The sequence below is a fragment of the Bombus bifarius genome, unplaced genomic scaffold (genome assembly GCF_011952205.1).
Source record: "Bombus bifarius isolate JDL3187 unplaced genomic scaffold, Bbif_JDL3187 scf7180000010271, whole genome shotgun sequence".
Lineage (NCBI taxonomy): Eukaryota > Metazoa > Arthropoda > Insecta > Hymenoptera > Apidae > Bombus > Bombus bifarius.
Window position 1 is genome coordinate 1 of NW_022885586.1, and position 59,039 is coordinate 59,039.

Here is a 59,039-nt window from a genome sequence, read left to right on the forward strand (position 1 = left end):
AGTACCAATTCTGAGAACTTTGAAAATGACACGGTACCACAATGTCGCTATAGAGACCAATATAATGTTACTCTAGAGGCTTTTACTGCTCGAATTGTCACAATTATTTTTTATACTTCCGATCCTTGATCATGCCAAAGCGTTATTTTTAAAAAATAAAATATATAATAGAAGTGTGTATAGAACTGTTGAAAGGGTCCGCGTAACAGACTTTCGTCGATGATCTATACAACTAAAATTCTTAATATTAAATTCAATTCGTAGAATATTCAAATCTATCTATAGTTTGATCGAATCTTCGATTATAAATCGACGTAAAATTTTTGGATACTACAAGCGTAGCCATCGTTCAGTATCTCGTAAACGTCTGATGAAGAAGTACATGTTACAAGGCTTATACGTCAAATCTATAGAACACCTGAATATAACTGACTTCCCAATATTTCAATATTCCAGGTCCCATAGCTATATCGGATGTCGATTAATACGAAACATGAGAAGTCAATCAATCGATATGTTCAATGGCACGTAATCTTGATAAAAGCTGTACAAACTTGCAGTCCTTTCCTTGTTTATAACGGGAAATTGAATACTTTGTAATTAAATTGTAGAAACAGAAGCAATAAAATGTTGCGTGGCCTGCCGCAATAACGTAACGAATCGATATAATGGTTGCCACAGATTAATTAATTAATATCAATCCCGCGATCCTCCATCGCAGCTGTCTTTATTTCCGCGTAGTTTGTATCGAATTCGTCGCGTTTCATCGTGAGAAATCTTCAGCCGTTCCAAAAGTTTCGTAAAGATTAATCCTTCATAATTGAAGAGCGGAAGTAGATAAAGTTGCCAGTATCGAAACTAAAGTTTTCTGGGAAATGACTGTTTATGAGAAATTGTTTGTTTATGGGAATGTTATTTATTAGAAAAATATAACGATACTTATTTATTACGCATATTATAATACTTTATATAATTTTACGATATCTCTATTCTATCGTTTCAAAGATCTGTTAATTAACGATAAAAAAAATATCTTCTTTATATCTTAAGAGAAGATATGTAAGTCCATTATGTAGTTTGCTTAAGAAGGTCAGTAGAGATTTTCTTATCTGATGGGATAATTGAGGCAGATTTATCTACGCACATGTTCAAGCACGATGGAGGGAGTTTGCTGGCACATGGTGCACACAGTCTAATTTAGGGAACTAATCGTATAACATACATCATACACAACCTATATCACGTATGAAACGTTAAAAACTGTACGAATTATTATGATTACACTTCCCTTCATATTTAGTGATATTAACCTTCATACAAACAACCTCTTCAAGGAAAAACAAAATTCTTTTTCGAAAATGGCACTTCCAATTCTTCTTATTCTCACTATTTAATTGCTAGCCGTATCAAGTAACAACGAAAAAAATAATAATATCTAAACGTTAAGCAGGTCCATATTTTGGGGGATACAATTAAAAAAGTAAATCGTCGGTGGAATATTGTTTCACCTATCAAGAATTTTGGAAGATATAATTAGAAAGGTACAACCTGGGTAGAAAATTGTACTCCTTATCGAGCATTTTTGAAAATATAATTGAGGAAGTGGAATCTGGATAGAAAATTGTTTTACCTACGAAGCATTATAAAAAGTAAGTTTAATAAAACTATACCTTGGATATTTCATATATTTTTTCATATTATACGCATTCGTTAAAATTTTACACTCCCAAACATCCTGCTATACTTGCACAAAAAAGCGCAGTCTAGTAATATCCCCCTCACTGCTTCTCGCATTTTCTTTCTAATCATCTCTCGTTCGCTTTTCCTGATATTATTCTCAGCGTAAGTTCAGAGTGGCGGTTTTTAAACTCAGGAACGCGCGGCTGTTCGTTAAATGAAATATCAAACGTAAGAATTGCCGCAGTCTTAACGCGAGATAATTCATTTCGTGGCACAGAGCGCACGTCGTTGAATATTAATTCATATCTCATATAAGTTGCGAATAAAAAAAGCAGATAAAAGAGGACAAAAATCCGATAATTACCGCGAATCTTTCCGCAATTTCAAGAAATACAAAAGAAATTTGTTTGTAAGCATGCTACTAAGTATTATTAGAAGTACTGTACTTTCGATATTTTACATATTCTTGCATATTTTCTACATTTTTCTGTATTTTTGTATCCTTAAACTTTCCGTAAACGCGTAAACGTCTGCGCTCTGACAATGACAAGGAAGATTCTACTGATAAAAATAAAGCATCGAATTTCACCGAACTCTCAGAAATGTAATTCTCAGATCACATAAATTAAAAAGAAAGAACAAAAGAAAATACAAATATATATGTCGGAGAAGCAGTGGGGATAGGGTTGTCGGTGTTTGAGGAGTCTTCATTGAAGGTAGCCATCGTTGCGGTGTGGCGAAGATACGATTTATTGACACAGGTATGAATAACACAGGTTTGACAATCTATCACGGCGGTGAGACGTCCGCGACACTAGTGACAGTGATCTCAGGTTCAATAACGAATCCGCGGTCAACGGGATGACAGATAGGCGTTCTCGCTGAATCTAAGTCTGACTCGTAAAAATAATTGCTGAGCGTAAAGACGTTACTCTTTAGTCGACGGGAGCGCGTCAAAGAATGCGCGTCCCGTCCCGATGATTCCACAGAGGAAAACTATACTGGGGTGTGTCTAAGGACACGAGATCATCGGATTCGTCGAGGAAAGCCTTCGTTTAGGAAGTAAGGGAAATTGACGTTGCTGCTAATTGGTCAATCTCCATATCGGTGGTTAGAAAAAGATGCTAGCCGCCCTCGAGGGAAAGTTGCTAGTGGGAGACGCCGCTCGTTGAAAAATATGTCTGCCCTATCTTCCCGTAGTTGGGACAAAGACTGTTTGTCTGTTTGAAGGACTTTAGTTAACTAAACCTTAAGATTTATAACGGGCCCTCGGGCTAGCCGATCACGTACTGTGGAGACGCGTCGACATCTGGTAAACATCCTGCCCGGAGAATAGGATCTGCGTGTGGCAAGCTACGAGACAGAAACCGTTGGAATGTTTACTGCCACGTGCCGCTACAAATCTTTCTTTTAAGGAGAGCTATAGCATTACTCAATGCCTTTGTTAGATGGAGAGTTTGTGCCGTTGACCGCGGCCACGTTCGGCGACTAATTGTCGCCTTGAGCCCAAGCTCATTGTCACAAGTCTCAAACAAATACAATTGGTTAGAATGACGGCAAATCGTTTAGTTACAACTGTAGATTTTAATTACAATGTTTTTATGGATTTTCCCGAGGTTTCAGAGGGAAGGCACCGGTGTCCTCTTATCTCCGACATATATATATATATGTCGGAGATGAAATGAAAACCGGAGCCTTCCCTATGCAATTTTGAGGAGGCCTTTTAATGCTTTAGCCCAGATTTTATCATAACTGTAATTAAGTAATTGTCATCTGTAATTGTTTGACATTTGTGAAAAGCGAAAGTGGGTTCGAGGTGACAACTGGTCGCTGAACGTAGCCACGGTCACGGGATAAACGTTTTGCCTGACGAAGGTGTGGATCGGTTGTATTGTTCTCCCTAGAAATCACATAGAATTGTACTTTAGAGATGTCGATATAATGGGACACACGTTGTATGAGGAATCAATCTCCAGACAGAAACTGCCTAGCAACGGCGTTTGGATCTTTCTCGATGTTTCCAAGGAGTATATAACAAACTTTTGACAGATATTGCCTAGCAACAACGATTGGAACCTTCTCGATGTTTCCAGCGAGAATATAACAAACAAATGCAGTCGTATTACGAAAAAGATTTTAATCAGAGAGGCATTCGTGTGATCGCCTTGGAAAGTGATACATCGAGTAATTTTTTCCGAGTGATTCAGCAAACGTATCTTTTTGTGTTATAAAATTGTTTAAAGTTTTCCCGTTGACCGTGGATTCGTTTGAACCCCGGATCATTGTTTATAGCGTAAATTAAATTCAATATTTGTAAATTTATCAATCGTTAATTTTCATTATTCGTTAAATTAGTAAATCGTAAGATATATTATTCGTTTCTTTTATTGTTCGATAAAACTTATTATTCTTTAATCTAATTAATAATTTAATTTATCATTTGTTAATCAATCATATCATTTACAAAATTCATTATTCATAATATTTGTAAAACCTTGTTTATTCGTGTAAATATATTCTCTGTTTTGTAAAACAATGGCTAATTCAAACGAAGAATCGTTACGCGCCTTAAATCCTAATGTTAACCCGACATATATATACATACGTAGCCACAAATCAATTTGGATCACGACAGATAAAATAGGTAGCAATAATGTCTCCACGAACATTATCATAATTTATTGGAATTTACATAAAAGCCAAAGAATGCTATTGTTTCAATGACACGGCGTTTTGCCGAGTTAGATAAATATGAATTGTATGTTTGAACAAGTGTTCGGTCGTGTTTCACGCGACGAAAAAGGAAATCACAAGACAAGGTGTCGCCTCGTTGGAAGCAACAAATCGCAATACGAGGGTGGAAATTGGGTGACACCGGGAGGATTACGAGGGATGAGAAATCTGTCGAGAGCGTGAAAGGCTCGCGGTCACCGGGTTTCTCCAGTTCTGTCGCTTTTAACGCCGAGTTCTTCCGCTTCGAGGATAGAAGCTGCGAAATATCGAAGCCATTGTCCAAAGATTTTCAAGAATATCCGATGCAACGTCTTGAAATTTACGAGAGCAAGTCTGATAAATTCTTATCTCTGGTCCATTCGTGGCCAATTTTTTAATACCCTCGTAACTGGTAACGACAAATAAAAATATTGGTGCAGGCCAATTTTTTTTTGGATAAAATCTTGTGTGAATTTACAAAAAATACGATTCTTCGTTTAATTTTTTTCCCTTATTGTCTTTACATATTTGGAGTTTAAACGCGTTATAAGTACGTTTTTTTTAACATGATTACGTAGAATTCTTATTCTGAATAAATTATTTGTTTCCGCTTCATAACTGTTTCTAAATTACAGTGCATTTAATCTTGAAATGCACAGTAACATTTTATACTTTTTACGTTCTAAGGAATTTTCAGGATCGGTTAAAAATTAAATTACAGTAATGGTAATACTCAATATTAATGTCAGACGTGGATACTTCACTCTTTCGTGTAATAATTTGTCATCTTGGCATCGATCAAGGTATTTAATATACAAAGCGTACAGATTAATAAGAATTTTAATTAATCCTTCTTCTATAGTATTCACCGTTCTTTTCGAGCTCGTACCATTTCAAATAGACTTTCGAATAGATTTCAAAGATTTGTCTGTTCAAATAAAACGCGATCTTTGTTATTTCCCTATCAGTCGTCCCGTTACCAACAGATTGCAGATTCGTTTAAAAAACATTTGTAACGAAAAACAAACCCACTCGCAGAAATGTTATTCAATATCGCATTTATAACTTTCATAGACATCCTCCTCTCATTGCTATCATTGTAAACAGATTGAAACTTCGTTTGCAAACACTCGCGATTAAAAAAAAAAAAAGAAGAATTAATCTTAAACAATTTTATCTTGTGTTCCATTTATAATTTTCATAATTGTCTTCCCGACGTTGTATCATTTTAAATGGCTTTTTTCTATCCATCTATGTTGCAGCGAAGTTCGCTGTGGAGTGCCGAAGTGTGCAGACGTGTCTCTAGTGCCCAGCGTAGTCCGAAAACAACACGTGTCGCCCAACCGTCGAAAGAGAACACAGCTAAGTGTCTCTTACCCTTTAGGGAGAAGAAAATCCCACGCACCTAACCCCAACCCGAATACTAGCCTCACAGCCTCACGACTAGTTGTTCATTCCGAATTAACTAGCTCGATGATGGCCCAGCAACCGCGACCAGGCTCTCCGGAGCAGTCTCGCAGCTACCCCGTGTTACCCCCCCCCCCCCCGTGGCAGAAGTGTAGCAGAACTCTCCGCACTAACGACGCCAATACTACAAAGAAAAGGAAAATAGAAACAGCAACGCAAATAAACACACACAACAGATTCGCCGTATTGGAATCCTCAAACGACGCCATGGAAATCGTAGAACCGCCACCAAACCAACACTCACAGAGAATCCCCCCTCCCCCACCAATATTTGTGGACGACGTCATTGACATACAGACAATGACCAAGTCCCTAGAGAGAGATATCAGCAAGGAGGAATATAACATTAAGATAAGCAACAACAAAGTCAAAATACTGTCGACGAACCCAGAAGCTTACAGAAAACTCACTAAGACACTCAGGACCCTGAACGCCAACTTCCACACCTACCAACTCAAACAGGAAAAGCCTTTCCGGGTGGTCCTACGAAACATAAACCACTCAGCAGACATAGACGAGCTCAAATACGAACTCTCAAAACTCGGCCACGAAGTCATCAACGTAAGTAATATAAGGCATAGAGTCTCGAAAGACCCGTTATCCTTATTCTTCCTAGACATTAAACAAAAGCCGAAAAATAAGGAAATCTACAACATCAGTCGCCTAATGAACGCGATAGTAAAGATCGAACCACCGCTCGTGAAAAAAGAAATAGTGCAATGCAAAAGGTAACAAAGGTACGGTCATACGCAGAAATACTGCAACCATACTTTCCGCTGCGTTAAATGCGCAGGCACTCACTCCACTGACCAGTGCGCCAAATCACCGGAAACCCCAGCGAAATGCATCCACTGCCAAGGGGACCACCCTGCCAACCACAAAGGCTGCCCAGCATATAAAACACTATACACGAACAGGTACCCTAAGCTCAGAGCAAAAGAGATATCCAACCAAACACCCAGCCCGCCGAAATTCACGACTACCCCAACCCCCTCAACCAACCAAACACCCAGTCCTACCAAATTCATGTCCACCTCAACCTCCTATGCCCAAGCAGTACAAGGCATCCAAAATAACCCGAACAGCCAAAGGAACCTTCCCCAAAACAGTGTCCCCAACCCACCTAGCACAGACAACCCCTCAAGGCTTGAAAAGCTAATAGAGAAACAATCAGAGCAAATAAATCACTTGCTATCGCTACTAACACTCATCGTGGAAAAATTAGCACGCCCCGACTCAAAATAAAACCAAGGCGCATAGCACTCTGGGACGCCAACGGTCTAGCGCAACACAAACTTGAACTAGAACTCTTCTTAAAACACCAGCAAATCGACGTAATGCTCGTATCGGAAACCCACTTCACCGACAAGAGCTACCTGAAAATAAATGGTTACAAATTCTACCATACCCAACACCCCAGCGGAAAGGCCCACGGTGGCACCGGAATAATAATCAAAGCAAGTATTAAGCACTACGAACTTCCATCATTCCAGAAAGACTACCTCCAAGCAACAAACGTAGCAGTAGAAGACTGTCATGGCTCAATCACCACCTCAGCAGTATACTGCCCTCCCAGACACTCCATCGCCAAAGAAGACTTTGATAACTTCCTGGACACCCTGGGCAATAGATTCATAGTTGGAGGAGACTATAACGCCAAGCACATCCAATGGGGCAGCAGACTGGTTACAGCAAGAGGCAAAAACCTCTTAAACAGCATAATAAACAACAACCTCAACTACCTCACCACATACGAACCCACATACTGGCCCACTGACACCAACAAAATACCCGACCTTCTCGACTTCTTCATAACTAAAAATATCCCATCAAGACACGTCCAGATCAACTCCTCGGCTGATCTCTCCTCTGATCATTCTCCCGTGATAGCAACAGTCAGTTCAACAATCATCGAGAATACACCTAATGGCTCCATTCACAACCAACACACCAACTGGCAGCTCTTCAGAGAAGTCTTTACACACTCAGCCTCAGCCTTCACCCCACTAAAAACAAAGGAAGAAATCGAAGCAGCCACGGAATACTTAAACACGAGCATAATAAACGCAATCCGCCTCTCCACACCGACAAAGCCATCTAACAGCAAACAAGAATATCCCCAATACATACTAAAAAAAATAGCAGAAAAACGTAGACTAAGAAGAGTATGGCAGACCCATAGAACACCGGATGACAAACGCAAACTAAACAACGCAACTAGAAAGCTATCCAGAACCTTAAAAAACTATAAAAACGACTGTTTCCATAAATACCTCGCCAGCTTATCCCCCACAGCCGACTCCAACTACTCACTATGGAAGGCCTCCAGGAAACTCACACGCCCCCAACAAATAATCCCACCTATCCGCCGTCCGCAAGGTGGATGGGCGCGAAGCCCTATAGAAAAAGCCGACCTGTTTGCTAAACACTTGTCAAAAGTATTCAAACCCCATTCCCCCAAAGCCGCCGCGGACGTTACTGAATACCTGCACACCCCCTTCCAAATGTCCCCTCCTATCGAACCCGTCTCCTCTGCAGAGACCATAGAAACAATCAGTCGCCTAAACCCCAAGAAAGCAGCAGGACACGACCTAATAGGCACTAAAGCAATCAAGGAACTTCCCACAAAAGGGATAGCACTCATCGCATCGATTTTTAATGCTATCCTTCGCCTGGAACACTATCCTAAGGCCTGGAAAATCTCATTGATTACCCGGTAAACCGATATACGAAACCTGCTCCTATCGCCCAATCAGTCTTTTACCTACCCTGTCCAAACTATTCGAGAAGATGCTCACGAACCGACTCCTTCCAATCCTAGAGAACTTGAAAACACTCCCAGATCACCAATTCGGCTTCCGAAAACATCATTCTACAGTAGAGCAAATCCACCGCTTAACTCATACGATCAGTCAAACACTCGAAAAGAAAAAATATTGCTCAGCGGTTTTCCTCGACATCCAACAGGCATTCGACAAAGTATGGCATGAAGGGCTACTATACAAGATTAAAAAGATCCTACCTCACCTCTACTACTCCATCCTAAAATCTTACCTAACCAATAGACAATTCATGGTCAAATGCCTAGACGCCACTTCCGCAACATTCCCAATAGAAGCCGGCATACCCCAAGGTAGTGTCCTCGGACCCCTACTGTACTCCATCTACACTGCCGACCTACCCATATCAAACGATATAACAATAGCGACATTTGCAGACGACACAGCGCTATTAGCTACCCACGCAGACCCGGTAATAGCCTCATCCACTCTCCAGCGAAGTCTCGACTCCATGGAAAAGTGGTTTCACAAATGGGGCTTCAAAGTCAACGAAAAGAAATCCTCACATGTAACCTTCACGCTCCGAAAACAAACCTGCCCCCAGGTCACCATCAACAATGCAACAATTCCTAGCAGGGACACAGTCCGATACCTGGGCATGACCCTGGACAGGAGACTAACGTGGAAGACACACATCTCAGATAAAACGAAGCAACTAAAGGACAAACTAAAAAAACTCTATGGGCTCACGGGCCGACGCTCCAAACTAAACATACAGAATAAAATTACCCTCTACAAGACCGTAATAAAACCTGTCTGGACCTACGGAATCCAACTATGGGGAACAGCAAGTAACTCCAACATTGAAATACTCCAACGCTTTCAATCGAAAACGCTAAGATCCCTAATTGACGCACCTTGGTATGTAACCAACGAAACCATCCATCGCGACCTCAAGATACCTACAGTCAAAGAGGAAATAGCAAAATATAGCGACAGATATAGCAAAAGAATCAACAAACACCGAAACCCCCTAATCACTGGACTACTCGATACGACGGACCAGATTCGCAGGCTGAAGAGGCACTACCCGCTAGACCTAAACGTTAGATTCATTTAATTATCCAAATTAAGCATTTGCACTTGCTTATAATACTTATAGATTATACCTATCTATAATAAGTATTAACTTATTGTAAATAAACAGCCATGTCACTGCGCCACGCCAGAAAAATTACTGAAAATTCTCAACGCGAGAATTGATTGTAATTTCAACAAATAAATAAAAAAAAAAAATGTTGCAGCGAGATCAACGGTCCTAATTACTAAATTGCACGATGTGTTCATACAAATTCACTTTTTATGAACGCGATGAAACGAAATGAAACCTAAGTAGAGATTTGTTTTCTCATCAAGTATAACGAGTTTTATACTTTGGATAGATTGCCTCGTTGTGAGAAGGTCTTAATCGTTTATAATTGCGATTAAGTAATTGCAATAAGTCATATTTTTAAGAAACGTTCTCACATGCTGTCACACACTCTAATTAGAAAAGGATCATGAAACATTCGGTTTATGATATTATTTGTTTGTAAATCTTCCTGCTTCCGGAAACTTTTCTAAATATGAAAATATTTATATACAAAATTAAATATTTTTTTCAATATCAACACTTCTTGCGTTTATGTTGTCCTAGTCAGAATTATATTATTTCGTGTATCCTGTTGCTTTTTATATGATAGTCCTCCCGTTGGCCGCGGCTTCGCTATCAAGCCTGAGGCCCTCGTCACTAGTGTAACTATCGACAATAAAGGTACCCCACGCGCGACCGGACGATGGAGAACTTCAACGCAGAACCGCTACCTCCCGCGAGCCCTCACCGGGAGGGCGCCTCGAGCTCGGACTCGGATATTCAGACTCGACATATATATTATTATATATATTATATATACTATTATATCTATATAATATATGTATTTATATCTATAAATATATGTATAAATATATCTATTTAAAAAAATAAAGTTGACCTTCATATATCGCCAATAATATCGCGTGCGTAAAAAGAAACTAATTACATTTCATTCTTTTTTTACATTTATTTATTTTTTATTATTATTTTTTTCACAACTAATTACATTTAATTATTACATTTACATACATTTAACTATTATTACATACATTTACATACATTTGATTATTATTTTTTTCATAATTATATCTCGTTTGAAATATTTTTCGACATAATTAATTGTTTCAAAAACACATATTCCAGCCTTCTAAATGATTTATTTTGCGTATTATACGAATTATTCCATCTATAAATAAATTGTTCTCTATACACACAAACACGCACACAGTCTGTTAATTACACGAGTTAATTGTAACATTTTTCTCGATAAGTTGACAGAGCAAGAAAAATGAGCGACGAACATACCTACAAACTAATCTACTTCAATGCCCGTGGTCGTGCCGAACATATACGGTATATATTTGCATATACTGGCATCGAGTATACCGACGAGAGGATCCCCGAAGAACTCTGGCCTGAATACAAGGATTGTAAGCGTGAAGAATCGATTTTTACTTTCATCGTTCAACTCTCAGATATCTACCATTTACTCAAACTTTTCTGTATATAAATCTTTCGTTTCACGTGCAGGCTAAACTTACTTAAAGTAAAATTTCATACGGAATAAAGTCGAACTTTTCATTAAGTTTTGCTTCCGTAATATCGTGTTTATCGAATACCAACTTAATTCACTTACGATTCTCGAATTTTTGTGTTGCAATCTTTATTGTTTTCAATGAATCGAAGCATTTCGAATATTTTGAGAAAACCGTAAATAGGTGACTTAAAATAGGAATACAAAAATACTTCTACGTTTCTCGTTAATTTAAAAACTTTTTAGGACTTGTCGAAAAAAAAGGATAAAAAATTGAAATCAGTTCGGAAATGAACAAGAACACAGCTAAAAAGTCGAAAGAACAAAGCAGACATAAAATTCGATCTTCCGTTGCGACATTTCTATCGTAAATAGTATAATAAAAGTTTTACGCAGCATAGTCTTCGATATAATCTTATATGTCGCTTGCAGATAGAGAAACAAAAAATCAACGTAAGTCTGTAAATCAATCCTGTCGGTGTAAAACACAAAATTACGTTCGCAAGAGACATTCGATTTATATTCCTTGCATTTCAATTTTCATTACAAGAACCGTGTACATTTTCTAATATTTTTTCCGTGTCTGGTATTATCTTTTATCCTTGATTTTAAAAACTTCTGTTCTTCCCAACAGTCAAAAACACGCGATACCCTGTCCATCGTAATCGTAAGAAAAGAAAAAAAGGAGAAAGAAGACATTTCTGTATTTCTTTACTAGGCCATGTTGATTAAAACCGAAATGATTTCGATTCATCTATTCACAAGAACGCAACGGCCTCGGAAGCTGTGTTGTGATTTCCTATCTATCGTTTCCCTCTACACAGTGTTCATATGAGCCATGTTTGTTCTTAGCAATGCCTTATAAAAAGCTGCCTGTGCTGGAGATAGACGGGAAACCGGTAGCGCAGAGTAACGCTGTGGCGCGATACTTAGCGAGGAAGCACGATCTAATGGGAAAGGACGAATGGGATGCGATGATATGCGACGAGCTCGTCGATACTCTTGGAGATTTGAAGCAAGGTGAGTAACTGATGAGATGACTTTGCATTTGTCTCACCACAGAGACAGACGTTCAAGAATTCATTGTGAAAAGACGAGTACAAACAAGATACGTATGTCTTTCCGTTAAGCGAATGTTACAGTTTGTTTGCAAAAGTCAGTTTTTAGATTATAGAATCGTAGATAGAATTTAGAGGATAGAAACTTTTAGTAGTCACTTTTAGTTTAGTAAAGTCTTATCGACAATAAGCAGACTACGTTATGATACAACGATTCCAACTAAAGATTTCTATCGACATCACGAATTCGATGGCTTCCAAATTTTCTGCTCTGCAATCTCAGACGCTCAACTCGAAAGAATCTTTTAGATCCCCCGACAAACACTCGACTCAGGTTATCTATTATCGTAACCTTTCTACGGGATTTTTTTTAACTGCGTTGCGTTAACGAATAACGGGATAACATCACGTTTCTCTCAACGCCTTTCAACGTTCTACAACTTTTATTCTTTGCAAATCCCTGTCTCTATATGATAAACGCTGGTTATCCGCGGAAGGAGCGAGGACAACGAAGTGTTACTCAATGATCAAAGACAGGAAGATCCTGGTACGCGATAACGTTACTAATTTCCAATTACGATATGTGTGATTACGTAACATCTGCTGTCTGCATAATGCGTTAACGATCTGCGCGTTGATCGCATAAATATAAATCGAAGGGAATGGAATCGCTCGAAACTCATGCAACTATCCGCAGGTGTTTAAAATCGTGTTTTTACACCGCCAACGTAACGTCACGCCAGTCGAATCGAAAAATTATTACTAGACAGAGAAGGTGAACAAAAAACGAGGTAAATAGGCTACCGATTGAATAATATCATAACGATCGTATCTCTGGTTTTTGCTCGTCTTTTACATTTGTTTCAAATGTATAAAATATAATCGTATCGATATCGTCCACGATTAAAGCTATCCATCCGCCATCGACGAGGAACGAACGATTATATTTTATCATTTATGCGAATCCTTCTCTTCTCTTCTTTCTCTATTTACGCCCCTCGCCTTGCTTCGTACCGCCGATGATTCACAATTCGATGCACCTGAACAGCTGGAACGTCGCAGATTTTTCCGTACGATAACAAACGTGTTTTTGATGGCCTGCTTTAAACCGTGACGATCGCCATGACGTGCATCAATTGTCGAATGATGTAGTGCGACGATACTCCCACGCAACTTTTTTTACGCTGTTTTTCCCTCTATTTTTTCTTCCTGTGTGTTATCACATGATCATGAGATACCTGTATAGAAGATGCAAAGAGTCTGTGAAGAATTTACAGATATTTAAGATTATCATAATGATTAAGCAAAAGCTAAGACGCAAAATATTGCTCAAGATGTAATTATGTAATATTTACTCAATTTCTAGAAGACTGTTTATATCTTGTTGTTATTCTTGATATGGAGATAAATATAGTATACTTTATTAAGACCTAGATAAAAGACTTTTTTCTCGTTTCTCTTCTCTTACTTAATCACTAAGAGTTATATAACGTTTATTCGATAATTCTGCTTCTCCTGACCTTTCCACAAATGGTTGTTTATATCTCGACATTCTTGGTACTTTTAATGAAATTTTAATAACAGTACAGAAGTAAATAAAAAAGCTCTAGGTAGAAGCAAGGATTTACTTACCTTTCCTTTCTCGAATCTCAGTTAGCAATGTTGTTCCTCTTGAAAGATTTTCCAAGTTTCCAAGACACTTTCCACGCTGGTAACATTGTATATATTTCAAGTATCGTGAACCACAGGAACTTGTTGAGGCAATATTGAAGAAAGCAAAGAGAATGAAGATTAAATTCTGACAATAAAATAAAAATCCAAATTCTTCCTAAAAAGCTAGTGATCTTTAGTTAAGAGTTCGATTTTTCACATTTTTCAAGGTAAATTAAAAAAATTGTTTAATAGAGGAGGTACAAAATAAATGTATACAAACCTTTTTTCAGACGACATGGGCGGACTTCGTGTTTGCAGCGGCCCTTGAAAATTTCGAGTATATGTTTGGGGCATCAGCTTTGGATAAATATCCAGCTCTTCGAGCATTGAAGAGAAGGATTCATAGAATACCGGCTATTTCTCATTGGCTGATTAGGCGCCCATACACAAACAGCTAAAAGCTAAAAACGTGTGGAAAAAAGATGACCAGTACACCACTACATATATGTAGTATCGTGGACGAAAGGTCTAAGAAATATCGGGCGAACTATGAACAAGAGCGAGAGCCGAGGCGCCGTCGAGCCCATCAATGTGTCATCGGTCTTTTCAAGTGCATAGTTTCGTGGAAACGACCTACGTGACCCTGGCTACGAGCGTCTGCAGAACACGTGTGCGGTGGGCCTAGGAAAAAGGCAATAGAATGCGACAACGGCCAGAGTGTGAGTCGAGAAACAGAGTGTGAGTCGAGGAGCCGAGTGCGAGTTGAGCGGAGACAGAGTTTGCGAGTGGCGTTGCCGAGAGAGTGTTGATTGCGTTTTGGTAAAAGTCGAGTTGCTATCTAGTTATTTAGTTGCGCTGTTTTCTGTACGTTTGGCGTGAATAGTTCAGGTTGAAAAACAATCGTCTTTTTCTGTCTGATTAACATCTCCATTGTCCACTCCTTGTAAATACATTATATCACGATATAACAAACAAAATATTGACGAAGCACGGCCTGTTGTTAGGCACTGATTTTCTGGATCAAGTAGAGTTACGGGTTAAACGGGGCGAAGTGACTTTCTTGCGGCTTGACGAACAGACTAACAAAGACGTGTCGGATGTGTTTAGAATTAACGTAGTAGAACAGACTGACGAAACAGACCTAACACACGTACAGGAACCGCATTATCGTGAAGCAATTCGAGATATCGTTAGGGGGTATAGGCCGGAGAAGAAGCGAGACGTCGGAATAACCGCAAAAGTAGTTTTGGAAAGCGACAAGCCGGTAGCGCGAAGACCGCGAAGACTGGCGCCGTCGGAAAGAAAGGAAGAAGATGATCTGATGGAAGTGTGGACAAACGAGGGTGTCATCAAATCGTCAGACTCGGAGTATGCGAGTCCGATAGGTGTAGTTAGAAAGAAAGATTTGTGTGTGCGTGTGGCTAGATGGGCCTTGTTACTAGGCGAGTTTAAGTATCAGGTGTGTCATCGGCCGGGGAAAAGTATGCAGCATGTAGATGCTCCGAGTAGGAACCCCCTGCCGAGCACTATGTATGTAACGGAGAGTGAAGACGGGCTGATTGCACGGTTGAGAAGGGCACAGAACAAGGACATCGAAGTCCGTAGGATTTTGGACGCCGCAACGTGCAGTCAGGCCGATGGGCAGGTAGTAAGAAACAATATTTTGTATAAGGAGTGTGAGGACGATGTGCTAATAGTAGTATCGAAGGCGATGCGGGCTCAGGTAGTCAGGCAAGCGCACGAGCGTGGGCATTTCGAGGTTACCAAAACAGAAGCTATGGTCAAGAAGGACTTCTGGCTCAAGGGGTTACGCGAAAAGGTCGAACACGTGGTATCCAACTGCCTTGACTGTAGCCTAACCGAACGAAACATAGGTAAGCTAGAAGGGAACCTGCGAAATTACAAGAAAAGAAGAAAGCGTGCGAAGCAGTACCGAAGGAAGGACCCGCACACACCTCGATTTTATGAAACCTTGGGTCCTAAACGCCAAAGTGACGCATCTGATGACAGCGAGATAGAAGGCAACATCTGAGGGCAGATGTTATTGCAGGATGGCCGAATGTAGTATCGTGGACGAAAGGCCTAAGAAATATCGGGCGAACTATGAACAATGTCGCGAGAACCGAGGCGCCGTCGGGCCCATCAATGTGTCATCGGTCTTTTCAAGTGCATAGTTTCGTGGAAAAGACCTACGTGACCCTGGCTACCAGCGTCTGCAGAACACGTGTGCGGTGGGCCTAGGAAAAAGGCAATAGAATGGGACAACGGCCAGAGAGGGTCAGTCGAGGAGCAGAGTGCGAGTCGAGGAGCCGAGTGCGAGTTGAGCGGAGACGGAGGTTGCGAGTGGCGTTGCCGAGAGAGTGTGGATTGCGCTGTTTTCTGTACGTTTGGCATGAGTAGTTCAGGTTAATCAACAATCGTCTTTTTCTGTCTGATTAACATCTCTATTGTCCACTCCTTGTAAATACATTATATCACGATATTACATATATATGTACGCTGGCATCGCTATGTTGGTAAATGTTCGATGTTATACGTGTCGTAAAATGTAACAGTTCTATTTAAAAAAAAAATTTCGTGTCTATGAGTACGTTAAAAGTTTAACTATAAAAAGTCTCATCTGAGCTGTGCTCCTTTATGGAAGGTATTATTGTGTTTGAAAGAATACAATATATAATAAATGTATGTTCTTTCGAAAAAAGTTCGAAAATTTTCTTTCTTTTATCCGTACTTAACTTTTTAATAAAATGCACGATTAATTCTTGTGTCTCGTTTAAACAGCTTTTGGTCTATCGTTATTTCGAATTATTTGAACATCGTGTGAATTTACTATTTAATTTTACAATATCATTTACTATATAATTTTACAATTATAATTTTACAATATCAATAATTTACAATAAGTGAGGGAAAAATCATTGAATGTTATATCTAGATGTCTATATACTATTTTAAACAATACTTAGTTTCGTCTCTTCATGATACTTACTGGCAATACCGAGTACAAATACGATGTTCTTTGAAAATAAAAAATGGATTTGAAAACGTTAATGCACGTTTTTTTTTTTATTTATTTGTTGAAATTACAAACAATTCTCGCGTTGAGAATTTTCAGTAATTTTTCTGGCGTGGCGCAGTGACATGGCTGTTTATTTACAATAAGTTAATACTTATTATAGATAGGTATAATTTATAAGTATTATAAGTAAGTGCATATGCTTAATTTGGATAATTAAATGAATCTAACGTTTAGGTCTAGCGGGTAGTGCCTCTTCAGCCTGCGAATCTGGTCCGTCGTATCGAGTAGTCCAGTGATTAGGGGGTTTCGGTGTTTGTTGACTCTTTTGCTATATCTGTCGCTATATTTTGCTATTTCCTCTTTGACGGTGGGTATCTTGAGGTCGCGGTGTATTGTTTCATTGGTTACATACCAAGGTGCGTCAATTAGGGATCTTAGCGTTTTCGATTAAAAGCGTTGGAGTATTTCAATGTTGGAGTTACTTGCTGTTCCCCATAGTTGGATTCCGTAGGTCCAGACAGGTTTTATTACGGTCTTGTAGAGGGTAATTTTATTGTGTATGTTTAGTTTGGAGCGTCGGCCCGTGTGCCAATAGAGTTTTTTTAGTTTGTCCTTTAGTTGCTTCGTTTTATCTGAGATGTGTGTCTTCCACGTTAGTCTCCTGTCCAGGGTCATGCCCAGGTATCGGACTGTGTCCCTGCTAGGAACTGTTGCATTGTTGATGGTGACCTGGGGGCAGGTTTGTTTTCGGAGCGTGAAGGTTACATGTGAGGATTTCTTTTCGTTGACTTTGAAGCCCCATTTGTGAAACCACTTTTCCATGGAGTCGAGACTTCGCTGGAGAGTGGATGAGGCTATTACCGGGTCTGCGTGGGTAGCTAATAGCGCTGTGTCGTCTGCAAATGTCGCTATTGTTATATCGTTTGATATAGGTAGGTCGGAAGTGTAGATGGAGTACAGTAGGGGTCCGAGGACACTACCTTGGGGTATGCCGGCTTCTATTGGGAATGTTGCGGAAGTGGCGTCTAGGCATTTAACCATGAATTGTCTATTGGTTAGGTAAGATTTTAGGATGGAGTAGTAGGGGTGAGGTAGGATCTTTTTAATCTTGTATAGTAGCCCTTCATGCCATACTTTGTCGAATGCCTGTTGGATGTCTAGGAAAACCGCTGAGCAATATTTTTTCTTTTCGAGTGTTTGGCTGATCGTATGAGTTAAGCGGTGGATTTGCTCTACTGTAGAATGATGTTTTCGGAAGCCGAATTGGTGATCTGGGAGTGTTTTCAAGTTCTCTAGGATTGGAAGGAGTCGGTTCGTGAGCATCTTCTCGAATAGTTTGGACAGGGTAGGTAAAAGACTGATTGGGCGATAGGAGCAGGTTTCGTATATCGGTTTACCGGGTAATCAATGAGATTTTCCAGGCCTTAGGATAGTGTTCCAGGCGAAGGATAGCATTAAAAATCGATGCGATGAGTGCTATCCCTTTTGTGGGAAGTTCCTTGATTGCTTTAGTGCCTATTAGGTCGTGTCCTGCTGCTTTCTTGGGGTTTAGGCGACTGATTGTTTCTATGGTCTCTGCAGAGGAGACGGGTTCGATAGGAGGGGACATTTGGAAGGGGGTGTGCAGGTATTCAGTAACGTCCGCGGCGGCTTTGGGGGAATGGGGTTTGAATACTTTTGACAAGTGTTTAGCAAACAGGTCGGCTTTTTCTATAGGGCTTCGCGCCCATCCACCTTGCGGACGGCGGATAGGTGGGATTATTTGTTGGGGGCGTGTGAGTTTCCTGGAGGCCTTCCATAGTGAGTAGTTGGAGTCGGCTGTGGGGGATAAGCTGGCGAGGTATTTATGGAAACAGTCGTTTTTATAGTTTTTTAAGGTTCTGGATAGCTTTCTAGTTGCGTTGTTTAGTTTGCGTTTGTCATCCGGTGTTCTATGGGTCTGCCATACTCTTCTTAGTCTACGTTTTTCTGCTATTTTTTTTAGTATGTATTGGGGATATTCTTGTTTGCTGTTAGATGGCTTTGTCGGTGTGGAGAGGCGGATTGCGTTTATTATGCTCGTGTTTAAGTATTCCGTGGCTGCTTCGATTTCTTCCTTTGTTTTTAGTGGGGTGAAGGCTGAGGCTGAGTGTGTAAAGACTTCTCTGAAGAGCTGCCAGTTGGTGTGTTGGTTGTGAATGGAGCCATTAGGTGTATTCTCGATGATTGTTGAACTGACTGTTGCTATCACGGGAGAATGATCAGAGGAGAGATCAGCCGAGGAGTTGATCTGGACGTGTCTTGATGGGATATTTTTAGTTATGAAGAAGTCGAGAAAGTCGGGTATTTTGTTGGTGTCAGTGGGCCAGTATGTGGGTTCGTATGTGGTGAGGTAGTTGAGGTTGTTGTTTATTATGCTGTTTAAGAGGTTTTTGCCTCTTGCTGTAACCAGTCTGCTGCCCCATTGGATGTGCTTGGCGTTATAGTCTCCTCCAACTATGAATCTATTGCCCAGGGTGTCCAGGAAGTTATCAAAGTCTTCTTTGGCGATGGAGTGTCTGGGAGGGCAGTATACTGCTGAGGTGGTGATTGAGCCATGACAGTCTTCTACTGCTACGTTTGTTGCTTGGAGGTAGTCTTTCTGGAATGATGGAAGTTCGTAGTGCTTAATACTTGCTTTGATTATTATTCCGGTGCCACCGTGGGCCTTTCCGCTGGGGTGTTGGGTATGGTAGAATTTGTAACCATTTATTTTCAGGTAGCTCTTGTCGGTGAAGTGGGTTTCCGATACGAGCATTACGTCGATTTGCTGGTGTTTTAAGAAGAGTTCTAGTTCAAGTTTGTGTTGCGCTAGACCGTTGGCGTTCCACAGTGCTATGCGGCTTGGTTTTATTTTGAGTCGGGGCGTGCTAATTTTTCCACGATGAGTGTTAGTAGCGATAGCAAGTGATTTATTTGCTCTGATTGTTTCTCTATTAGCTTTTCACGCCTTGAGGAGTTGTCTGTGTTAGGTGGGTTGGGGACACTGTTTTGGGGAAGATTCCTTTGGCTGTTCGGGTTATTTTGGATGCCTTGTACTGCTTGCGCATAGGAGGTTGAGGTGGAGATGAATTTGGTAGGACTGGGTGTTTGGTTGGATGAGGGGGTTGGGGTAGTCGCGAATTTCAGCGGGCTGGGTGTTTGGTTGGATACCTCTTTTGCTCTGAGCTTAGGGTATCTGTTCGTGTATAGTGTTTTACATTCTGGGCAGCCTTTGTAGTTTGCAGGATGGTCCCCTAGCCAATCAGAAATGGCCGGTATTCTATGAATCCTTCTCTTCAATGCTCGAAGAGCTGGATATTTATCCAAAGCTGATGCCCCAAACATATACTCGAAATTTTCAAGGGCCGCTGCAAACACGAAGTCCGCCCATGTCGTCTGAAAAAAGGTTTGTATACATTTATTTTGTACCTCCTCTATTAAACAATTTTTTTAATTTACCTTGAAAAATGTGAAAAATCGAACTCTTAACTAAAGATCACTAGCTTTTTAGGAAGAATTTGGATTTTTATTTTATTGTCAGAATTTAATCTTCATTCTCTTTGCTTTCTTCAATATTGCCTCAACAAGTTCCTGTGGTTCACGATACTTGAAATATATACAATGTTACCAGCGTGGAAAGTGTCTTGGAAACTTGGAAAATCTTTCAAGAGGAACAACATTGCTAACTGAGATTCGAGAAAGGAAAGGTAAGTAAATCCTTGCTTCTACCTAGAGCTTTTTTATTTACTTCTGTACTGTTATTAAAATTTCATTAAAAGTACCAAGAATGTCGAGATATAAACAACCATTTGTGGAAAGGTCAGGAGAAGCAGAATTATCGAATAAACGTTATATAACTCTTAGTGATTAAGTAAGAGAAGAGAAACGAGAAAAAAGTCTTTTATCTAGGTCTTAATAAAGTATACTATATTTATCTCCATATCAAGAATAACAACAAGATATAAACAGTCTTCTAGAAATTGAGTAAATATTACATAATTACATCTTGAGCAATATTTTGCGTCTTAGCTTTTGCTTAATCATTATGATAATCTTAAATATCTGTAAATTCTTCACAGACTCTTTGCATCTTCTATACAGGTATCTCATGATCATGTGATAACACACAGGAAGAAAAAATAGAGGGAAAAACAGCGTAAAAAAAGTTGCGTGGGAGTATCGTCGCACTACATCATTCGACAATTGATGCACGTCATGGCGATCGTCACGGTTTAAAGCAGGCCATCAAAAACACGTTTGTTATCGTACGGAAAAATCTGCGACGTTCCAGCTGTTCAGGTGCATCGAATTGTGAATCATCGGCGGTACGAAGCAAGGCGAGGGGCGTAAATAGAGAAAGAAGAGAAGAGAAGGATTCGCATAAATGATAAAATATAATCGTTCGTTCCTCGTCGATGGCGGATGGATAGCTTTAATCGTGGACGATATCGATACGATTATATTTTATATATTTGAAACAAATGTAAAAGACGAGCAAAAACCAGAGATACGATCGTTATGATATTATTCAATCGGTAGCCTATTTACCTCGTTTTTTGTTCACCTTCTCTGTCTAGTAATAATTTTTCGATTCGACTGGCGTGACGTTACGTTGGCGGTGTAAAAACACGATTTTAAACACCTGCGGATAGTTGCATGAGTTTCGAGCGATTCCATTCCCTTCGATTTATATTTATGCGATCAACGCGCAGATCGTTAACGCATTATGCAGACAGCAGATGTTACGTAATCACACATATCGTAATTGGAAATTAGTAACGTTATCGCTTACCAGGATCTTCCTGTCTTTGATCATTGAGTAACACTTCGTTGTCCTCGCTCCTTCCGCGGATAACCAGCGTTTATCATATAGAGACAGGGATTTGCAAAGAATAAAAGTTGTAGAACGTTGAAAGGCGTTGAGAGAAACGTGATGTTATCCCGTTATTCGTTAACGCAACGCAGTTAAAAAAAATCCCGTAGAAAGGTTACGATAATAGATAACCTGAGTCGAGTGTTTGTCGGGGGATCTAAAAGATTCTTTCGAGTTGAGCGTCTGAGATTGCAGAGCAGAAAATTTGGAAGCCATCGAATTCGTGATGTCGATAGAAATCTTTAGTTGGAATCGTTGTATCATAACGTAGTCTGCTTATTGTCGATAAGACTTTACTAAACTAAAAGTGACTACTAAAAGTTTCTATCCTCTAAATTCTATCTACGATTCTATAATCTAAAAACTGACTTTTGCAAACAAACTGTAACATTCGCTTAACGGAAAGACATACGTATCTTGTTTGTACTCGTCTTTTCACAATGAATTCTTGAACGTCTGTCTCTGTGGTGAGACAAATGCAAAGTCATCTCATCAGTTACTCACCTTGCTTCAAATCTCCAAGAGTATCGACGAGCTCGTCGCATATCATCGCATCCCATTCGTCCTTTCCCATTAGATCGTACTTCCTCGCTAAGTATCGCGCCACAGCGTTACTCTGCGCTACCGGTTTCCCGTCTATCTCCAGCACAGGCAGCTTTTTATAAGGCATTGCTAAGAACAAACATGGCTCATATGAACACTGTGTAGAGGGAAACGATAGATAGGAAATCACAACACAGCTTCCGAGGCCGTTGCGTTCTTGTGAATAGATGAATCGAAATCATTTCGGTTTTAATCAACATGGCCTAGTAAAGAAATACAGAAATGTCTTCTTTCTCCTTTTTTTCTTTTCTTACGATTACGATGGACAGGGTATCGCGTGTTTTTGACTGTTGGGAAGAACAGAAGTTTTTAAAATCAAGGATAAAAGATAATACCAGACACGGAAAAAATATTAGAAAATGTACATGGTTCTTGTAATGAAAATTGAAATACAAGGAATATAAATCGAATGTCTCTTGCGAACGTAATTTTGTGTTTTACACCGACAGGATTGATTTACAGACTTACGTTGATTTTTTGTTTCTCTATCTGCAAGCGACATATAAGATTATATCGAAGACTATGCTGCGTAAAACTTTTATTATACTATTTACGATAGAAATGTCGCAACGGAAGATCGAATTTTATGTCTGCTTTGTTCTTTCGACTTTTTAGCTATGTTCTTGTTCATTTCCGAACTGATTTCAATTTTTTATCCTTTTTTTCCGACAAGTCCTAAAAAGTTTTTAAATTAACGAGAAACGTAGAAGTATTTTTGTATTCCTATTTTAAGTCACCTATTTACGGTTTTCTCAAAATATTCGAAATGCTTCGATTCATTGAAAACAATAAAGATTGCAACACAAAAATTCGAGAATCGTAAGTGAATTAAGTTGGTATTCGATAAACACGATATTACGGAAGCAAAACTTAATGAAAAGTTCGACTTTATTCCGTATGAAATTTTACTTTAAGTAAGTTTAGCCTGCACGTGAAACGAAAGTTTTATATACAGAAAAGTTTGAGTAAATGGTAGATATCTGAGAGTTGAACGATGAAAGTAAAAATCGATTCTTCACGCTTACAATCCTTGTATTCAGGCCAGAGTTGTAGGGGGATCCTCTCGTCGATATACTCGATGCCAATATATGCAAATATGTACCGTATATGTTCGGCACTACCACGGGCATTGAAGTAGATTAGTTTGTAGGTAGGTTCGTCGCTCATTTTCCTTGCTCTGTCAACTTATCGAGAAAAATGTTACAATTAACTCGTGTAATTAACAGACTGTGTGCGTGTTTGTGTGTAGAGAGAACAATTTACTTATAGATGGAATAATTCGTATAATACGCAAAATAAATCATTTAGAAGGCTGGAATATGTGTTTTTGAAACAATTAATTATGTCGAAAAATATTTCAAACGAGATATAATTATGAAAAAAATAATAATTAAATGTATGTAAATGTATGTAATAATAGTTAAATGTATGTAAATGTAATAATTAAATGTAATTAGTTGTGAAAAAAATAATAATAAAAAATAAATAAATGTAAAAAAAGAATTAAATGTAATTAGTTTCTTTTTACGCACGCGATATTATTGGCGATATATGAAGGTCAACTTTATTTTTTTAAATAGATATATTTATACATATATTTATAGATATAAATACATATATTATATAGATATAATAGTATATATAATATATATAATAATATATATGTCGAGTCTGAATCTCCGAGTCCGAGCTCGAGGCGCCCTCCCGGGGAGGGCTCGCGGGAGGTAGCGGTTCTGCGTTGAAGTTCTCCATCGTCCGGTCGCGCGTGGGGTACCTTTATTGTCGATAGTTACACTAGTGACGAGGGCCTCAGGCTTGATAACGAATCCGTGACCAACGGGAGGACAGGTTCCCTTGCTCTAACTCACACGTGCACCACTCCCTGCTCGTAAGGCACTCGACTTCCTTCACCGATCAGCTCTCTAGCAAGACTGCTCGTCATCCCAACGACGCCACCGAAACAAGACTCCGGTCGAGTATGTATGAGGTATGTATATATATATATCTGTATTTTCTTTTGTTCTTTCTTTTTAATTTATGTGATCTGAGAATTACATTTCTGAGAGTTCGGTGAAATTCGATGCTTTATTTTTATCAGTAGAATCTTCCTTGTCATTGTCAGAGCGCAGACGTTTACGCGTTTACGGAAAGTTTAAGGATACAAAAATACAGAAAAATGTAGAAAATATGCAAGAATATGTAAAATATCGAAAGTACAGTACTTCTAATAATACTTAGTAGCATGCTTACAAACAAATTTCTTTTGTATTTCTTGAAATTGCGGAAAGATTCGCGGTAATTATCGGATTTTTGTCCTCTTTTATCTGCTTTTTTTATTCGCAACTTATATGAGATATGAATTAATATTCAACGACGTGCGCTCTGTGCCACGAAATGAATTATCTCGCGTTAAGACTGCGGCAATTCTTACGTTTGATATTTCATTTAACGAACAGCCGCGCGTTCCTGAGTTTAAAAACCGCCACTCTGAACTTACGCTGAGAATAATATCAGGAAAAGCGAACGAGAGATGATTAGAAAGAAAATGCGAGGAGCAGTGAGGGGGATATTACTAGACTGCGCTTTTTTGTGCAAGTATAGCAGGATGTTTGGGAGTGTAAAATTTTAACGAATGCGTATAATATGAAAAAATATATGAAATATCCAAGGTATAGTTTTATTAAACTTACTTTTTATAATGCTTCGTAGGTAAAACAATTTTCTATCCAGATTCCACTTTCTCAATTATATTTTCAAAAATGCTCGATAAGGAGTACAATTTTCTACCCAGGTTGTACCTTTCTAATTATATCTTCCAAAATTCTTGATAGGTGAAACAATATTCCACCGACGATTTACTTTTTTAATTGTATCCCCAAAAATATGGACCTGCTTAACGTTTAGATATTATTATTTTTTTCGTTGTTACTTGATACGGCTAGCAATTAAATAGTGAGAATAAGAAGAATTGGAAGTGCCATTTTCGAAAAAGAATTTTGGTTTTAAATTGGAAATTAAATTTGGTTTGGACATATATGACACAATTTGTATGGACAATGAAGAGTACGAATCTACGAATTTCGAGGTAAAAGTATTGATATATGTATCGATATTTCTGGTCGTTACAATATCTCTAATCAATACAAAGTTCTAACTGAATGTTAGAATGTTAAACGTTAAAACGTTTAAAACGTTAAAATGTGTATCGAATCGTTGTAATTCCAAAGATTTCAATTGATGTAATGTAATAATAAAGTATAAAGTATAATAAAGTATAAAGTATAATAAAGTATAAAGTATAATAAAGTATAAAGTATAATTTCGTCTGTGGTACAATCTTTCTATTCCATTTTGTTACGTCACACCACGAGCAATATGGCAACCAGATGTCACCGGATACTCGCAGCGTATCCTCCATAGTTTCAAGTACCTTCCATAAATCTCATAGATTTCCTAGAAAAGGTCCTTCAAACCAAACAAACGTCTGTTTCCGAAGAATTTCTAAAGACTATTGTCTACCCCGACTGGACAAGGGAAAGTTAGTTTTTCTCACGTATGCTGCAACTTTCCTCCCACTAACCACTTTCTCTCGAGGGCGGTTAAGACCCTTCGTTAACCAATTAACAACGAAGCCACTTCCTTCACTCTCCTAACTAAAATCGTCACCAACAAATCCGATGGTCCCGTGCGCTAGACACACCCATCCTTAGCTTTCCTCCGAGACAGTGGGACATCAATCACATCTCAACCTACATCAGTGATAATACATCGACGGTCGACTTTCGAACACTTTTGGACACATCACCACCTTATCATCATAACATACACCAAGGCTGTGATGCACCTCAGTCCACATCAGAGATAGGATATGGCCCCCTGACCTTCGGACACTTTCTACATCATAACCTACACCTAGCCCCTCAACATCCTAAAACCAAAACGTATATAAACCGAGACTTCACCCAGCTCGGGCAGTTCTTGTTCTTCTTCTAGTTGCTGTACTCATATAACCCCTTTTCTCCAGGTCGGTATTATTTTGTAAGTGTGAACATTTATAATAAAGATTTATAAAGGAAAATAAGTAGTTGGGTTACGACTCAGCCTTCTTACTACCACACAAGTACCGACTTTACGTGACATTTTGGCGATCCTGCCAGGATCTATTCACTTCAGTGAAAACGAAATTACGATTTCGGCGTACGCGCATCATTGAAGATCGAAGGATCAACGGACCCAGTGCGAATCTTTGCTACTACGAAGCCCTGCAGCAACTTTCAACGTTCCATTACGGTGAAACTAGACGAAAGGACTACGGTCAGCGCAGAGCAAGCCTACAAATAAGATTCGGAATCTAGAACCAACCAGAGAGGAAACATCCCTGAGACTCCTCAACGGTCATAGCTACTACGGTAAGCTGAAAAATCTGGATTCATTTTCACGATACCGTGTGAGAAAACCCAGTTTCTCAAGCGCTTCGAGTCCAAATAGCAACAGTAGCTCAGACTCAATAAGCATCATGCCCACATCACGAAAAGACAAAGTCGAAACTATTGAAACCGTTTCTACAAACGGAGGTACGGACAATTCGATTCGTGCCATAGTCGACGTAATTCAAAAACAAATTGAAATTCTTGCGCAACGTATAGAAGAAGACCAAATGATGACAGCGAAAAATGCGTGTGACACTACAGAATCAAAAACTTCAGCAGATCTTATGTCGAGAAATTTAGATGCTAATACACAAGAGAAGTCTTTAGAGAATAAAGATGACAAGAATCCATCTCCACCTATGTTAGATAGTAGTAAACGGAGCAGTCGTTATAATGTTGCTGCAAAGCCTGCTACTTCGCCAAAATTTGAAGAAATTGTTTATAATCAAACCAGACAATCAAACACAAATAAAATTTTGCGAAGCGCTTTAAAGACGAAATTAATCGAAGACAAGTCTGAAATAATTAATAAACAAAAGGCATCGGAAAATGTAGAAAATAAATTTGCCAAAGAAGAAAAAAGAGGTGTTAAACAAAAATCAATTTCAGATAGTGAAAACGAAACAACTGATACTCGTCAACGAAGGGAAGTTCTTTTAACGAACACAGCTAGTGATAGCGATAGGTATAAATCTGTAGAAAATGATAATGCAGTAACGGGTGTAATAGCAACTGATGAAGCGAAACATAGAGGCAGACCTAGGAGATCGGATAAAGTCGAAGTTAAAAAAGATGAAGATACAAGGAAGATCCTACAAAATGAGAAGGGTGGATTAGAAGAACAAAGAAAACTCGAAGAAGATACAAAAGAAGAAACTACAGAGACAGAAGTCAATTCAAAAGGTATATTCAATAATAAGTGCGATTTACTTGATACCGAAAGAGCTTTTGAAATTAATGATACGGTTCAAGATATTAAATTTACTGAAGGTAGAAGCCGCACTCAAAATGATATGGAAGATGTAGTAGAAGATTCACAAGAATTATCTAATAAAAGTAAGTTATCAGAAATAAGGATTGCACTTAACAAAATTGAATATACAAAAACTATTTTACGGAATAAAAAGAATTCATTAGAAAGAGAAAGAGGAGTAAGAGAAAAGAAGAAAATGTACAGACAGAAATTATTTCAAAAAATATATCAGATGATAAATGTGATTTGCTTTAGAAAAAAAAAAAAAAAGAATATTATCCACAAACTACATTAGGAATTTATCTATTTTAGTGAGGAGAAAGAGAAAGGATAGAGGAGTTGATCAATAGACTGTGGATTTTGAAGCGTTTATGAAAAACTTACAATTTTAATAAAATATTCAATGTAAAGTCTTTGTTATAATATTCAAATAAATAGATGAAAAAAAACTGAATTTGCATAATTACTCATGGCTTATTGATCAATCATGCGACTCGTTCAGAGGTAACTCGAGTTGTAAAGGCGACAATTTATTAAAAATGGTATATCTGACGTACGATGCATTTGCTCATGTTAAACTATTTAAATAAGTATAAAAATCACGCGAAAAAAAATCTACTGAAAATAATGTTGAACTAGTTAATAATAATAAATCATATAGTGAAACACAAACCTTAAATCAAGATTTTAAGTTCAAAAAAAAAAAAGAAAAAAAAAAGAAGAAAGAAGTTGATAAAATGACAGCAACATGTAGCAGCAGGCGAGAGAAAATAAGCCAAATTTCTAAAAGAAGAAACGATGCTCAAGAACTCGAAATTTCTCGAGTGGATATGCTAAACAACGAATTTAATGAACAGTTGAAAGAACGTGAAACAGCAATAGAAGACTTACATCAAATGTTAAAGCATCAATCGGAAATTCATAAAGTTACCTTAAATGAAGCAAGTTTGAAAATAGGAGAACTCTCTGATAAAATTAAATGTTTTAAAGGAAAAGATAGCCAGATACCGAAACGTAATGAATTACTCGAAGAAGAACAGAATAAATGGAGAAGTTTAGAAAAAATGATTACAGAAAAACTTGAAGAAGAAAAATCCCGTTAGGAAACAGCTGAAGACGAAGTGAGAAAGCTTTCCAAATATAACGAGCAACTTCTAAAAGATTATCAAGAAATCCATAAAAAAAAAAAAAAAAAAGGTAAAGAATTAAACATGTACCTCAACTGAAAGATAAAATCAATCGACAGGATTTATATGCGAAGAACATAAGAACACAATATATAGAACAGCACAAGGTGATCGAAAAATTGAGAGCAAAAGGAAAACGTGTGCATAATAAAGGTAAAGAGAACACATAATGTATCTTCACCAGGGGCACATGATCCAAAATTAAATAATAAAATAAAAGGTTTTGTTACTGAAAAGTTAGAGAGATTTCATGACAACAAAAGCATTGCCTGTGCAGAGTGCAGTGTATCAATGTGCACTAAAAATGCAAGCAACGTGACGATTACTTTTAGAACACCACAAGCACCACGAAAACACAATCAAGACCAAACAAGATCAAGTTCAAAAGTGAAGTTACGTGAGCTTATTACTGCTAACGACCAAAAATTGAATTACGATCCCGAGCATCAACTCGCTGTTCTTCAAGTAGAATGTTCCGACAAAGACAGGACGACACAAGAGTTCGAGAAGCACATAGAGGACATGAAGGAGGAAGTGCAAAAATTAGAATTGCAACTCGACGAGTTACAAAGAAAAAAAAACACACACACACACACGCGCACGTAAAAAGAGTTCAATCTTTTGGAATACAAATTGAAGAACTAACAATAAAATTAGAAGAAATAACATAAGTCACAAATATGAAGTTGACTTGCTGGAACAAAAAAAAAGGGCCAAACTTAATTCATGTGTTAGTAATTCAATGGAGGAACGTGAAGCTGGAGCTAAAGATGCAAAAGAGATAAAATGTAGTTCTTGAACCACAAGGACAAATAATCTGCCCTTCAATGTGAACTAAACGAACTAAAGGGTGAATATGAAAAAGTGGGTGATTTTGGATATAAATATGAAGAAGAAACTAATAAATTGAAACTGGATTTTGAAAAATAAGAAAAATGATCCTTGTCAATGAAAATAAATTTGAAATATTGCGTAGGGTAGAAATTGAAGGTAAAGTAAAAGATATGAACGAACAAAATAATTTTCTTAGAAAAGAACTGGAAAACGTCCAAAAACTTTCCAAAGATGTTAATAATCGCTTACTCGAGGCGAACCAAGAATTAAAAGATTCACATAGAAAACACACTCCTATTTGAAAATTGAAAAAAAAAAGAAAAAAAAACATCAGGAAGAATTAGGTGATATAATAAAACTTCATGATGAAGAAAAATATAAACTGATACAGCATTGGTGTTCTGTAGAATGTCAAACTGCCATAAAGGGTTACATTGATGGAAAAGTGCAGTAAATATTTAAATAACAATCCATGACTTCTTAAGTAATTGTAACAATCTTGATGTTTTACTATGGAACAACTAGATGAAGTGCACAGTGACATTAATAAAGTAGAATCATCGATAAAAGTAGATGTATCTTCTTCATTAATATCAGAATCAACGACTGATATTATAAAGAATGTGCATGATATTCCAGAAAATCAAAAAAAAAAAAAAAAATAAGTCACAGGAATGTACAGATAATACAATTCAAGATGGTTTGGTAGTAAATAAATGTGATGTAACAGATTTAAATAAAAACAAAAAAAAAATTTTTAAAGTAAGGGAAGTAGTGAGACAGAGAGCATAAAGAACGCTGCGATTAATGAAGTAGAACAAGAAATAATAAATTTCAAACCACACATTGAACATTGTCAAATAACTGTACTTAAGATTGAAGACATTAGCTTTATACCGCTCAAAACTAGCAACTGTTACATTGCGATACCAGCAAATCCGATAGAAATAGACACAATTTGCCAAACGAAGCATACCTTACAAAAACTTGACAAGCCTTCCATCATAAGAGCTAACACTTCTTGCGATATATTGTACAAAGACGAACACATGCGTATAGGCGAAACAAAAAACGAAGTCATATACGAAATCAAAACAAAAACTATAGCGCTCAAAACAAACGATAGTTTCACTCATCTATTAGATAAACTCGAGCGAGCACCGAAAATAATAGATAATCTACAAGGCTATAAAACAACGATCGATAAAATAGGCGACGAGATAGAAACACTTAATTTCGAACACAGAATTAAAAATATACAGTATTGGGGACTAACCACGCTCCAGATATTAGGGTACATAGCATTAGGCATACTAGGTATATAAGGATTAAACAAAATAGGGGTATTCAAATGCATCAGGAAATGTATACCGAACAAACTATGTATCAATTTATTTTGCTGCCGAAATGAAACTGTAATCAACAGCCACAATGCGACAGTCCCACCAGTACCACTCACCCTGGGCTCAACACCCAACATCTATATTCCAACCAACACAGACCACTCAGATGAAGAGGAGGAATCAGCTGTAATTTTCAAGCCACGTCAAGTCCGATTCCACAAAAGTCTTCTGAAGAAAACTTGAGGGATCAAGTTCAATCTAAAGAGGGGGGTATGTGACATCAATCACATCTCAACCTACATCAGTGATAATACATCGACGGTCGACTTTCGAACACTTTTGGACACATCACCACCTTATCATCATAGCATACACCAAGACTGTGACGCACCTTAGTCCACATCAGAGATAGGATATGGACCCCCGACCTTTGGACACTTCTGGATACATCACCACCTTATCATCATAACATACACCAAGGCTGTGATGCACCTCAGTCCACATCAGAGATAGGATATGGCCCCCTGACCTTCGGACACTTTCTACATCATAACCTACACCTAGCCCCTCAACATCCTAAAACCAAAACGTATATAAACCGAGACTTCACCCAGCTCGGGCAGTTCTTGTTCTTCTTCTAGTTGCTGTACTCATATAACCCCTTTTCTCCAGGTCGGTATTATTTTGTAAGTGTGAACATTTATAATAAAGATTTATAAAGGAAAATAAGTAGTTGGGTTACGACTCAGCCTTCTTACTACCACACAAGTACCGACTTTACGTGACAACAGCATCGTCTCCCAAGACAGTTCTGATTTCACATCCTTCGAACGGTCAATATCCTTCCACCGGGTAGGACACACCCACAGATCAGTCACTCATTCATCTCGTACATATTCTCAACGCGAGAATTGATTGTAATTTCAACAAATAAAAAAAAAAAAAATCTCGTACATACACACCAGCGTGACTGCCTTCGTTATAAGTTGTTGGAATAAACGGTGAAATATAATTTACTATACTGTGTCATATTCATTTAACCACCTCTTATCTTAACCGAAACAGGGGAACGACTACTTCGCGGCGTCGATTCACCGAATCGTAGCGAGAATTTACTCCTCTCGCTACTGCGACTGCGTCTCTCCGCGAACGGTCGTAACACATTGATCGACAGAAGTACTAAACTCTAATAACATAAATTTATATATTTTCTATTTCCCAGCCACCAGTTTTATAGATTTTTCTATCTTCTGTACTACTTTTATCCCTTTTATTTTTTCTTACATGAGATTATTGTAAAGTTAATATCATTTGTTCGCAATATTTGTTATTTATCTTTCCTTGAATTTGAAATTTCGCGCTTCAATGTTGTGTGTTGTTCGACGTTTTATCGAACGATGTTTATCGAACTAGTTTATGAATACATACATAATCATTAAAGAATCTATAAACCTTACTAGTTTGTTTTTACTAAGTTTTGTTACAGAAAACATGTTCTCATAAATTTTCAACTTTAATTTATGGAAATTTATTAACCTTAAACTATAAAATCATTCAATCATTCCGGATGTTTTTATGTAGTCATAATTTCACATATCAGCACAGCTCCACCAATAGGATAAGAGTTACGTGGAAGCAACAGGGGGGAAGAAGAACATATAGAGATCTAAAGGTTATTTTTGTCTCATTCAAGTTTCTGTTAACCGGCTTGGAAATTTCCTGTGCTTGTTTCGACTTTGAAGTCTTAAAAAAAAAATTGTAAGTAAATAATATATATATAGTATATATATCCTGAGTCAAAGTTTCTGTTTATAAATAATAAACCGTTTAAAAACTATATTTTGTATGTTTTTTCCTTATTCATAATTAAATAATAAATATGAAATACTTCTACAGAAAGCCGACATCCTTCAATTAACCGAACAGCAGATGATTTAAAAATTAGTAGTTGAAAGAAATAAATGTTATTACATGTTCATAATTGATCGATAAATTTAAGTATACAATTAGAAAATGTTTCTTCTTTATTGATAACTAAATAATACAGATAAAATACAAGATACTTGTACGAAAAGTCGGCGCGTCGCTCAATTAACGGAACAGCAGAGGATTTGAAAATTAGTAGTTGAAAGAAATAAATGTAATATCGTGATGTAATACTGTTTACAAAGAGTGGACAATAGAGATGTTAATCAGACAGAAAAAGACGATTGTTGATTAACTTGAACTATTCATACCAAACGTACAGAAAACAGCAATCCACACTCTCTCGGCAACGCCACTCGCAAACTCTGTCTCCGCTCGACTCGCACTCGGCTCCTCGACTCGCACTTTGTTTCTCGACTCGCACTCTGCTCCTCGACTAACACTCTGGCCGTTGTCGCATTCTGTTGTCCTTTTCCTAGGCCCACCGCACACGTGTTCTGCAGACGCTCGTAGCCAGGGTCACGTAGGTCTTTTCCACGAAACTATGCACTTGAAAAGACCGATGACACATTGATGGGCCCGACGGCGCCTCGGCTCTCGCGACACTGTTCATAGTTCGCCCGATATTTCCCAGGCCTTTCGTCCACGATACTACATCAATGTACATTTCAATTAGACTAAATAATAATGCTATGATTTCATCGGTAGTAACTTTACTTATTAACTTGAATTATTTCTTTCTTTTACTTCATGTTAGGAAGAGTATCTTTTTGCTTGAAATAAAGAATTGATATAGGAGTAATAATATGGATAGAGATCAAAAACTGTTAGGGCAGAAATTACACGTTTGAACTTTATAGTTCAGTATAGTTCAAATAGAAATTATATAGAATTATTTGATAATTTGCATTCCACTGGAATAAAAATTTAATTTCTGTCTTTATCAAATCTCTATTTCAGAGTATTTGTACGTATGTACTTATCGTCTGCTGTATGATCGAATATCGAATAGGTAATAATCGTTGTTACTCGTTATGTGAGAAAAAATTATGTATATTCACAACTATGACTATTGCATTTTAGGCGCTTGGCCATGGATCGCTGCATTAGGTTTTCGCAATTCCCGAAACCCAGACAAACCACTATGGAAGTGCGGAGGTTCCCTGATATCGGCTAGGCATGTTTTGACCGCAGCACATTGTGCACATATGGATGGAATAGAAAACATACACAATCATAATATTGCCATTCTTAGATTGGTGGAGGAGGTGCCATTTTCGAGTAAGTCCTCAAATATATATATATATATGCTATTGAGTATTACTGAAGTATCATATCCTGAAATTTCTTACTGTACACATATATTGTGTCATAAAGCGTGTACAATTCTTTCTCATACTTTTGGTCATTCGTTTCCTGCATTTTCATTTATTTTTTTATTTTTCAGGGTACGTATATAACATTTGTACGAAAGAGCCCCTACGAAAGAGCAACTTCGTCGGCTATAACCCCCTTGTTGCTGGATGGGGAGCATTAAGATATAGTAAGTGATATCAATTTTATAATAAAATTAAACAGTTCCAGTCTTAAATATCTTTCTTATTTTCTTCGTAGGACGACCACGACGTAATGCATTAATGGAAGTACAAATGCCAGTGATTAAGAACGCCGAATGCAAAATAGCTTATTCCAAATTTCCTAATGCACCTGACATCACTGATGGTATAATATGCGCCGAACATGCTCAGGGTGGAGAGGATTCTTGTACGGTAATTAAGTTACAGAGTTACTACAAACTATACGGTATCTGAAGACACGTCAATTCGAATTAACATCAAATCGACGTCTTAAACATTAGAAATAATAGATAAACACAATTTAATAGTTTTGCCCACTTCTCACACCTCATTATGGTATTTAATCTAATTTCCTTCTAATCTTAGTTTTGCTCAAAATACATATAACATGTACATTATAAATTGGAGTATTTCTATACACAAATCAATAGAAGATTATTACTGTATATAAGTATAATTTCAATACAATTCGATAGATATATTTCAGTATCTTTGATTAAAAATTTAACGATCCTTTCAGGCTGACCGCGGCGGACCACTGCTGATACAACATGAATTAACCTCGTATTTAATAGGTATTGTGTCTTACGCTTATAAGTGCGGCACAGCTGGCTATCCCAGCGTTTACACTAGGGTCACATCGTACCTTGACTTCATTCTCCAAGCGATGCAATAATATGATATTACTGTTCCATAAATATCATTGTGTAAAAAACGTAAAGTTGGATTTTCTTATTGTGGAGATAAGAAACAGCTCAAATTCACATTGTTTTGTACGTTACAAATTATAGGCTTAAAATGTACGAAATGTAACTTTGAAACGACACTAATTTTTTACGCACGATAAACCTCCACGACTTAGGTATGTAAAGATGATAAACGTATATTAATTCTATTAATTTGGTAATAATAAACCAACTTTCTGAGAAGTTCTGTAAATTTCGTTTCTGTTGTATCAAGAGAATAATGGAATATTCCACTTAGATCGTATACTTCTTGTATGTACATACAAAATTTTCCGGCTAATCTAAAACACTTCATAAGATAGAGAGCTTCTGGAGATTCGGACACAGAGAGTGCATAAAATACAAGATAAGTCTCGTGTCTTTCAAAATTATTTTTTATTCGCTAAAAACGTCCTGTGTACTCATGCAATCACATGCAACCTCGAAACTTCGCTTATTTTTTATCACTTTCCAATTCAATACACTGTTTCTGCATTTTTGACTATATGTAAGAGAAATTTCCATTCAGCCAAAGGTGTACTTACAGATTATAGATTCCTATACGACTCTCGGTAAAAATTTATCCGCACTCCAGATAGTTAAAACTTCTGTCGACCGTATTGATCCATCTGCACTCTTCGTATGACGTCAATATCTGTTCAGTGCTGCTGCGTAGGTTTCATTGTGTTACGTCAATTCGTTTGTGACCGTTGCGCGAGTAATGGCGCTTTGCAATGGCGATTTGCAGGAAAACAGTGCAGGATGCTGTGATTCGTTTCTTGTGGTCGGAGGTTATGTTTGATGCCTATATTTATCAAAGATTTAATGCACATTATGGAGAAAGTGTTTTGTCACGAAGTGTGTTTGAATGGGCACAAAAGTTCAAAGAAGATCGCACAAGTGTTATGAAAAAACAGCTGGACGCCCGTCCACATCCACGATGACAACATTGAACGTGCTCATGAACTTATGCTCTATGGAATAGACGAGTGACACTGGATAATGTGGCAAATCATTTGCAAATCAGCCACGGCTCTGCTTATGCAATAGTGCACGACAGATTTGGGTTTTAAAAAGTTTGTGCGAGATGGATGCCGAGAAAGCTGATGAAAAGGTGAAGACGACGATGCATTCGTGGTTCGCAGCTCAGCCCAAAACATTTTTTAACGAGAAAATACGAAGGTCCCTCGTAAGACACTTAAATTTCCAATCTATTATGATGAATAAAAGAGCTTATACTATTAAATCTAATTGTATTTTGTTGCATGAGAGTACACGTGTATGTGATGTACATTACCTTTATATCCCCTTGAACGCTTCAATATTGCGCATATATACTATATTTTGTACAGCTTCTATAAAATTTTGTATGTTTGTTTAGGCTGCTAATCTAGAGGCTGGAGTACAAAGAAGTGGCAGAATGATGTGGGCTGATGACATTTATAATTATCAAGGAATCACCCCTACATTCGCTCAGGTATATATCGTTGACTATAATGTATTTAACATATATGATTGTTAGAATATTAATAATTAATTTTTAATTCTATCAGAATTTTAATGAAACTGTCCCTTGGGAAGGAAGAACTGATACCTTGATATCACGGTTTGTACATCCTATATATACGACAAATTTTAGAACATTATATAACGAAGAACCAGATCGTCGTGGCCATGTGATGTGAATAAAAGGACTTGAATTTGATGATATTTTTGTAACGTTAGATAACATAACTAAGTATCTTCACAGTAAGATAGGATGACATGGTTTACATGATCTTAATGTTGTTCACTTGAGTGATGATATTATAAGGAAAAGTGTAATATCACAGGTAGGATGATTCATAATTTAGAACTACTAACTCATGTATGTATTAAAAATTAAAGAAATATATTAAATTTTATAGGATATTTATGTTTAGTAACCAGTAATTCAGAGATTGGTATTCATGGTTACTATAACGAGGCTGTAGAAACGCACCCTTTCTTCTTTGCAAATGGTCCTGTATTTATGTCTAAGCCGAAACTGGAACCTCTGAATAATTTAGATTTATTCTTGTTATTTTCTAAAATACTTATCTACAGTATACCATAAGGAATGATACCGTATCGCACCTAATCAAGTGCCTTAAGAAACATCAACAGGATATCACAGTAATCCCTTATCGACTGATATGTAAGTAAAAGTTATGTGTCATTGTTATACACAGTTATGTGTTAGTGTTATACACAGTTATTTATCATTTTCTATTAATTCAGTTGTAGCCACTACAATATCTATGACACTGGTAGTAATTATGAGAACAATAACGATGTTCTATAAGAGGAAATTATGATTAGGAACAAAAACTTACAGGTAAGTCAATGTATATGTTATTTGCCATTTGAAAAGAAAGTTACTAACTTAGAATTTTTTGATAAATAATAATTGTGCAAAATATATTGGATTTCAAATTTGTCAAAAATTGAAATTTAAGAAGCATTGTAATAATATAACATTAATATTTTGATTTTTCAGGAGATATCATGCGGTGGATGGATAATATGTAAAAAATATTAAGCAGTATATGAATTTTCATATTGCGTAGAGATAACAAAATGAATTTTAAAAAATGTCGACATGGTAATAAGAAATAGCATCATGACAAAGAATATATAAAGACAGTTTCATTTTTTATAAATAAAAATTTGTTGTTCCAGATTTTGAAATATAGTGAAACGTTTAATTAGTATCTTAATATCTTTAAATAATTATTATTTTAGAATCAATTGTAATTGTATCATACGTACTTTTGAATTCGTGCAAGAACATATGTAATTTTGAAGTAGTTATTATTAGGAAATTGTTAGACGCGAACAGTATGCGAAATGTTAGTATGCAGTGTAATAATTATCAATCAAAACACAAGAATTAAATTCTTGAGGAAAAAATTTCCGGAATTTCTTATTTACACGATTATAAAGAAATCCATAATAAAAAGGAGCTGCTTTCTAATACTTCTCTTCCTTGTAATGCCTACGTTAATAATAACGAGGTTCGACTTTTTGTTTTTAGAGGAATACTGGAAAATTTGAAAGTACAGTACCATTGGGAAGAAAATCACGATATTGAAAACGATATTTGCAAGTAAATTTCCAAAAAATCTGTTTTCAAATTTTCGCTTTCTATTTCACATTAAAAGAAAGGGAGGGCTGCCTTCTTTTTCCGGAAGACAAAACAAACATTCTGAATCTCATATCAATGAATGATGTCAATAAGTTATTTTTCTTTTCAGATTGAACAATATTCCAGATTTATTCATAATTTCATACTACGCGAAGAATAGACTTTCATAGGTATACAAAGGAAATATTAAGTACAGGAAAACTCTTTTTCGTTGTAGGTGACATATGCTTCACGGTTGAACACGTGTATTTTTGAACACATATAAATGAAAAAGTACTCTTATGGAGAAAAAGAATTGATACCTTCGATTGACATTAGATAATGTATATAAACTTATGAACAATCACTATCAGTTTGTATTTTAGGTGCACACGCAGATTTGTTGGAGTTCTTATAAAATGTACTTCCTGTACGAACGTTTTATTCTTCCAAATTTTACGATACTATGTCTCATATAATAACTATATGGATTAAACGTAATATAAATGATCCGAAAATAGACTCGAACGACATTAATTGTCTTTCTATTTATACCAATATCGAAAATACAAGTAAAGCTGGAGCAATAGTATGCAAGAATGGACTATTTATTATTTTAAACCAAATCATAGCATATTCAGAATGCACAGTATTATCATGAAATGTAAATGAATCAGTTGTAAACGAACGATTTTACTGTAAAATCGTTGCCTCCTTTTTTTCATCTGAAATATAGCAGCAATGAGTACATTCTTTTAATATATAATAAAACGAGATATCTTTATAAAGTTACATATGTCATCACTGGTAACTGTTATCTCGTATGACACCAAATATACCGTTAGTATGGAATGATATTTTTATGAAGATATACTTTAATGATAGATTTTATGAATGAAACGTTATATAAGAAAAATTATCTCTTGTTATTCTATGAAGTGTAGTAGCTAATGAAGATTAATTTTACGAAGTATTAGAGCAAAAGAGAATTAAAAAATTAAAAAGATCTAAATAAGATTGTTCGTGTGGCTTAATTATCTCAATTCTGGTACACCACTTGTTACATTCTAACTAATTAGCGCTAAACAATAACTTGCAAATATTAAAGATATTAACACCTTAATATTAACACCTAAAGGTTTTCAGGAAATTTTATAATATTTGATTATTGTATATCTAGTCATTGATTGATAAAATTTCTTGTATAAGCATAGATCGAGGTTGACGTCATACGCAGATTGCATATCATTGACAGGTATCGTTTTAATTTATTTTATGGCTAGAATCATTTGAATATTATACGAATAATTATTTCCATTCGAACGATTAATAAATCACGTACCTATAAAAGATATATTATGAAAAAGACGTGACGAAACAAAAAAATATTGGAAATTCCGTTGTCATTAGATCAATTATTTTTGCAATGATTTTTATTTCCATGTAATTACATATGAAATGGGTAATTCATTAACATCTCCTCGAATCGAATATAATTCGTTACACTTCACAACGATTCAAATAATGGACGGGAAATATATAATAAGTTTCCTGTCCTTGCGTTAAAATAGTACTGTACAAATCAGATGATACAGGAAATACCCAAAAAACCCAATTACATCCACATTGCATGACAGCACACTTGCAATGGATTTTTGTGATTTCAATGTCACAGACAATGACACAACTAATCAGAACACGTTCGAGGCTATAGACATTGAAATTACCGCGTGTTTAATACGTTTAAAGCATAAATCTAAATTTCACGCGATTATTTCTTTGTACATTGTGAAACTCTTAAATTATCTTAATCGAATAAATAATCCTAATGTAATGAAACATCTTGAAATAGACCTAGATATCTGAAACAGAAACTCGAAGGATAAGAAATCCTAAAAGGTACTAATCCTAAAATAACAAACTCCTAAATAATAAACAAGTGATAAAACCTGTTATAAATAATAAACCTTACCTGGAATAATCAAATCCTAACTAATCGAAAATAAAATAAGGCAAGCAATTCTTTCAAGCAAATCTTTCAAGTAATTTTTCCGAAAACACAGAAAGATAGAGAAATTAAAAAGACGCAGCACAAATTGCAGCACAATGAAAGTTTCAGAGCGATGAATACGATCGTATTAAACTAAATAATTTTCAAAAGTGAAATTACACTGAAACGTATATCGATGATATTTGTCATTTCTACGATCTGTTTCGCTTGATCGTGCTTCTTTTCTGATGTAAATTCAATTTATAATACGAACTAAGTTTCCTTTATTATTATTAGTCCTGCGTCTTTTTAATTCGTCACTTCTTTTATTTCAGAACAATGACGGGCTCCAAGATGCTGTTCGGATGTTTGGCGTTAATTGCTTTTCTGCATCCATTAGTTCACGTTTGTACTTCGAGTAGTACAGCTCAAGGTTTGTACTTCGAGTTGTCTTTTTCCATGCACTTCAAATTCCAATACGATCTGGTCACGTGGCCTTCGTACAATTTCGAAATTTTACCTGTTTGGTAATCGTCAATGAAAAAAGAAGTTATGCGTGACCTCAACACATTGAAACAATTTTTATGATTTTTTATTTGCCGGTTGGTCAGCAAGTTAATGGAAAAATTTCACTTAACTATTCGCGTTAATTTCTTCGGTTTAACTTTTGGGAAATGCTTCGTTAGCTTCGGGAATATTCCAACGATTCGTTTTACGTACAAAATAAGCATGATAAATATTACATCACGATAATGTAATATCGGAATATATTAAAGGTGTAATTTTGTCCGATTAATTATAATTTATTAATAATGGATTGAAAATACAGATATTAGTTAGACAGAGAAACGATGTTTGATTAACAGGAAAACTAAATGCAACGCTCGTATTTACAACAAATAACTTGACAACTATTTGGTAACTCTCTCTCTCTCTCTCTCTCTCTCTCTCTCTCTCTCTCTCACTAGCAACTCTAACACTCGACAACACTCGCAACTCAATTCTAACGACTCTATGCTTCGACGTCTCGATCAACTCTGATTCTCGCAACACGCACACTTTTCGATTCGCCTTGGATAGCGAAACCGTCCTTCTTCTAACGCGTTTTTAAAACGCGATGGCGCTATCACTTTCTAAAAGCGTCGTCTTTACATTTCCGATGGCCACGGGCACATCCGACTGCCAGATATACAATGTATTATAAGAGTATCATTACCATACTTTTCATGAAAAGAGCAATTTTTCTTGATAACTATACTCTGTAACATAGATTGAAGTCGCTGATTTGATCCCTCTGATATCGTTGTCTTATGAGAGTCTCGCCTGGTCTTGATTGGTTCTGTTGACTCTTATCGTTGTGAAAAATCGATTCGTTGTGTACCTTTTTTGTATAGAGAATTATTTTGTGGTAGAATATAATGTTGTAATATTCGTGGTCTTTACTTTACTAATTTTGTCACTGAGCCGCTCTTTGGTTCGTTGAGCGATTCATATTCCGCATATATTCCGTACTTGCTTCGCTTGGTACTTTTATAATTTTCGCAGTTACAATAAAAAATTTAATTCTTAACAGATTAAAGATTTAACCTCTTGCTTTATAGTGTACAATAATTTTTTTTTCTTTTTTTTTTGTATAGGTTATGTGATCCATAGTTTGAGTAAGTAGTACATATATATATATATATATATATATGTCGGATCAGGATTCGAATTGTGGGCGCGCGACGACTCTTCATGTGGACTAGCCATCGTTTCACAAAGCCGAGATTTTATTTACACGTATATACAGGTCTATCACTAAGCTTAACAAATAATAAGTACAACTAATAATAAGTCTAACAAACACTAAGCCTAATGAATAATACGATCTACGAATAATTAAATTAAATAATACTATTAGCAATGTTTGAGTTCAAACGAATCCACGGTCACCGGGATAACTCCTTACTAAGCGAAACTAACTTAGACGCAAATGCGATCGTCGAAAATGCTCGATGTATCACTCTTCAAGGCAATCGCAAGAATGCCAGCCTCGTGGAGATTTTTCTCCCTGTACGATTGCATTTTGTTTTCTATCCCCGTTTGGAAGCATCGAGAAGGTTCCAAACGCCGTTGCTAGGCACACTCGTTGGAAGCATCGAGAGAGTTCCAAACGCCGTTGCTAGGCAGTTTCTGCCTGGAGTTTTGGTTACTAACTACAATGTATGTCCCATTGCATCGGCACCTCCGAGGCAACATCACACGTGGCTCGGCCCGCTCTCGAGGCCGCATGCCGCCACAACCACATTTCTCGGAAAACACATACAACCACTCCAGACCTCCGTTAGATAAAACATCCATCCCGTGACCGTGGCTACGTTCAGCGATCGATTGTCACCTCGAACCCAATCTCGCTTATTACAAATCTTAAACAATTACAACTCGAACCCAATCTCGCTTATTACAAATCTTAAACAATTACAACTATAATAATATCTAGGCTAAGGTACTAGAGGATGTTCCCAAAATTTCCAAGGAAGGGCTTCGGCTTTCCTTTCATCTCCGACACGGCCATCCTGACTATCACACGTCCTCGGGTGTACCTTCGTTAACAAAACAAGAGGAAACAAGATTAGTGTCATTGTGATTAGCATTCAAAGTGCCAGTTGCATTCTGCGTGCTTTCAGTCGGGTCGTAATGACATGACGGACCATTCTCGATTTCACACCCAAATGGGTCTGGCACCAGCTCCCAGCTTCGTAACACGACATCGCCTCCAGCTCGTCGTCACTGTACTAGACCAGCTCCAAATCCGTGACATTGTCGCTGTCGGTACTAGACCAGCTCCAACCTCGTGGCATTGTCGCTATCGGTACTAAACCAGCTCCAACCTCGTGGCATTGTCGCTGTCGGTACTAAACCGGCTCCCAGCTTCGTGACATCGTCGCTGTCGGTACTAAACCGGCTCCCAGCTTCGTGACATCGTCGCTGTCGGTACTAAACCGGCTCCCAGCTTCGTGACATCGTCGCTGTCGGTACTAAACCGGCTCCCAGCTCCGTGGCATCGTCGCTGTCGGTACTAAACCGGCTCCCAGCTTCGTGACATCGTCACTCCCAGTGCCTGACCGCACTGAACTCCGTCCCATGGCCGCACCTGGGCTCATATAATTCTACGATCCTCTGGGATCGGGGTACTCACATCGCCATGGTCACTGTTCTCGTCATCACAACAGACATCCAACTCCGCAGGAATGCGACTATCCGGCATTTTCCTTAACCTGTCATGACTGTACTTGTATGACCTTTTCCCATCCAGTGTTTTCAAGGTATATCGGTCTCCTTCCAGGACCTCCGATATCACAAACGGACCCCTGAATTTTGGATCCAATTTTGTCTGGTTCCTTTCTTCATTTTGGCGTAGTACCAAATCACCAGGATTAAACCTAACTACTTTAGCTTTGGTTTTATCGAATCTCTCTTTGTCATACCTAGCACTAGTTTCCATCTCTTTTATTGCCTGTTGTCTTACACTGGAGATATCTATTTCTTTTTCCTCAATGTTATCAGGTAGTAATAAGTCATACGGTCTTGCTGCTCTACCAATCAATAACTCTAAAGGACTCGATTTGGTTACGCGGTTGATGGTGCAATTCAAAGCCAATTGCATCTCCCCGATCGCGTCTTGCCATGAACGCCCGGTCGTTTCTACCGTTGTGAACATATTTTTTAACGTGCTCATAACACGTTCTACTTGTCCATTGGCCCTACTTGCACCGGTCGCGATCAAATGAACTTTGATTTGTTTGCTTGCACAGAATTCTTGAAATTCCCGGCCCGTGAAACATCTACCCTGATCTGCTATTATCCGACAGGGACTACCGAACAAAAACACGGCGGACTTAAGTGCCTGGATAACGCTGAGCGAATCCAATTTGCGTGTGTGATATACGTGCACGAATTTCGTAAAGGCATCGATCAAGACGACGACATACTCTTTCGAGTCATTCTTGCCACTCAGCTTGCCCGTTATGTCCATATGCACCGTATGCCACGGTATGCCGGTCTTAGGTATAGGATGCAGTTCAGCCTGTATTTTACCTGAACTAGCCTTCGAAACTCTACAAGCATGGCAGTTCTCGACAAACTTGCGAACATACTTCGCCATTCCCTCGAACCAATAATACTCATAGAGCTTCTCGAGCGTTTTATCCCATCCTAAGTGCATAATTGACTGATGCACATGGTTGATGACGGACCATCTAAAACCTCTCGGAACAATGGGTAAGCAAAGGGTTCTGCCCTTTCGTTGTACTTTACGGTAAAGTGTACCGGATCGCAGTTCGTAGGTATTCGCGATATCTTCCGCGAGCTCTTCGTTCTGTAATTTATTAACGATTTCGGAGATTTGCGGATCGCGACGTTGTTCCGCTAATAGCCAATCTTCGGAGATCTCGGCCAGATTAATCTCTTTCTCTGCGACCTTGTCTATCATACGGCGATTCAAGTCTACGGGGTTTCGCGAAAAGAAATCTACGTGGGCCATTCGTTTACCCTCTCGATACATGATGTCAAAATCGAATGTTTGCAAATAAGCCCACCACCTATAAACCCGGTCGTTTAAGTTTACTTTGTTGCTGGAGGCTTTCAAAGAATTACAGTCCGTAACTACTAAGAATTTCCGTCCATGTAAGTAGTGTCGGAAATGCTTAACGGCGCTTACTACTGCTAGTGTCTCCAGTTCGTACGAATGATACCTAGATTCCGCGGGACTGGTCCTTTTACTATAATATTCGATGACTCTGTTTTCCTTTTCGACTCTATGCATTAAAATAGCTCCATACCCCTCCGAACTAGCGTCGGTATGTAGCTCTATGGGCCGATTGGGATCAAATATCATTAACACCGGCGCGTCGGTCAGAACGGAAATTATCTGTTGTCTTATCTTTTCGTGCCTGTCCGTCCAAGTTATGTGCTTGTTACTAGAAGTGAGTGCGTACAAGGGTTTCATCACTTGCGAAAATTTAGGAATAAATTTTCGGAAGTAAGAGGCCAAACCTATAAACTGCCTAAGCTGTGTGACGGTCGACGGTGCAGGTAAAGAATTCAAAGCTTGTATTTTTCCCGGGTTTGGACGAACTTCTCCGTTACGAATTACATATCCCAAATAAAGTACCGACGTCTTCAGAAAAGAACATTTAGCGAAATTGAAAGAAAATCCGGCGTTTACGAGAGTGTTTAGTACAGTGTGCAACCTTTCTAGAGCTTGATCTATTGAGTCGGCGATTATTAGAACGTCGTCCAAATAAACAACGACATACGAATAAGCGAGGTCGCCTAAGGCCTTGAAAATGGCTCTCTGGAAAACGGCTGGTGCATTTTTCAACCCAAACGGCATCGTCACGTATTCGTATTGACCGTCGGGGGTAACGAACGCAGTATATTCCGTCGAGTTAGGGTGAATGGGGATCTGGTGAAATCCGCTAGCCATGTCCAGGCTAATGAAGTACCTCGCACTCTGCAATCTCGCGATTTGGTCAGCAATAAGGGGTAAGGGATACCGATCCGCGACCGTATTTTTATTCAGCGCTCGAAAATCTACGCACAATCTGTCTGAGCCGTCCTTCTTCTTCACGAGTATTATAGGGCTCGCGAACGGCGAATTACTAGGTTTTACAATTTGTGCTTTAATTAACTCGTCTATCCTCTCGCGTACTATTCTTCGCTCTTCCACGCTAAGCCTGTAAGGGCTTCTCTGCACGGTGACGTTGGGATCGATTAGCCGTATTTCCAACTGGCCCGTACTGACGCGAGTACGCGGGAAACCCGTAATGAATGATTCTTTAAATTTTTCGAGAACAGAGATTAATCGATCTTTATAGTTACCGATCACATCAGTGTCAACCTCGTTAATGTTGACCGCATCTTCCGCGACTTTACCACAAGCGTTAACGACCTTTGTTTTACAAATAACAAGGCTATCTTGCGCGATATTTACGTCGAATCCCTGGCTCAAAATCTCGCGACCAATCATGATGTCGTATTTTAGGTAATCGTCAGCAAGGACATGAAAAACTATCTCCAATGTAAGATCGTTAATACGAACAGTGGACAAAATCTGAAGTGTACTCTTAATACAAGTATTCCCGATCCCCCGCATCACTACCACATCGGTTATTCTTTTACCCGAAAATTTCGAGGCTAGGGACTCTTTGATTAACGAACACTCGGCCCCAGAATCAAAGTAAAATGGATACGACTCACCCAGATGGCTTAATCTACCAGCCGGAGCTTCTACTACACAGGAGTCGATCCGGCGTTCGTCAATGGAATCGTAGTTTCTTTTCCGCGATGATGGGCAATTAGGCGCGATATGTCCCTCCTCGTGGCATTTGAAGCAGGTCACCTTCGACGATGCGGCTGGTCGTTTTTCCTTCGGGTTTCGTATATCCTGCTCCTTCCCCGTTTGTGTTTGCAGGCGACACACCGTTCTCCTATGCCCGTGAGCACCACAGCGGTAGCACTTAATCCGAGGAACTGATAGCCTGCTGCGTTTAGCTTCAGGTTCCGTTAGTGAATTTCTTGGCGAAAATGTCGGCTGATCGTTGTAAGGGAGAATCCTCATTTCATCATGAAATTGGTCCTCCGTCCTGACATTATTCGCGAGCGTTAGTCGCCGAAAGCGTCGATCTTGTGAACTCAGCATATAAAGGGCGAGGGCATTGATCACTTCGGACGCTCCCGGAGATTCAGTCTCCGACGGTCGTTCTCTGGATATCCTTATTAACGCCGAAGCGGCTGTCTCTCTGCCACCAAAACGCGAAAGAAATTGTTCCTTGAACGTTGGCCAGGTAAGCTTTCCACCGCGTACCATTTGTGAAAGCCAATGCGCAGCAGAACCCCTTAGGGCGCGATTTAGAGCGGAAAGTAACGCACTCTCTTGCATCGGGTGGTCTTTCAAAATCAGATCAGCATGAGAGCACCACGCGGATGGATCGGCGCCCGCGCCTTCGGGGTCAAAACGTGGTAACGTTGCATCCTTAGATTCCGTACTCGGTCGTTGCTCCCCCGGTTTGTGCGCTAGCGTCTGAATTAACTCGCGCACAAGGTCCATTTGCTCTTGTAGCACTTTAAACGGTACTGATCCCACTTCTGATGTCGGATTAGGATTCGAATTGTGGGCGCGCGACGACTCTTCATGTGGACTAGCCATCGTTTCACAAAGCCGAGATTTTATTTACACGTATATACAGGTCTATCACTAAGCTTAACAAATAATAAGTACAACTAATAATAAGACTAACAAACACTAAGCCTAATGAATAATACGATCTACGAATAATTAAATTAAATAATACTATTAGCAATGTTTGAGTTCAAACGAATCCACGGTCACCGGGATAACTCCTTACTAAGCGAAACTAACTTGGACGCAAATGCGATCGTCGAAAACGCTCGATGTATCACTCTCCAAGGCAATCGCAAGAATGCCAGCCTCGTGGAGATTTTTCTCCCTGTACGATTGCATTTTGTTTTCTATCCCCGTTTGGAAGCATCGAGAAGGTTCCAAACGCCGTTGCTAGGCACACTCGTTGGAAGCATCGAGAGAGGTCCAAACGCCGTTGCTAGGCAGTTTTTGCCTGGAGTTTTGGTTACTAAATACAATGTATGTCCCATTGCATCGGCACCTCCGAGGCAACATCACACGTGGCTCGGCCCGCTCTCGAGGCCGCATGCCGCCACAACCACACTTCTCGGAAAACACATACAACCACTCCAGACCTCCGTTAGATAAAACATCCATCCCGTGACCGTGGCTACGTTCAGCGACCGATTGTCACCTCGAACCCAATCTCGCTTATTACAAATCTTAAACAATTACAACTATAATAAAATCTAGGCTAAGGTACTAGAGGATGTTCCCAAAATTTCCAAGGAAGGGCTTCGGCTTTCCTTTCATCTCCGACATATATATATATATATTTACGTGACAAGCTTTCATTTCAATCTATATTTAAGATTAATATTTTATCAGTTTCTGTTCGTAACAACATCGAAGTAGTCAATAAGTTTGAAGAGTATAATTAAGGAAGTTATGAAGCAAGAGGTTAAGAACAAATTCTGAAAGAGGTTATGTACAACTCAGTAGTACTGCTTTACATTACTTTGCGAATTACTTTTCAAGCATAAAAATAGTTTAACAGCCACTTATAGTTACTTCCTTACCATTACATTCATTAAATTCCTTTGATTTTGTAAACAAAATAACCACGCTGACCAGTCTCTCATTTAAAACAGAATTATTTTGTCATATATCCAACAGTTTACTTTCTCTTCGTAAATATTATTAATAATTTTATCAATTTCGTATACTTCCATCCTTCGTATAAGTGACAATGAATCAGAAGAGTTTCATAGCAATATTGAACAACATACAGTCAACTACAACACCATTAGATACATCCACCATACAGTCAACTACAACACCATTAGATAACAGCAATACAATAGATTATAATTTTCTACGTGTCATTGATTCATCATCATCATTTTCCATTTTTCTAGCATATGTAAAAACGTATCTGACGTAATCTTACGTCGCTCTTTGAGTACAAAAATCCATTCAAATGAAACAAAGGGAAAAGAAATAAGAAAACAAACACTCACATACGAATCTTCATTACATAACTGTATGTACTCCTCGAGGTATAATTACTCAGACACGTTACAGCGTACCTTCTTCGTTCCCTGATGGCTGATGTTGATCGTTGACGTTTATAATGAAAGAATTTCGTCAACGGCGCCATCTGGATCCCTGTTGAAAAATTAAAATAGCCGCAACAGCACCATTAAGCTCATCACCCAGAGTAGCTTTTGTGGCTGAGTCGTGGAGGAATTATTATCATCAACGACATAAACTTTACCAGTTCCGGTAATGTTCTTTAGATGGTCCAGGCATTCGAACTCGCAACATCGCTTTCCAAGACGGAATTTCTTGCATGTCTGTAGTAAAAAGAAATCGAATCTGGTCCGTCGTATCGAGTAGTCCAGTGATTAGCGGGTTTCGGTGTTTGTTGACTCTTTTGCTATATCTGTCGCTATATTTTGCTATTTCCTCTTTGACTGTAGGTATCTTGAGGTCGCGATGGATGGTTTCGTCGGTAACATACCAAGGTGCGTCTATTAAGGCTCTTAGCGTTTTCGATTGGAATCGTTGTAGTATTTCGATGTTGGAGTTACTTGGACAGCAACAGCTGGTGATACTGTCATACACCTCCATTTATAAACTTTCGAAAATCGATGTGACCTTCAAACTTTAGTGTATTCTGTTTCACAGCACAAAATGTTTCCGAAACGTACGTTTATTGTTATAATAAACTTGACTGGTGGCTCTGAAATACTATCCTTGAAAAAACAATGGGGAAATTGGAGCAAAAAACAGAAGGAAATAAACAAAGACCTTGTTGGTTCGTAAAAATAAAATATGCTACAGGAAAAACCTTTTCCAACGGATTGAGATGCGACAAGCTTTAAAAGCTATGACGCGAATCGAGCGTTTGTCTACAAGAGCGCATTTTCGGTGGATATATATGTCGGAATGACATTGGGGATAGGGTTGTCGGTGTTTGAGGAGTCTTCATTGAAGGTAGCCATCGTTGCGGTGTAACGAAGATACGATTTATTGACACAGGTATGAATAGCACAGGTTTGACAATCTACCACGGCGGTGAGATGTCCGCGACACTAGTGACAGTGGTCTCCGGTTCAATAACGAATCCGCGGCCAACGGGATCACAGATGGGCGTTCTCGCTGAATCTAAGTCTGACTCGTAAAAATAATTGCTGAGCGTAAAGACGTTACTCTTTGGTCGACGGGAGCGCGTAAAAGAATGCGCTTCCCGTCCCGATGATGCCACAGAGGAAAACTATAATGGGGTGTGTCTAAGGACACGAGATCATCGGATTCGTCGAGGAAAGCCTTCGTTTAGGAAGTAAGGGAAATTGACGTTGCTGCTAATTGGTCAATCTCCATATCGGTAGTTAGAAAAAGATGCTAGCCGCCCTCGAGGGAAAGTTGCTAGTGGGAGACGCCGCTCGTTGAAAAATATGTCTCCCCTATCTTCCCGCAGTTGGTACAAAGACTGTTTGTCTGTTTGAAGGACTTTAGTTAACTAAACCTTAAGATTTATAACGGGCCCTCGGGCTAGCCGAACATGTACTGCGGAGACGCATCGACATCTGGCAATCATCTTACTCGAAGAATAGGGTCTGCGTGTGGCGAGCCATGGGACAGAAACCGTTGGAATGTTTACTGTCGCGTGTCGCCACGAATATTTCGTTCAAGGAGAGCTATAGAATTACTCCATACCTTTGCTAGGCAAAGCGTTAATCCCGTGACCGCGGCTACGTTCGGCGACTGACTGTCGCCTCGAGCCCAAGCTCATTATCACAACTCTCGAACAATTACAATCGGATTGAATAACTACAATTGTTCAATTACAGCTATAGTAGACTCTAGGTTACAATGTTGCGGGATTATCCAAAATTCCAAAGGCTCCGGTGTTCTTTCATCTCCGACATATAATTATATAATGACTCATTGAAAACCAGCTTTCATTTTTTGTTGATAGTATGGTAAGAAAATGTGAAGTTCGAACGCTTGTAACGATTGCCTGAGTTGCGTCATCCTTGGTTTTAGGAAAAGATAGGGAAGTCACTGAAGGGTGTCGCGGCTTCGATGTCTTTCGTAGCTGCGACGCGGAAGCCTCTCGGTTGTTCTTTGAACAATCGTCAACGTGGACGAACGTCAAAGCGAAACCACGCGAATTCGGCATTTCCAATAATACGGAACACTGTAAACGCGACTGCGTTGAATTCGTTCGATTAATTCCTAGCAGTATCTATAAACAGTGAACTTAAGGCCCCATACACAACTGCATACGCTAGGTTGTAAGAAATAATAGCTATATAAGTATGTAGCGACACATGAGTTAGAGAACGATGCAAATCGAGAGCGACTCATATTATTGTTTTGCCTCGTGACACTTACACAGTCTTGACGTACATGTAACGTCAACAAATATCTCCAACAGACTCAGGAAACCTGAACCGCCTTGCACACGACACCGACTTCCAAAACAAAGGAATATGAATTCGGCGCATAGGCATAAGATAAACGAACATCTAGAAGGGCTGAGTCTTGATCGAGTCTTTCAGTCTTTCGGTAACGGTCAAATCGCACACTTGTAATCCTATTATAAAATAAAGGTACCTCGAACTCTGGTTCAAGAACCCAACATTTTTTTATTATTATTTTCCCATTATTTTTACGTGACATTTTGGCGATCCTGCCAGGATCCATTCGCTTCAGTGTAAACGAAGTTACGATTTCGGTCTACGGACATTATTGAAGATCGAAGGATTCGAACTACTTGTGTTATGAACTTTGCTGTCAATAATTTACCACGGTGGACCAAATCAACGGGGCCACTGTCAGCATAGAACAAATCAACAGAACGAGTTTGACACTCAAACAACACATTTGAACGCGCCACAGAGGAAAACACCGCAAGGGAACCTCATTCTACGAACTTACGTATCAAGGTGAGAAAAGTCGGAATTCTTTTAAACAATATAGAACGCGAAAAGTTAGTTTCTCTAGTAACTCTAGCGAAGAGACAATATGAACAACAAGAAAGACTCAAAAGCCGAGACAAGTTTACCCTCTACAAGTGGAGTCCAAAATAAAACGGGATCACTCGATTCCTCTACCAGAGCAATTTTAGACTTAATACAGAGACAGAACGAAGAATTTCGACAACAATTTAACGAAATAAAGAATGCTTTAAAATTAGCGAACGAAGAAAATAGAAAACGCGCTAACGAAATGGAAATATTAGCTAGAAACCTCTCTCGTGTTAAACTACCACAAATAAACGTAAAATCAACTGAATTCGGTTCTATGATGACTGACGATGACGATAATATATCAGTATTAAAACACGATACTAATCCACCTCCACCTATGCCACAAAAGCCACCAACATATGTCCAACCATCCAATCCAACAGCTGCAAACTCTGGAAATCTAAAAGCTGTTTAGTATCTCCGATACTAAACGGAGAAAACGATATAAGTGTAGAAGATTTTATTCGTGAAATAAAAGAAATGAGAATGATGTGTAGCGAACAAACGTTATTATTAAAAATGATCAAAATAGAGAAAATTGTAGGAAAAGCCGCAATGACAATCCGCAATATCCATATTAACGAATTCGAAACTCTGTACGAAGGATTAAGACGTAACGTAGCTACTCAAGCATCAGTAAGAGAACACCAAGATCAGTTAAGAGTGATAAAGCAAGGAATAACCGAAAGCGTGCAAAATTATAACATTAGATTTCGACGTGTTTTCAACAAACTTCAATACAGCATTACCAATGAATATAAAGACGAACTAACTCGATGAGCGATGAACGATCGACTATACATGGTTTCTGTGATTGACTATGTAAGAGGCCTTCATTCAGAAATAGGACACGTGCTATTGGCTAATCCCCCCCCCCCAAACATCATCGATGCAGAAAAAAAGGCAATGGACGTGGAAAAATACTTTCGCGAAGACAACGCTCGCAGACGGATGACACGACAAACAACCACTCCACCATCTTATCGTAACCAGACGTCTCGTCCAGTAGGTAACCGCTTCACGATTACAAGTAACATGAATAACAAAACTCCACCCACACAAAACATTCAACCAAGAATGAATAATTTTACAAAGCTTGAAAATCGACCATTAAACGAAAGGCCACAAACGAAATGTTTCAAATGCAATCGATTGGGACACCTTGCCAATCAATGCCAAAATTTTCGAATACCGCCTCAAACAAAAGCCCCCCCAGGAATAAACCACATTCAAGAACAATCAGAATTAACAATGCTACCTCAGGAAGATTATCCACAATACGACTACAATTACCAGGACGACGAGGATTGCGATTTTTCGTTGACTCGGGAGCAGGAATCAACTTGCTTAAACGAGGATGCTACCCAGGAAGAACAATAATACCAGACACATAGAAATTCTCCATGGAACATTCCAAATACGAATCCAATTCCAAAATTAAACTAAATTTATTCAACAAAGAGATAGAATTTTCCTTAGTAGATGATAATTTCCCTATCATAGAAGACGGCATATTAGGCTTACCCGGTTTAAATCAATATCGATTCGAACTCTCCAATAAAACATTAAAATTAGATAATAATACTCTTCTGCTGCAGCAAGAACCAACTCTCGCATCGGGAGAAATCGTTCAAAAAATTGTATACTTCGACGGAAAGCCAACGCCAGTATGCTTTATCAATGGTGGTAAGTTTTCAGTCCAAATTTCTAACATTATTGAAAATATAAACACTGTAGATCAAATCGAAAAATTCAAATCTTTGATTCGACTATCGCACATAGAAAAACCTCTTAGAGAACCTATGTAGTATTTTCGTCTGTACCTACTTAAATTATATTTATCTTATTTTCCTTTAAGCATTCGTGAACGTAGTGGTAATGAACTTCAATGTGTTTAGAATTTTTTGTGAAATTTCCGTACTTTGCTATACTTATCACTCCAGAGTTATCGTCATAAATTTTTACAGGGTTATTGTCTAGATTTACATTGAAGACCTTCATAATTTCTCTAATAGACATTAATTCACTCACCGCTTCCGATAGAGCTACATACTCTGCATACGTCCAGGCTTTTGTCACACACCTTTGTTTTTTAGATTTCCAACCGATTACATTTCCACACAATTTAATTACATATCCAGAAGTAGATTTTCTATCTAAATGATCTCCTGCCCAATCAGCGTCCACATAACAATCTATCGTTTCACACTTTTCATTCCTTTTCTAATGTAACCTTAAATCTTTAATATTAAATATTTCAATATTTCGGTACAAATATTTCAATATTCGCAAAGCATATTTAAAATGTGTCTCGCTACAACAATCTTGAAATCTACTTAAGATAATTCACACTATAACTTATATTGGGTCTGGTATTTGTACTAATATACAGCAATGCACCAATTAAGTTCTTGTATCCAATGTCATTTCTATTTATCTCAGCGTTTTCAATTTTTAAATTTGTTTCCGTTGGTGTACAGTACAATTTGCTGTTTTGTAATTTATATTTGTTCGCTAATGATTCAATGTATTTCGTTTGGCTTAGTTTCATTTCATTTTTTATATAATCATACTCTATATTTATTCCAAAATATTCTTTTACTTCACTTAAATCTTTCATTTTAAATTTATCAGGTAATAGCTTCTTTACATTTTGTATCCTTTTTTTGTTTTTACTACAGATTAACAAATCGTCTACATATATTAGCAAATAAACAACATTTTCCCCCTCTCCATGAGTATATAGGCACAACTCTATGTTATTCTTCTTAAAATCCAATGTCGTCACATACCTATCAAAACACTCATACCAGTCCCTCGGACTTTCTTTTAACCCATAATGCGCTTTCGATAATTTACAAACTCTATTCGTTCCGTCTGCATATCCCTTTGCTTGATTTACATATACCTCCGAACTTACTTCGCCATTTAAAAAGGCAGTTTTTACATCCATTTGCTCAATGATTAATCCATTTTGACAACAATATGATAGAAGAGAAGAGAATATATGTCATCAACGACTACGTTTCTTTGTTGAAATCCTCTTACCACTAATCTAGCCTTATACCTGTCATCTGATTTTCTCGTGTAAACCCATTTTACATCTAATACTTCTTTGCCTTTTACCCTCTCTACCAATTTCCAAGTTTTGTTTTTATAGAGACACTCTATTTCTTTATCCATAGCCTGTTTCCAATCTTCACTATTTTCACAACAAATCGCCTCCTCAAATGTACAAAGGATATCTACTCTACAATAATTTGCGTGAATCTCACTACTGTTTTCCTTTTCTGGATACCTTACTGGAGTTTTCTTATTACGTGTAGATCTCCTAGGAATCTTTAAGCTTTCAGAACTATTATCATTTTCATCTTCTCTACTTTCTAACTCTTCCTTATTCATGCTGTCCAATAAATAATTATCTTTACTATCATCGCTAACTGCATCGAATGAATTCTCCTCAAAACCGATACATTTTTTGTCTGTTTCTACGACCTCTACATGTCGCTACTGTTATTTTTACACCTAATAGGACTCTCTAACCTACTTCACTATATCCTAACAGAATTCCCATATCTGCCTTCTTATCCCATTTAGAAACTCTTTTTTGTTCTGGCCTTCTTACAAAAACTTTACTTCCATATAGATACAAATTTTCAACACTTGGTTTTCTCTCGAAGAATATTTCAAAAGGTGTCTTTCTCTCTGCAGTGTTTGCTAGTCTTCGATTTTTCAAGTACGCCGCTGTACATACTATTTCCGGTCAGTACTTTTTATGTACTTTCGCTTCCGTTAACAAGCAACGCGCCATGTCCATCACTGTTCTATTATACCTTTCCGCTGTCCCGTTTAATTCATGTACGTAGGTTGGACAATTATTTATTATGATACCTTTATCCCTAGCAAATTTATAAATTCGATTGTTTAAGTATTCTCTTCCATTATCGCATCTTAATATTTTTAACATCTTGCCCGTTAAGTTCTCAACTTCATTTACAAACTGTACGAGAGAATGAAAGACCTTATCTTTTGATTTTATACAATAGATCCTAGCTATTTTACTATAATCATCGATAAATAAAATAAAATATTTCTCTTCATTTAATCCGGTAGTCTTAAAGATACCGCACACGTCCGTATGAATAATTTCCATTATCTCCCTAGCCCGAGTTCGATTATTTTTGAAAGATAAATTATGAATTTTACTTTCTATATACACCTTACATTTCAACAATTCCTTTTCAAATTTATTCGGTATGCCTGTCACTAGCTGCTCTTTACTTGCCCAAAATATTTAAGTATCTAAAATTTACGTGTCCTAGCATCCTATGCCATCTTTCCTTTTTACTCATCACTACGTTCGCCACTGTTTACTAAGTGCTTCTTCCTTTCAATATACTTTTCATTTTATATGTACCATTCTCTTTGACCGCTAAAGCTGTAAGTTTATTGTTCTCATCTATTATTTTTGCAATATTTCCTTTTGAAATAACCATATTATTATTATCCGTTAACTTGCCGAAACTAATCAGGTTTGCGGACATTTTTTTCACATAAAAAACTTTATTCATATTTATTTTATTTCGTTTTTCAAATGCTTCAAAATAGCTTATAACATTTCATTCTTTTCTTGCCTTTATCGATCTATTATCGCCCAAATATATATTTACCGGTTCTTTAAGGTCGATAGATTTATCAAAATAATTTACATCGTTAATAATGTGATCGGTACAGCCGCTATCTAATAGGCATGTTATTTCGTTACCACTTATCTCGTTCATCTCGCTGCTGTGTGCTGCGTGCGCTGTTGCCATCCATGTGCCTGCTCCTGAGTTGCCATATTCGCTCGTGCCGGCTGCTGATTGACGATGGAAGTTTCCACGCTCCCTGTTCGTATTGCCTTTGTTTCCTCTTCCTCTGCTGCGACCACGTGTTGACCCACGCCGATAACTGTTACTGCTTCCCGCTTGGACGCCATTTTGACACTCTCATGCAAAATATCCCACTCTTCCACATTTGAAGCATCCTTCCTTTTTTGCAGCAAAGGCATTAGTTTTCATTTCTCCTCGATTAGACTTATCTTTCTTTTCCGCTATTTCTATTTTATTCTTCACACACGCTACCGTTTGTTTCTCTTCTTTCACTGCATCTATTATATCCGCTATGTAGCTATACTCTTCGGGTAACGTATTGTTTTCGCACGTTCGCGGGGAGACGCGATCTCGAAGAAGCGCGCCAACGGGAGTCGTAAATTCCCGTTACGATTTGCTAATCGACGCCGCGAATCGCTCGATCCCTTATTTCGTTTAGGATGATAAGGGTAGTTAAATGAAGGATAACGCTGTTGCTAACAGGTTATTATATATTTTCACAAACCAACAACTTCGGTGTAACACAAAATGAATATTTGTTATGAGATGACTACGAATGAGTGCGACCTGAGTCTCTAGACGGATTATCGCGTATACTGATGGATTTGTCGACTCAATGTATTCGAATTGCTGACCGCTTGACGAGATGCTTGATTGAGACTGACTGATCTTCGGGTGTAAACCCGGTCGAAGAATGTTGACTGTTCGAAGGATGTAAAATCAGTGATGTTCGGAGACGATGCTGTGGCGGAGGAAAGCTAAGGATGGGTGTGTCTAGCGCACGGGACCATCGGATTTGTTGGTGACGATTTTGACTAAGGGAGTGAGGGAAATAGTCTTCGTTGTTAATTGGTTAAACGAAGGGTCTTAACCGCCCTCGAGAGAAAGTGGTTCGTGGGAGGAAAGTTGCATCATACGTGAGAAAAACCAACTTTCCCTTGTCAAGCCGTAGTAGACAAAGGTCTTTAGAAATGCTTTGGAAACAGACGTTTGTTCAGTTTGAAGGACCTCGACTAGGAAATTCCTAAGATTTATGGAAGATACTTGAGACTATTGAGGGTACGCAGTGAGTATCCGAAAACATCTGGTTGCCATCTTGCCCGCGGTGTGTAGCCTGGGCTAGGTAGAGTGTTACGCGACGTAACACGTATTTATCATGTAATTCAGCTTTTCCCTCTCACTCACTTTTGCGCCTGCACCTTTTAATTCATTTATTAATTTTTCAAGATCGCTAAAAAACGATGCTGAATCACTGTATTTATCAAGACTTATCTTCTCCAATCTCCTTCTGCACACGATCTAGTGCCGTCGATTCTTTCAAGTACACTTCGTCGAACTTTTTCATTATTTCATACGCTGTTTTTTCTTCCCTAATATATTCTAATTGTCTATTTGAGAAGGCACTGTAAATTATATTTATCGCCTTCAGATCCTTTTTATCCCAGTCTGGATTGTCTGTTTCAGTCTTCACTCTAGTTATAACAATATCACATTCTTTATATCTCAGAAACATTGTTATTCTTTTCTTCCACATACCGTAACCCTCACCATCAAATATCGATAGCATAATTTCCGATCTCTCCATTTTAATTGATTTCCTATTCTTTACTCAAGCGTTCCTACGTGCTTGAAGTATTTTTTCTTTTATTTTATATTCTTTGAACGTTTCTTCCCTTACTAAACTCGCAAGACTAAAAACCACGCACTAAATAGCTTGCAAAACTAGTAACCACGCTCTGCTACCATGTTAAGGTATAGAGAGGATTCGAAAATACAAATAGTTTACTTTATTTCGCACACAACAGCTATACATATATATATTACACTCTGAAGACTTCGATAACCTTCTTGCACGCACGCTTG

General features: G+C 38.0%; 3 protein-coding genes and 3 long non-coding RNA genes across 6 annotated transcripts; 3 read left to right on the plus strand and 3 right to left on the minus strand.

Moving 5' to 3' along the window:
* Positions 1–11,059: 11,059 nt before the first annotated feature.
* Positions 11,060–14,476, plus strand: LOC117216490 (hematopoietic prostaglandin D synthase-like). The gene is made up of 3 exons (XM_033463204.1): positions 11,060–11,201; positions 12,158–12,325; positions 14,307–14,476. The coding sequence occupies exons 1-3, from the start codon at positions 11,060–11,062 to the stop codon at positions 14,342–14,344; spliced, it is 348 nt and encodes a 115-aa protein (XP_033319095.1). The 3' UTR covers positions 14,345–14,476.
* LOC117216491 lies at positions 13,083–14,202 on the minus strand. Its single transcript, XR_004489377.1, has 2 exons — positions 13,996–14,202; positions 13,083–13,601 (listed from the first exon to the last, which is right to left on the minus strand). It is a non-coding gene; the product is annotated as an uncharacterized LOC117216491 (long non-coding RNA).
* Positions 14,477–16,524: 2,048 nt separating the features above from the next.
* LOC117216302 lies at positions 16,525–20,402 on the minus strand. The gene is made up of 2 exons (XM_033462910.1): positions 20,004–20,402; positions 16,525–16,573 (listed from the first exon to the last, which is right to left on the minus strand). The coding sequence occupies exons 1-2, from the start codon at positions 20,378–20,380 to the stop codon at positions 16,525–16,527; spliced, it is 426 nt and encodes a 141-aa protein (XP_033318801.1). The 5' UTR covers positions 20,381–20,402.
* Positions 20,294–23,678, minus strand: LOC117216480 (hematopoietic prostaglandin D synthase-like). The gene is made up of 3 exons (XM_033463191.1): positions 23,492–23,678; positions 22,413–22,580; positions 20,294–20,431 (listed from the first exon to the last, which is right to left on the minus strand). Exons 1-3 carry the CDS (start codon positions 23,676–23,678, stop codon positions 20,394–20,396), a joined length of 393 nt encoding a protein of 130 aa, XP_033319082.1. The 3' UTR covers positions 20,294–20,393.
* On the plus strand, positions 20,536–21,655 carry LOC117216481. Its single transcript, XR_004489375.1, has 2 exons — positions 20,536–20,742; positions 21,137–21,655. It is a non-coding gene; the product is annotated as an uncharacterized LOC117216481 (long non-coding RNA).
* Positions 23,679–37,642: 13,964 nt separating the features above from the next.
* LOC117216553 lies at positions 37,643–38,063 on the plus strand. Its single transcript, XR_004489381.1, has 3 exons — positions 37,643–37,682; positions 37,766–37,862; positions 38,025–38,063. It is a non-coding gene; the product is annotated as an uncharacterized LOC117216553 (long non-coding RNA).
* Positions 38,064–59,039: the final 20,976 nt, after the last annotated feature.

What these genes read in the sequence shown, in the direction of transcription:
- LOC117216490 (XM_033463204.1), top strand. Translation starts at nt 11,060, where the DNA reads ATGAGCGACGAACATACCTACAAACTAATCTACTTCAATGCCCGTGGT. An exon ending in CTGGCCTGAATACAAGGATT is followed by an intron (nt 11,202 to 12,157) that starts GTAAGCGTGAAG and finishes GTTTGTTCTTAG; the next exon opens with CAATGCCTTATAAAAAGCTG. An exon ending in TCTTGGAGATTTGAAGCAAG is followed by an intron (nt 12,326 to 14,306) that starts GTGAGTAACTGA and finishes ACCTTTTTTCAG; the next exon opens with ACGACATGGGCGGACTTCGT.
- LOC117216302 (XM_033462910.1), bottom strand. Translation starts at nt 20,380, where the DNA reads ATGTTTGGGGCATCAGCTTTGGATAAATATCCAGCTCTTCGAGCATTG. An exon ending in AACACAGACAACTCCTCAAG is followed by an intron (nt 16,574 to 20,003) that starts GCGTGAAAAGCT and finishes TTTTTTAAATAG; the next exon opens with AACTGTTACATTTTACGACA.
- LOC117216480 (XM_033463191.1), bottom strand. Translation starts at nt 23,678, where the DNA reads ATGAGCGACGAACCTACCTACAAACTAATCTACTTCAATGCCCGTGGT. An exon ending in TTTCATCGTTCAACTCTCAG is followed by an intron (nt 22,581 to 23,491) that starts ATATCTACCATT and finishes GTTTGTTCTTAG; the next exon opens with CAATGCCTTATAAAAAGCTG. An exon ending in TCTTGGAGATTTGAAGCAAG is followed by an intron (nt 20,432 to 22,412) that starts GTGAGTAACTGA and finishes ACCTTTTTTCAG; the next exon opens with ACGACATGGGCGGACTTCGT.